This window comes from Miscanthus floridulus, unplaced genomic scaffold (assembly GCF_019320115.1).
Source record: "Miscanthus floridulus cultivar M001 unplaced genomic scaffold, ASM1932011v1 fs_738_2, whole genome shotgun sequence".
NCBI classification, from domain to species: Eukaryota; Viridiplantae; Streptophyta; class Magnoliopsida; order Poales; family Poaceae; genus Miscanthus; species Miscanthus floridulus.
The window spans coordinates 47,516-119,604 of NW_027097198.1; the positions used below are offsets into that span (position 1 = coordinate 47,516).

At 47.0% G+C, this 72,089-nt stretch overlaps 2 protein-coding genes, 1 non-coding gene and 1 pseudogene across 3 annotated transcripts; 3 read left to right on the top strand and 1 right to left on the bottom strand.

Annotated features, from left to right (window-relative positions):
- Positions 1–9,904: 9,904 nt before the first annotated feature.
- On the bottom strand, positions 9,905–10,789 carry LOC136532918 (uncharacterized; annotated as a pseudogene).
- A 5,538-nt stretch (positions 10,790–16,327) lies between these two features.
- On the top strand, positions 16,328–18,631 carry LOC136532921 (WEB family protein At2g38370-like). The gene is made up of 2 exons (XM_066525497.1): positions 16,328–16,602; positions 16,778–18,631. The coding sequence occupies exons 1-2, from the start codon at positions 16,402–16,404 to the stop codon at positions 18,353–18,355; spliced, it is 1,779 nt and encodes a 592-aa protein (XP_066381594.1). The 5' UTR covers positions 16,328–16,401; the 3' UTR covers positions 18,356–18,631.
- Positions 18,632–19,202: 571 nt separating this feature from the next.
- TRNAS-UGA (transfer RNA serine (anticodon UGA)) lies at positions 19,203–19,284 on the top strand. Its single transcript has one exon. It is a non-coding gene; the product is annotated as a tRNA-Ser (tRNA).
- A 5,517-nt stretch (positions 19,285–24,801) lies between these two features.
- On the top strand, positions 24,802–26,774 carry LOC136532920 (CBL-interacting protein kinase 29-like). Its single transcript, XM_066525496.1, has one exon. It carries the CDS (start codon positions 24,947–24,949, stop codon positions 26,282–26,284), a length of 1,338 nt encoding a protein of 445 aa, XP_066381593.1. The 5' UTR covers positions 24,802–24,946; the 3' UTR covers positions 26,285–26,774.
- The last annotated feature ends 45,315 nt before the right edge of the window (positions 26,775–72,089 follow it).

The following is a 72,089-nucleotide window of genomic DNA, read 5'->3' on the forward strand; positions in this document are numbered from 1 at the left end:
TTTTAAGACTTATTTTATTTTCGCTCTGTCTTTTTTAATGAAATAAATACGTGCAAAATGCACGGCCGTGCGCGAAAAAAAACGTACATTAGAGTAAAGAGAATTCCTTATTTGACATTGGCCCTCAAAAAATTTTCGTTCCCTATTTGACACCGAGTTCAACTTTCGTTCCTTATACGACACTCCGTCGGGTTTGCCATCCGTGTACCGTTAACTGACATGTGGGCCCCACCACCCTTCTCCCCTTAACTGACATGTGGACACCAGACAAAACGACGGCGGCGCTTGGACGGGGCGCATCCGCGCGTGGAGGTGGCGGCGCAGGCGCGCTCACGTGGCCAGGGGCGCGTCCTATCCCCGTGGCGATGGCGCTCGGCCGCAGCGCGTCCCCATGGCGTCGACGCGCAGTAGGGGCGAGCTCGCGCCGCGGTGGCGCATCTGCGATGGTGGCGCGTCCGCTCGGAGACGAGGACCAAGGATGCGAGCTTGACGACGCTCGGCCGGGGCGCATCCCCACGGCGGCGACGCGTCTACAACGGTGGCGCATCCCTGCCGTGACGACGACGACGACGACGCCCGCGCCGTCGCGTAAGAGTCGATCCACGTCCCCACCGTGACAACGACGATGCCCAACTCGCCTCCTGCTGCTCCAGTTCCTGGACGACCTGAGCGCGAGTAGGACGCCGTGGAGCACGTGGACTCCGCCCCCGTGACGACGACGGCGGCGTTGGCGGCTCAGGCCTGCCATTGAAGATGGCGTTGAGGAACCTGCGAGCCGCACACCGAGGGACGCCGGCCTCCTTGGCAGCCTTCTTCTCTGGCGCGGGCTCGGACTTCGCGGCGGCGGCGACGCTCGAGACGAGAGCCCGTCATAGTTGGAGCACTCAGAGAGTCGGAGAAGCTCGACGTGGTGGCACCGTGCGGCCCTGGAGCCGCCGCCGCCGCCTTGCTGCCACGATAGCTCCTTCCCGCGGGGATGGGACGCGCCCCTGGCCGCGCGAGCGCGCCTGCGCTGCCACCTCCACGCGCGGATGCGCCCCGTCCAAGCGCCGCCGTCGTTTTGTCTGGTGTCCACATGTCAGTTAAGGGGAGAAGGGTGGTGGGGGCCACATGTCAGTTAACGGTTCACGGATGGCAAACCCGACGGAGTGTCATATAAGGAACGAAAGTTGAACTCGGTGTCAAATAGGGAACGAAAATTTTTTGAGGACCAAGAATGGAATGAGTCATTTGTCTGGTGTCAAATAAAGAATTCTCTCATTAGAGTATAACATTTTTCAAGACGTTCTCTTCACATCAAAAGAAAATTTCTCCTACTTAAAATAAAAGGAAACAGATGTTACATCGAAAAGAATGTCATGAAACAATTAGAATATGCGAGTTATATGTGTAGAGTGAGATTTTGCAAATACTAAATTAAAAAAAATCCAAATATTCACAAGTATAACTATGCACATACAACTTTACATGTTTTTAAACTGATAGTTATATGTTTATAGTTTTAAAGATTTGATTGACTAAATATTACCCTTTTTATGACCAGGGGGATTTTTTATGGCATTTTTCGCTCGGCTGTCATGTACACGTGCCCTGTTCGCTTGGCTGATAAGTCATGGCTGAAAGTACTATTAGCTGATTTGTTGTTAGAGAAAAAAATATTGTTCGTTTACTGAAAAAATATGGCTTATAAGCTAAGCGAACAGGGCGACGGCTCCTTTAATTTTGCGGATGAGCTGCTACAAGGCCTGATAGATGAATAGGGCTAGATAGCGAGCTAGCTCGGCTCGGCTTGTTCTGGCTCATTAAGATAACGAGTCGTGTTATTTTAACAAGTCAGAAAGCCACCTTAGCTCGAGTTGGCTCGTTAAGCTCGCGAGCTAGGTATAAAAAATACATAAAATATAATATTTATATTTATCTAAAGCTTGAGAATAGTAATAATACAAAAGTAAGACATCCAACAACCTTAAATCGAACAAAATATTCATATGTACTAACCTATATACTACTATAATATAATATAATATAATATAATATAATATAATATAATATAATATAATATAATATAATATAATATAATATAATATAATATAATATAATATAATATAATATAATATAATATAATATAATATTACATCATACATCCATGGTACATACTCCGTACCATACAAAATGTGTCCATGATCGACTATCCATACATCCATTAAAAACAAAATGATAAAGTCATAATAATCCCTACTTTATAGAGTCTAGACCAGTCATCAACCAGTAATACAAAACTAATATAAGTTATGATAACTTTTTCCTGGAAGCGTGACTCGTTTGGCTCACGAGCTGGCTTGTTATAACTAACGAGCTAAAATCTTGATCGATAACGAGTCGAGCCGAGTCGAGCCAAGTCAGCCACGAGGCGAGCGAGCAGAGTTTTTCGTCCAGCCTTATTGATGAATGGTTGGGCGGACGACGTGTCATCCTTTGGCCCAAGCAGAGACATGCGCAGGTGTAGCCGCCGTATGGGCCAAAAAGAAAAAAAAAGATTATTCTACCTCCCTAAATTATCTAATTTTCTTGCGAGTTTAGGATAGCTTAGATGGTTGAGTTTCTTATTGTGGAACCTGTTCAACTGGGTTCAGTCTCCGACTTAACACGACTGCTCGTATTTTCCTGAATTTAATCCAGGATTCAACAATGCTATTCTTTCGGTGGTAGATGACATGCCCCTCCAACTCCGGTTCTTTGGAGGTGCTCATAGGGGTAAGGTGCATGTGCGTGTGTTCATAGAAATAAGTATGCGCTCGTGTATGTGAACGTCTGCGCCTATAACTAGGTCTCAAAAAAATTATCTGATTTTCTTCCTCGAACTAAAAAACTAGATATCTTACCCCCAGCCCCCCCCCCACCCCCCCACACACACAAAAAGCCCCTCAAAACCAGATATCTTAAACCCCCCCCCCCCCCACCCACCCAAAAAAAACCCTCAAAGCTATTCAAATTACTTCCCTGTGGTTTTGAAAAACATTTTGTTCTTTTTAGTTAAAAAGTGGGTAAATATTTGATAAAGTTTTAAAATCACAAAAAATAGTCTATGACCTTTTAAAATTTCAAAAAAAAACTACAGATAGATTTGGATATGAAAAATTCAAATAAAATATTCAGATCTGGTAAAAATATCCCTAAATACTTAAAAATAGATTTAGCTAAAATTGAAAAACTATCCAAAAATATAGAAAATTATCTAAACATTCTAATTGATATGTAAACATGTTTTGAAAACTTTTCACAATTAATATAAATCAAAATACACAACCAGTACTAATGCATAAAATGAATGCATTCAACATTAATGTATGTTGATTCAAAAAAAAACATTAATGTATGTTGCATTCATGCTGGTTGCGTGTCATATTTTTATTATGCAAAGTTTTAAAACATGTTTATACATCAATTGCTTTTTTAAAATTTTCTAGATTTTTTTTGGTAGGGATGCAATTGCTTGCGTACCATGCAATTTAGTTTCCTGTTTTTTTTTTGTATGGAAACTACAAATCCAGAATAAACATGTTGACAAACGGCTAGATGTTATTGCCCATTTAGATATACTTTCTCCTGTCTCAAAATATGTGCACCTCTCGTTTTGCAAGGAGTTAAACTATATCTATCTTTTTTTGTGAATTACACGGCACAACACAAATACTTATAATGTTTAACTATATTTATCTTTTTTTTTACGAATGACATAGTACAACACAGACACAACGCACGCACACTCGCCTTATGAACGCACGCATACAAAACTCTACCCCTTTGATCATCTTCGAAGACTGGGTCGTCAAATCCTCGAGATTGACGAAGTCACCACAGGCGTCTCGTTGTCGACGAAAACATCACCTACCACTGAAAGCACGGCGTCATTAAATCATGGAAAAATCACTCCCACGACGAGTCAAACCCTGGATCTGATGTGCTATTAAGGCTCTTGTAACCACTAAGAGCAAGGCTAATAATACAACCGACTGCTGGTTGTGTGGAAACTTACAACCAATTTATCAGCCCACTCGTATAATAATTAGCCTGCGCTTACAGCCCATTTATATGTCTCATAGAATTTTTTTGGTTCTTATATATAAGCTGGCTGTAAACTTACAGCTCATTTCTCCTTTCTCCTCCACGTCAGCATACAATCCACTTACAACCCCTTATTATACTTGCTCCTCCGTGTACGTGTGTGACTGCCTCGGAGAAACCATGCATCATCCGTCACATGGTCTGTGTGTGTGACTCTGTGCATGTGTACTGGTTAGTGGCACTGTAGCATCCCTCGGCCTATCAGAGTTAGGCGCACATAATCTTGACCGGCCCGTTCCAATCCGCATTCAGTCAGCTATAGCTAACAAAGTCCATCCCGATACTGTTGAGAGTTATTAGTGGCTAGCTAGGCTGGTAGTGCTTTCCGTTATTGCATCGATCATTCGTTCGGGACTAGCTACCAAACGATGACCTCGCTCTCGTCTAGGGGATTACGTACGTACGTACGTACGTACTCTCGGTGGATCAGCTTCTCCTTCTTCTTGCATGGTCCTATCTATAGATAGACTTTTTTTTCGAACGTGGCCGAAGCGCAAGTTTTTCGTTAAGGGCACTTTTGGAAGAAGGGGGAGCAAAACCCCGGGATAGAAACCCCCCACCAAGAACTAAAGATGACAACGGGTTGGGTCTGGACCCGAAACCCATGGGTTTTAGACCAGGCGGGAGTGGGGGCAGGTCTGAATCTCGCCCCGTGGGTTTTCGGGTTCGGGGACCCAAAACGGGGTGGGTTGGGTACGGGTTTTGACCCCCCCCCCCCCCTCTTCTTATTCCCGCAGGCGCAGGCGCAGCCGCACGCCGCAGCCGCACGGGCAAGGTGCCCCGCCCCTGGCGATTGACGAGCACGAGCTGCTGCGCCGCTGCCCCTACGGTCCTTCGCCGCCACCCCTGCGGCCCTCTCCGCCCCTGCTGGTCCGCCGTGACGCCGCCCCTAAGCTGCTGCATCAGGACTTCTCTGCAGCCCTGCGGTAGCCGCCGTCAGTCGGACCACTGCCGCCCCTGCCACCCTCGAGGACGCGGCAAGTCCCCGCCGCCGGATCCTCTGCCGTCTGCCCTCTAATTTCTTCAGCAGAGACGAGACGAGCGAGACAAATTAGCCCCCGCGGAGGCCGAGAAATTCGACCGAGCGGGTCGCGCCGTACCTGCCCTGCTTCGCCGCTGCCGCCCTTGCCTCGGGTGTCGGGTTCCCCGTCGGGTTCAGGGGCGGGGGCGCATTTCCACCCGAACTGGGGTTTGGGTTCAGGGTGGGTTTCCTTGGCGGGTTTCAGGGGTGGGTCCGTGGAGGCTCCACCCGACCCATTGCCATCTCTACCAAGAACTAGAATGATAATTAGAGTGATATCCCCATAGATTACCCACCCAGTGAAAAGTCTGGGATCCCAGAGGTTTTGGAGTTTCCAAATTATCCTGAGAGAAATCCTATATAGATAGACCTCGATAGCTCTTGGAGATTTTCTTGTCCATATATACACACAAGTTGACAAGTACTATATACTATCGGCACGTGTACGCACGCACATCGGCACGTGTACGTATACGTGGAGCGTGCGTTCTGCGGAGTTGCACTTCGATCTGCCAAGTCCACAAGCAATAATAATTGCATTGACCGTATATAAGGGCACGTCCACGCGGTGGAAATTTACGCTTCAACCTACTGTTCCGTCCGGCAAAGTACCCGTACGTAATATGACGCGAAAATATGCCCCCACTTGGCACTTGCAATGCTTGGCGACCCGGCTGGCGACGACGCCCGGTGCGCAAGCTAAGCTAGGGCCAAGGGCCAATGGCCAATGCACAAGACTGCCGGGCTAGCTGCTAGGCTATAAATATGGGTATGGTCAGTACGCTTCGACTTCAAGGCATGCACACACAGAGAAGAACACGGTTGAGAACATGGGTCCGCCGCTAGCGGCCATGGCGTCCAAGTCATTGCCTTCCCTTGTGGCCCGCCGCCGCCTACTGTTCCTCGCCGTGACACTCATGCTCGCAGCCTCTGTTCAGGCTCAGGGACGGTCACCGCCACGTGCGCCCAAACCAGCTCCAACACCACCTCCGACACCGAGCCCAACTCAAGCACCTATGCTGGCTCCAGTGCGTGCACCCACACTGGCTCCAACACCTGCACCAACACGCACACCGACACCAGCCCCAACTCGTGCACCTAAGGTGGCACCGACACCGGCCCAAACTCAAGCACCTACGTTATCTCCGACGCATGCAACAACACCGGCTCCAACACCTACACCAACCCTAACTCGTGCACCTACGGTGGCACCGATACATGCACCCACACCGGCTCCAATACCTGCACCAACACGCGCACCGACACTAGCCCCAACTCGTGCACCTACACTGGCTCCGACGCGCGCACCCACACTGGCTCCAACTCCTGCACCAACACACGCGCCGACACTAGCCCCAACTCGTGCACCTACTATGGCACCGACACCAGCCCCAACTCGAACACCTACACTGGCACCAGCCCGTGCACCCACACCGGCTCCAACACCTGCACCAACACGCGCACCGACACCAACCCCAACTCGTGCACCTACAGTGGCACCGACACCAGCCCCAACTCGAGCACCAACGCTGGCTCCAACACGTGCACCCACACCAACTCTAGCGCCTACACCAACACCAGCCCCAACTCATGCACCGACACCAGCCCCAACTCAAGCACCTATGTTGGCTCTGGTGCATGAACCCACACCGGCTCCAACACCTACGCCAACACGCACGCCGACACCAGCCCCAACTCGTGCTCCTACGTTGGCATTGACACCAGCCCCGACTCTAGCACCTACGCTGGCTCCAACACGTGCACCCACACCGACTCCAACACCTACACCAACACGCGCACCAGCGCTAGCCCCAACTCCAGCACCTACGATAGCTTCGACGCATGCACCCACAGTAGCTCCAACACCTGCACGAACACCAGCCCCAACTCTTCCACCACCTCCTCCATCACCTTCAACGTTGCCTCCACCGCCACCGCTACCTTCATTGATGCCTCCACCACCACCTTCGAAGACACCTCCACCACCTTCATCGGTACCTCCACCGCCGCCATCTCCAACGCACACACCGCCACCACCGCAAGACGTGTGTCCTATCGGCTTTACAAACTCTCTTGAGTATGACGCAGCCGTCGAAGCGTACGCAAAACATGGCACTATTCTGCAACTTAGTGGCTCACTCAAAAGCATCACAACGTGCTACTGCAATTACACAACTACGGTTTTTGGCGTTCCCGACATCAAGGGCCCCATCAAATGTCGCCATGTCTGAACCTGAGATGCATTCACGCAACATCTCGCGGGAGCAACGTGAACATGCACGTTGCTAAGCCACTTATATTATTCATATTGTGTTTTCTTGTTCTGGCTATTACTCATACTACTACTACTATATACGAATAACTTTCGTGTGCGTCAAGATATTGTCTGCATACCGAAACTGGTTAGTGTGATACACTATGGTACCTCTTGTAATGAGTGATATTGTTGTTGCACGTGCTCTCAACAAAATATATAGTACCATATATTGATATACATATATACTACACGAGAACATGTTAAATGTTTTCTTATTATTATGAAGGATTTTCACCCTACTTGTGGAAGTAGTTATGGTATGGGGGCAGATCCAGAGACGCATTGTAGTCGCTTTACAGTTTACAACAACAACTTAGGCAAAATCAAAGAAAATTTACTGAGACATAAGATGCAATGAGACACTAACCATCATACCTAGTAATTCAATGGTTTACAGTTCCGGATCGCCCTAGGCGCATAGCCATGCAAGTTATCACTACAGCAGCCACACGCTTTGCCGAGTGCCCCATGCACTCGGCAAAGGCACTCATGCACTCGGCAAATCCTTTGTCGAGTGCAACACTCGGCAAAGAGGCTCCGTCGAACCTTTTCACGGTGAAGCCTGCTTTGCCGAGTGCCAAATCTCGGACACTCGGCTGCCGAGTGTCAAGCTGGCACTCGGCAAAGGATTGACGGCCGTTGGCCGAAGGCTCACGCCATCTTAAAATTTCTTTTAATTTCTTTGCCGAGTGCAACACTGGGCAAAGAATTTTCTTTTTTTTTTCAAAATTCTTTGCCGAGTGCCATAGCGCCGAGGCACTCGGCAAAGCCTGTTTTTATTTTTTAAAAAATTTTCTTTGCCGAGTGCAATGGCCATTGCACTCGGCAAATCTGGGAAATTGTTGCTGCTATTTTCCCAGCTTTGCCGAGTGCAATGGTCATTGCACTCGGCAAAGCCACAACAAATTTTTTTTGTTTTTTGCTTTTCCATGTAAACAACAGTGCATATATATATATATATATATATTAGAAACCACAATTCAACACAATATATCAGAAACCACATATATATATCATAAACGACCAATTATGTCTGAAATCCACAATATATTACAAACCACAAGTTCAATACATAAAGGCATGCCTACATAAAACCGACTCTGGAAGCGGTTCACGGCGAATGTGAGGGTTGCGACGCCCCAACTTGCGATGCCGGCGACCCTCCGAGATGGTTCGACGCCGCCCCCGATTGATGCTGCACAAAAGAGAAGAGATTGCACGTGAGTGACAAGATAAAAATGTAAGCAGTTTAAAGAAAAGTTGAAAATTTCGGCAGCACCTCCCCTGCACGGGGAGGTTTCCAAAACCTGCAAGAAAAACGTCGGCACGAAGGCCGACAACCACATTTCCGGCACGAAGGCCGACACATCAACAAACCCGGCACGAAGGCCCACACATCAACAAATCCGGCACGAAGGCCATCACTAGGTTTGACACTAAGCATGAGCATAGAAAGTAAAGCATCCGTACTCATACTCACTGGAGTAGAATCTGGACGATGTGGTGGTGGTGGTGGTGCAAGCAGGTTGGCTGGGATCTCCCAACCTTGTTGCAGCCCAAGTTGTTGCACGAACTGGGGCAAACCTGCTTGCTGGGCCTCCAAAGCTTGTAGCCTCTGACGCTCGGCCTCCCGCTCAGCCAGCTAGGCCTCCTGCTGGGACCAAAGTTGCTGCAGCTCGGCCTGCAACATTTGACACCAATGTTTCAATAATGCATAGCTAAGGAATATAAATGACAAAGAACGACGAATAAAACAGGAATACTTACCTAGAGTGCCGCCACCGATGACAGCCGTTGCCTTATGGGCACGCTAGAGCTTGTGCTCGCTGCTCAGAGGCGGTGGAGAGGAGGAGTAGAGCCCGTGTCGAGGATGTCGTCGCCAATCCAGAAACGTCCATGCTTCTTGCCTTCCCCCACCCTCATCACGAGCTCAGGATCAAGGCGCTCCTCGATCCTCGGATCGTAGTCGGGCCCATGGACTGACCTTGCCGCCTCCGTGTAAGAAGTGAGGCGGGTGTGGACGCTGGAGTTGGTGTACGCCTCTGGGCCCGCAACCGGGTTGTACTCGATGTTGGACTTTGTCGGGCCCATGTGGGCCAGAGCATACGCCGTGAGTTGGCTAATTGGCTGGCCACCGTGCGCCGCCGACTGCGAGAAAGACAACAACATGTGGTAAGAAATAATGCAAAACTGAGCGCGGCTAGATAAGACAAATGGTGGAGACTTACATATGTCTTCACATACTTGCTGAGGCTGGTGCTGCCCTGATGGTGAGGTACACCTGGCATCATCATACGGTGCTCGCTTTTCTCTTGGTGCGCCCTCTGCCAGTCCGCATCCAACCATTTGTCCACTATAGCAGCCCAGCAATCGGGGTGGGTGGCGCACCAGTTTGGAATCACCTACAAGCCATCATAAGATCAAATTAGGCATAGTTAATCTCAGAAGAAATCAATAGGAGATGTTTTCTATTTACCTGTAGGTACTGCTCCCTGATAAGAACCTCTGTCTCCCTTCTTGTCTGTGTCTTGTTGATTCTTCTGTTACGGAAGGTGGCGTTGTAGTCTCTGTGCGCCTGGAGGCGGGCCTCGTAATACAAGTCCGAGACACGCCTTTTATAGGACGCGTAAGCCACCTGATACGCCCTATCCTCCTGTCCCGGCTGGCATCTGAAGAAGTCCTACATAAAGACACGAGGAATCCATTATTTTGTTTAAAGAATGTGCATTGAATGCAATGAATTGAGGGCCATAGTGCGAGAAAGGCTTACCCACAACTCCTGAATCACCCGATCCGCCAAGTTTCTATGCTTAGTGTCGGTGGCGATGAGGGCGTACTGGTCGAATGAGGGTACCACTGGGTCCTCATCCTCTGACGTCCACACTAGGCCAGGGAAGTGTTCCCTACATAGAAGTCCCAGGATCCCATTGACATTGCGAGCCTCGATCCCCTCCTCCACAAGCATCCAGTTCCTACACAAGTGGTTAACAATAGTTATTATTAGCTCTTATTATCATTTTTCAACATATCAAATGAAGAACATATGAAGTTACTTACTTATCCCCCTCGGGTGCAATTAGTGGGCAGCGGTGAGGAGGAATCGGTCGCTTCGGGAGCTGGCTAGGACCTCGCAAGTAGGGTTTGGAGGCTGCAGAGGAAGTCGAACCCCCTGCCCCCTCCTCGAACATGTGCGGAACCACCTCCTCGTCGTACATTTGTGGAGTCGCCTCCTCGCCCACCATGGGCAGAGGGCCATCGTCATACCTAGAAGAGTGCGAGGAGCCGCGCTCGTGGTCAGTCGACGGCTCCCGCCTGGGCCTTTCCATGGTTTGCTATCTCTTGGAGGCAACATCTGTAGCTTTGGTCTATCGCATAGTGTTGCCATGTCTACTCTAGCCTTAGGGTTGTCCTTTGTCTTGTCAAGAATGTCCATGAGTGTTGCCCAAAGTGCTTCGGCGACATTCTTCTCAGTGTGCATTACATCTATGTTATGTGAAAGGAGAAGGTCATCAAAATAGGGAAGCCTCTCCAATCCCGACTTATGAGTCCACATATGTTCCACACCATAGTCCACAAAGCGACCTTTGTTTGGATTATCTTTCTTTGGATTAACTTTCTTTCTTTTACCCTTCTTTAGATTATCTTTCTGCGTCGGGACCACAAGAGCATCTATCTGAGCATGAACCTAGCCACCAGTCATCTTCTGAGGTGCAGGGTCGGTCACCGTGACACCTTTCATGAAGTTCTTGGTGTCTTCTCTGAATGGATGGTCAAGAGGGAGAAACTGCCGATGCTTGTCGAACAATGAGAACTTGCCACCCTTCTTCAACCAAATGAACTGTAGAGCTGCCTTGCATACCAGGCATGGAAACTTCCCGTGGACACACCAGCCGGCGAATATCCCATACGCCAGGAAGTCATGCATGGAGTACAAGTACCAAACATATATTTTGAAGTTCTTCTTTGTAGCTCGGTCGTAAGTCCATACGCCTTCATTCCAAACCTTGATCAATTCATCATAAACCGGCTCCATGTACATACCCATTTTGTTTCCCGGGTGTCCAGGAATTATCAACATTAAGAATATGTTTTGCCATTGAAGTAGGGCCCCGGGGGAGGGGAGATTGAGGGGGATAGCAAACACGAGCCAACAAGTGTATGGGGCCAACATCATTCCATAAGGATTGAACCCATCCGTTGCCAGTGCAATACGTACATTACGGGCCTCTTCATCTTTGCCACAATGGTTGCCATTAAAGCTTTTCCATGCTTCACCATCTGTTGGATGTACCATCTCGTCAGGATTGTATCGAACGCCATTCTTGTGCCATGTCATCTGTTTCACGGACTCCTCGGACATGAATAGTCATTGGAGCCTCGGTATGATCAGAAGGTAATGTAGGACTTTCATGGGGATCCCCTCATTCTGCTCCTTCTTGCCATCACCTTTGTCTACCTCCACATACCTAGAGGATTTACACTTTGGACAGTACTTTGCATCCTTGTGATCTTTCCTAAATAGGACGCACCCCTTCGGACAACAATGTATCTGCTCATACGGCATCTTCAGTGCCCGAAGGAGTCTCGTTGACTCGTACAAGCTGCTCGATAGATGATGACCCTCCGGAAGCAAATCCCCAATGATTGCCATCATAGCATCGAAGCAGGCTCGAGTCATGTTGTGCTGGGACTTCAACCCCAGTAGGCGCCCAATGGCATCTAGTTGAGAAACCGTTGTCTTCTCATGTAGGAACTTATGTGCCAATTCCAACATGGCCAAGAACGCCTTAGCGCTTGGCTCTAGCTCCTCCTCCTCATCCTCCTGCTCGACCTCCGGAGGTCTTTCAGCAAACATCGCATCCTCATAGTCACCTAACCATCCTTCTACCCCGCCATAACCATCAAATGCCTCCAAGCGTCGTCTCACGACCTCCTCTCTAGGACGATAGGCTTCACCATGGTACACCCACCGGGTATAGTTTGGCATAAATCCAAACTTGCAAAGATGCTTCATCATGACTTCCCTTGTTTTTCTTTTCTTGTTTTCACAATCGCTGTAGGGACAGAATGTGTCTCTCGCTCCTTTAGCTTCCTTAAATGCATGGTCCAAGAATTTCTCGGTCTTATCCATCCATTCACGGGTGATTTGAGCCTGACTTGGGCGTCCCATGTATATCCACTCATGGTTCTCCATCCTCTAGTATATACACATAACGGAGCAATATCATATACACATAACGGAGTAATATAACCATCAGTTGCATCTGCACGACGTGCCTACTGTCTAATAAGTGAGGATAGGTCCTAATCCCACCCGCGGATGCGTAGATGAGGTTAGTTTCCATGCTCTACTCCGATCTGAGACAGAATTTTGGCAGCACCTCCCCGCTATTCTCTCGATACACATCCTGGAAGGGAGAGTGTGTATCCAAAGAACAACAGGGAGGTGGTGCCGAAACTCCGTCTCGGATCCGAGCAGAACATGGAAACTAACCCATCTACGCATCCGCGGGCTGTCCAAAAAACGTGGACAATCCGAAACAGATACGGTCATAGATATGCAAAGATCTGCATACCTCCAACCGTATCTGTTTCATATGAGAGACGCCTAACTGGGTTACGTACGACAACTGTAAGCAAGAGAGATCAATTATACCTAGGGTGGCGGTGGAGAAAGGCTAGCGGCGTAGTGGCAAGTCGATGCAGTGGCGAGACGAAGTAGTGTAGGCACGACCGCAGCGCCAACGAAGATGATCGGGATCGCCGAGGTGCTCCGGGTCCCCTCCGACAGCTCCTGCTCTGCAAAAGAAGAAACACATCACTATTACTTGAAAAATTCGGCAGAACCTCCCCTGTACGGGGAGGTTTCCAAAACCTACAAGAAAAAGGCGGCACGATGGCCGACGTCCACATTTGGGGCACATGGCCCACACATACACAAACCCGGCACGAAGGCCGTCAACACATAAATGGCACCAAGGCCGACACCCCCGGAGCCTTTACCTTTTCTCCGGCGAGGGACGGGGACATCGGCGTGGACGAATGGCGATGTGCGGGGACGACGGAGTGGACAAACGTCGTCGACGAACGGCATGAACGGTCGTCAGACCGAGGTCCGTCTCCTCCTCCCCCCTTCTCCTTCTTCTTCCTCCTTCTTCTTCCTCCTTCCTCCCTTCTCCTTCTTCTTCCTCCTCCTCCTCCCTTCTCCTTCTCCTCCCTTCTCCTTCTTCCTTCTCCCTTCTCCTTATCCCACCTCCCTTCTCCTCCTCCCCTTCTCTTTCTCCCCTCCTCCTCCTCTCTGCAGGGACGGCCGGGCAGGGGGCAGGGCACCGCGGTCGGGCTCCTCCTCCTCTCTGTAGGGACGGCCGGGCTAGGGGCAGGGCCGGCTGCCGAGGGGCGGTGTGGGGCCGGGGCGTCGCCAGGGTGGTGGCGCAGGCCGGGGCGGCGTGGGGGCGGGGGCGGGGGCGGGGGCCGGAGGGCGCGAGCGGCGGCGCGGGGGCGGGGCCGGCCGCCGAGGGGCGGCATGGGGATGTTTGGGTTTTAGGCATCTGACGTCGCAACTTGCTCGAAACCTTCTCAAATTTTTATCATAGCGTCCACATGCGATCACACAACACCTCGACAAGTTTTGTGAATTTTGGACTTCGTTTGCATTTTCTATAATTTAAATACACTCCGACCACAAGCGGGTCGTCATGTTTGGCGAACAAGGCGTTCAAAATTTTGGGTGAGTTCCTGCATATGGCCTCAAAATACACTCTACAACATGACTATCATTTTTTGAATGGCTACATTTCATTATTTCATGCACCTGCAGTTCAAATTTACTTTTTCGGAAAAAAAATGCAAGTAAACAAAATTAATTCAAGAAATATAGCAAAAAGTTATAAAAAGGTCCCAAATTTTAACATGTACTTGTAAACAATAGATAAGGTCTACAAAAAAAATTTGAAATCAAAATTAAAAAAAAACAAAAATACTTTGCCGAGTGCCATGCCTGACACTCGGCAAAGAGGGCCTTTGCCGAGTGCCAGGCCGCAGCACTCGGCAAAGGGCCTCTTTGCCGAGTGTCAGGTTAAGCGCTCGGTAAACATTTTTTTAAAGATGGTAACGGCGTGGGCGGGGTAGGCGGGCAACTGACGGGCATTTTGCCGAGTGCGCTCTTTGCCGAGTGTTGCGCTCGGCAAAGAGTGCCTTTGCCGAGTGGTGTGCTTTGCCGAGCGCCGGGCACGCTGCAGCACTTGGCAAAGCCACTCTTCGGCAAAGAGTGGCTTTGCTGAGTGCCCTATTTTCGGCACTCGACAAAGTATGCGGCACTCGACAAATTTTGCTTCTCCCGTAGTGTATGATATGCAACGTAAAGATAGGAAAATAAACATTTTATGATGCATTTCATTGCGGGAAGTGGGAACCGCTTCTGCATCATCAGCTTGCAGTTCAATCTTTGTATACTGCACATGAGTCCAACAAGTTATATTAGTTCTACTTTTGTACTAGATAATTGAAATACTTACTTCCTCCCAATTCTCTAAACCAGTGTTCTAAATAGAGATGCTATAGCGACAAACAACATTATACTAAATAGTGGGATATAACGGCGCTATAGCGACCAAGTAGACCCCTTCGCTAGATGCTACAGCCTGTTATTTAGAACACTGCTCTAAACCTATGGCTTTAAATATATTATTATGATCGATAACAAATAAAATTCGATAACATAGCATTACAAGACCGAGGCTTTTGAGACAGAGGTAGTAAATTCTAGGTTTTATTTAATGGTTTGACTCTAGTATATTATCATAGTATATCCTTTACAACGGAGGGAGTACAATTACCATGCAAGAACAACAATCACTGCCGGTTATGGTGGAGCCGGCGGTGATAAGTATATGCACTCTCGGAGACGTTAACGTTGAGGTCTCGATTTCGAATCCCAAGAAACACATATTTTCTTAAAGTTTTACTACTTATCATTGCCGGTCCCATCACTACCTATTGACAGGAGGTTCCGATCCGGCAGTGATGATGAAATCTAACGTAGTGAATTATTACCTCCGTATCAAAACTGTGGAATTCTAGATTTGGTTGAGTCAAACCATCAAATAAAACCAAGAATTGCATCTTGTCAAATTTAGTAAACATATTCAGTATCTTTTAGCAGCATGTTCGGTTGGCTTGTGCTTGTCGTAAACGATCGTAAATTTTCAGTCAGAACAATATTTTTCTCTCACACCAAACCAGCCAGCAGTACTTCTTCACGAACCAGCAACGAACAAGCCCAGCCAAACGATCAGGCTGTAGGGGCGTACAATTACTACCTCCGTCTCAAAAGATGCAATTCTGAGTTTGGATTGAGCTAAATCCCCGTAAATTTTACTAAGATTGTGCAAAATATTGTTAATATTTATGACTTTTTCAGGTGTACTATGATAATAATATATTAAATGATAATATAATGATACTTGTTTATTTTAAATGGACTTAGTCAACCTTAATCTGTTTAACTACTTGAAAAGGCGAGATTTTGCATTTTTTTTTACTGAGGCAGTATTTGCCAAATCTCGTGGTGCTTGCACAATGCAAAGTCCAATTTCAAACGTCACCTTTGCTGTCTGTAGCAAAAAGGCCAAAAGGCTAGGAAAAGCCTGCAAGTGCACAGACACAGGAGAGGAGAGGAGAGGAGAGGCAGCAACGCGCCAACGGCTCCCAAACGGCTACTACAATTTTACTGTACCAGCGGCCCGGCCAACAGTCACCCATGGCGATAAATAAATAAAACAAAATCCATCCAAACCCCGCCGTGCTCGCTTCCACTGGCTTCGATTCCTTTGGCTCTCTCTGTCGTCGGTCGTCCTCTCCTCTCGCCCCCGCCCCCACCAAAACCCCACGGACGGAACCCAAGAAAGAAGAGAGAGGCATCATCTGCGCACGAGTCCCCATGAACGGCGAGGCCGAGCCGCAAGAACTCGCCCCGCCCGGCGCCTCCGCCGGCGGCGCCGGCGCCGGCCTGCAGGGCAGGGCTGAGGTCGACACCTCGGCGCCCTTCAAGTCGGTACGCGAGGCCGTCGACCACTTCGGCGGCAGCGCCGCCTGGAGCTCCCACCTCATCAAGCGTATGTTCGCGCCCCCAAACCCAAAGGTAGCCAATCTGTGTTCCTCGCACGGCGCCGCCGCCGCAAATGTCTCTTGCGTATGGCGTGTATCGTGCTTTTTTGTTGGTTGGTTCACCACTCGCGACTGTGTCGTCTGTGGTTCCTAGATTTATTGGGAGGGAAATGCGGCAGGTAGATAAAATTTCGCACCTTCTGCTGCAGAAGCAGGAGGGGGCCGAAGAACTGGCCGATCTGGAGGAGCAGACCGCGCAGCTAGAGAAGGAGCTCGGAGTCAAAGAAAGGGAGACGCTTGATGTGCTGAAAGAGTTGGAGTCCACCAAGAAGGTGGTTGCAGATTTAAAGCTAAAGATACAGAACGAGGATGCCGGTGCATTCTGCATCCCTGAAGAGTGGGTTCAGGGTCAAGCCGAGGCGCCCACTGGCACTGAAGAGCCTGCAGAAATGCAGCCTGAGAATGCTGAAACTGATGTTGTTATGGGCGCGCTACATGTGCAGCAGCTTCAGCAATCCCCTGGTTCTTCAGTGCTGCCCATTGGCACCGGAGAACCTGCAGAAGTGCAGCCTGAGAATGCTGAAACTGGTGCGATTATGGGCGCGCTACATGTGCAGCTGCAGCAGTCTCCTGGATCTTCAGTGCTGAAGGGCCTTGAGCAGGCAAAAGCCAACCTAAACAGGACCACGAGTGATCTTGCGGCTATCAGAGCCTCCGTCGAGTCGCTGCGGAACGACATTGCCAAAGAGAGAGTCTTGGTGGAGAGAAGCCGAGAGAAGGTTTGCGCCAATATGACGTTGATTGCCTCTCTGGAGGACGAGCTGGACCCGACCGCACAGAAGCTGCAGACTCTGCGGGGTCTGCAGAGGAGGCGTGACGATCCGTCAGACATCTTTGTCGAGATCAAGAAGATGACATCTGAGCTAGAGCAGCTCAGGAATGCTGCGAATTCGTCAAAATCTGAAGCTGCTATGCTGTCTGCCGAAATTGAGCAGATGAGAGCTAGCATTGGCACTGCTGAGGTGAGGTGTCGTGCAGCCAAGAAAATAGAAGAGGCAGCAAGAGTAGCAGAAGCTCTTGCCCTCGCTGAAATCAAGATCCTACTAAGCAATGAAGCTTCAGCTGAGGATCTTCAGGGCACGGAAGGCGTGAGCCTTTCATTGGAAGAGTACTCTGAGCTTGCTGCCAAAGCTCAGGAGACTGATGAATGCTCAAGAAAGAAAATCGAAGCTGCAATGGTACAGGTCGATGAAGCCAACCAGACAGAATCTGACTCTCTCAGAAAGCTGGAAGAAGCTCGGTTACAAGTCGAGGAATGTAAGAAGGCACTACAGGAGGCCCAGAAGAGGGTGGATGCTGCTAACCGCGGGAAGATCGCGGTAGAAGAGGCTCTCCGCAGATGTCGATCCACGACAGGACACAGGAGGCGTTCAGTCCATGACCCTCCCAAGTTCAAACATCCAGCTCCGTGTTCCAGAGATTCTCAGAATATGGATGTAGTTGACGCTTCAAAGGGTCCCTTGAAGCCAACATTGTCGATAGGGCAGATATTGAGCATGAAGCTAATGGGACCAGATGGGTATGACAAAAGCGTTTCAGAGGACGCAAGCGAAGCTTCTAATATGTCGCTTGGACAGATCCTGAACCGCAGGCGTGCAGTTGTGTATAGCAGTGATGCAACTGCTCACAAGAAATTCTCAGGGAAGAGGAAGAAGTTTGCCTTTACAGGGCTGTCAGTTTTCTTGGCGAAACAAGCCAAGAGCAAGAAGAAAAAGGGATCACATTAGAGCTGCTGAAATCAACTTGGGCTGGAAAAAGAAAACTATTGTAGTCTACCTTGCTAGCTGTTAACTTGACCCTAGTTGTTGTTCTTGTAATTTACTAGTATGTATCGTTTATAGATGCCTAGATCATCGATTCTTCCATAGCAGGCTAGTAACCGGTATTTCTGTTTAGCAGTAGTCATCAGGTGCTGTGTGAACTTGAAATGTATCGATATTACTAGTAGTTGATATCAAGTATATGAGGTATGTATTCAGTAAAATTGAAATGTTCTTCTGTGCTATCTGATTTCACAAGTGTTCACTGACATCTCTGCTTTGTGAACTTGGTCTTTTCGACCATGCTTTGCACGTTCTCGAAAAGGAAAAAAAAAAAAGCTTTCTGATTTCATTTGTGCAGTCCCCCTTGTTTGGTGGTGTTCGGGGATGGGTGGATATGGTTCTCTTGGTTGGGATAATATAGATATGATGAAGCCATGAATCACGTGGACATGGAATGGTCCAATACGATCAATAAATATAGCATTCTTTGTTTTCTGGTCTCAAGTTGGACAATGAGTTTGGAGCTGAGTCACGCTTTAGAGAGGCGCGCAATAAAATGCAGCTGAGAAAAGAAAGTCATCAGCAAGCAGACTAGCTAGCGCTTTGCCTAAAAATTCATGCTTTAGGATACTGTACTTAGTAGAAGTCCTTTCAGATTTCTGCCAGTCATTTTCGCTAGTCTCTGTAACAGGATGAGCTTCAGGTGGGTCCATTTTGGTTTCTGGCCGGGTTGGTTGGCGGCGTTATGTGAGTTGTTTCACCTGACAGCACTCACTTACAAATAAGAACAGAAAATGAGGGTGAACAAAAGGTCGATATGTCCGAGTGGTTAAGGAGGCAGACTTGAAATCTGTTGGGCTACGCCCGCGCAGGTTCGAACCCTGCTGTCGACGCATTACTTTTTGTCTATATCTTGCTGGGCCTTTCCATCTTGGGCCTCATTCGTCGAACTATTCTCGTGCTATTTATTCTTCTATGCTGCATAGCCCATGACTCACTGGCTGCGAAGTTTTGAAGCTCCGTTGTGTTGTGTGCTGTCGCTCTCGCTCCCGCTCAGGCAGTCAGGTCAGGCCGGCGGTGAGTGCAGACAAGGTTCAGGTTCGTCTCAAATCTCAAAGTCTCAGCTGCCGCGGGAGCCGGGAAGGGAGTAGGAAGGCAGCTAGTACTGGTATAGGCCCGTGCGGCGGCGGGCGACCGGCAACAAGTCCGACTTGCACTGGGTCTCGCCCGCCGCTCGCCGTCGCGGTCAGGTACTGAGGTCACCACCAACCTGGGTCGTGCAGGTGCAATGGACGCGAAACAAACAATGCAAGGCCGCCCATGAGTTTCCAGTTTCCACTGCGTTTCCGCGGCATTACGGTGGAGTCTATCCCCCCGCAGAGAGCAGAGAGCAGAGAGTGCCGAGAAATTCCGTGGAAAATTTCGCGCGTCGTCGTCGTCGGCGCCCCGGCCGCTCTCCACTCCGCTCCGTGAATCCGAGATTCTCATTGCCCGCCCAAAGTCCAGTCCGGGTCCGGATTCTTTGCCTGTTCGCTTGTTGGTTTTAGCCAGCCCAAACCAGCCAATCAACAGTATTTTTCTATATAAAAAAAAAACCAGCGTCAGCCCAACCAACGAACAGGCCCGTGGAACGAGCCACGCGCCGTCACTGTCATTGGAAAGCAAGCAAGGAAGTCCGACCAATGAAATGCAACCGCGTCACGTCTGGTGGATCGGCCACGGGCGCAATCGCTGGAACCACGTACAGTACGTGCCTGGACACCTGGTGTCAGCACAAGTCCGATTTCTCTTTTTACACTAGTCTGCACGTAGTGATGGACGATGATGACGCTGGAGGAACGAGGAAACTTCCGGGCGGCTGCAACGCGGACTCGCAGAGTGCCGGCTCGATCAGCACCGCTTCCCCCTTCGCTGGACCCTGGTGATGTACTACTGTACTAGTACTAGTCGTGGCTTCTAAAAACAAAACACTAGTTTTGGTACACACGTCACCTCGCGTGGCCCACCAAATCCATCGAGATGCCTAATTGATTGAATTTAATTTGGATCATCATATACCCCGTAGGAATGGAATCTAAGTGGCAAATCACTAGGCGGGCCTTTTTCCCTTCTTATTATTATTTTTTAAAAAAGAATACTCCCAGCTCCAGAGTTTAAAATTTATCCCACAAAAAATGCTACTTTAACCCATCTATCACAAAAAGACAAGGCAGTGTCAGGATACTTCTATCCACACATGCGCACTAGAAAAATAAAATAGTCACAAAAGACAAATGGTATTTTTATGATTTCATATATGTCGTCGTTGTGTGTCTCCAACTCCAACTTTAGTTGCTTTCTTGAGTAATATACTCCAAACAAGTACAGAAGTAGTATCTCGATCAGGTGGTGGCCATTTATCAGCCTTTCTTGCGACGGTGGGACGTGGCCGCCGGCCAGAGAGACTGCAAGTTAACACACGTACTGTGTGCACAGATCTTGCGTAGCTAGCATCCTACCTAATGCTGGCCGGTAGCACGCATTAGCACGAGACACCCATGGGCCCATGGCTCATGCATGACCGTCACGTCCAAAGGCCTCAGCAACCTATGTATGGTGACGAAAGATATGCTTTGACATATATGCGAATCTATTTTGTATTATTATTGTTATTCGTGTACGTGTACCTATTATGAACGGAATGAACGCGATTGTGTTCTCCTTCACTATTCGATCACCTTTGCTCGTGAAATGGACGTTTGTGTCCTTGTCAGGTGTTATGGCACCAGCAGCATATTCCATCTCCATCGAATTATCGTGGTCCAGGTTAATTGGTGGAAAACTGGGTGCGTGGCTTTTAATAAATTCGGTTCATCTAGAGAGGGCAGGAGCTCAACTGACATCAGCGGAAGCAACCAGGAAAGATGGGTGAAAATGATGCAGACCCACTTCGTTCTTGCACACCAGCACTCACTTACAAGTCTGCTCGCCGCCGTAACAGCACTGCACGGTGCGACGAGAGCGCCGGCGCCGGTCGCCGGAGCGCGCGACCGAGGGGCGGCCGGAACAGTCGAAGCCTTCCGATCGAGCACGCGCCTCTCTGCAACTTGCCGCCCGGGATGACATCGATAGATGTTGCTTTGAATTTGATGATCCTGTTCAATTCTCGCGGCAACAACTGCTTTCTGTTAGCTCTTGTCGTCATGTCGCCCAATCCCAGGACTCCAGGAGACGACAAAAAGGTGTCCTACGCTTGCCATTTGCCAAGCTGCCGCCTGCCGCCTGCCGCCTGCCGTTGGGCTGCCGACGATACAATTGCAGCACGCGTCGCACGTGCTCTCAAGGAAACGACGTGAGTTAGAGCCCCGGCGCCCGGGTCGTCTTTGCACGGCCACCACAACCGTCAACGTCACGGTCGTCGCCCTGCCGCGCCTCTTCGTTAATTTCCACTGCAGATGGCGATACTCAACTTCACTTGCTTGTAAATCAAACCCTCAGTCTGGACTTCAAATTTGCGGTGTATATCTCTTATTTCCAAATAAAGCCAAAGGGAACGGAATTCGCGGACGAAAATCTGCTTGCACGGAGCGTAACACGGCAACGCAGATACGTGAGGTCTACTTTTAAATAATATAAATAGATTCCTCCTTTAGATATACTGCTCCTACATATCTTTGCAGCACTAGTATCTTGGAGAAATTTCCTCAAAAATGGAAACTTGGAGAAAAGATGTGCCACTATGCTATGTTTTCGAGCCGGAAAGTGTATCTCATCATTATAATAATAATTCGATCGATCTGGAGCTTTGTTTAGATGTTTTTATTTCGGCAGTTGTTCTGGCCATTCATGCAGTTGGAGAACAGCTGCTGCTACCTAGCACCACTTGTACTATTTGTTGCTCTTATTGTTAGTATAATAGTTTATTTTCCTTTAAGCAACTCTTTCTGAATACGCGCCTCCATGTCACACGTGTACACTCACTCCTAAGAATACATGCACATGTAAACTCTATTCATTTGAGCACCTCCAAAAAAAAGTGATCTGAGAGGTCTCTAAATGCCATTAAATTTTAGAATAAATATTAATAATATTTTTTTAGTAAACTAACGTAAACTTAAGAAAGTTTGACCCAGTCCGAACTCAAAATTGCTGGTGCACCTTGCACGTGTGATTCTAAGTTCTTTCTTATTTGTAATCAACATATGCCTAAAAAAACAGGGTTTTAGAATAAAGAAAGAAATACCGTACCGGCACAATTTGCACGCTGTGCGGAACAAAAATTCTATTTCAGAGTACATTTGGCACGTCCCACCAAGTTGGCGATACTCAGCTTATATAACTTGCTCGTAAGACAAACCTTAGGCTGCATTCGGATACAAGAAACAGTTTCATTTGTCAGCTGAATCCCATAAATGGTACCAAACGCACGGACACAAGAATCGAAGCTGAAATGTTTCTATTCTTCTACATGAGAATGCGAAATGGGTAGAGGCTGGTTTCGATCGACTCTATTTCTAGTTTCCTCTCTGTAATACTGATTTTATGTTTTAGTTATTCTTTTTAAAGTGCAACAAATTAAAATGGATTGTATTTAAGTTGTTATTGGCGCACAAGGAATTAGAAGTTTTTTAAACATAATTTTTTTTTCAAACTAGAATCTAACACAACAAGATGGTTTCGTAATGTGATTCTGAAACATTCACAGAAATCTAAAACCCTGCCAAACGACTTTAAATTTGGGGTGGGCGCATGCAAATAAAGCCAAAGGGAATCGAATTTGCGGACGAAAATCTGTTTGCACGGTGCGCATAGCGCACGCGGCGCACGCACGCGACGCGGCAAACGTCGCCGATACGCGAGGTGCGGCTCGCCGCTCGCGCCGTCGCGCGGGCGTGCTCCCGCCACGGCTTCCCGCGCGACGCGGATATCACACGCAGTCTTCTGTGCCTGTGGGGATGCCTTGCCATGCATGCTAGCTACGAGTATACGTAGCTAGCCACACCTTTGCATATCTAGCGACAGAGATATACACATGGAGGTGCCATACACCTACACGCACTGTTCGTGTTCCTTTTTTGAATACTGCTCCTAGATATCTGCAGTTACTAGTATCTTGGAGAAATTTCCTCAAAAAATGAATCTTGGAGGAAAGATCAAAAGATGTGCCACTACGCCGTGTATTCGAGCTGGAAAGTTTATTTCATCATTATAATGTATAATCGATCTGGAGCTTTGTTTAGATGTTTTATTTCGGCACTTGTTGAGGCCATTAATATATGCAGTTGGAGTACAGCTGCTGTTCCCTAGCACCACTCGTAGTATTTCTTGCTCTTATTAGTAGTAGTAGTTTATTTTCCTTTAAGAAACTCTTTCCGAAGATGGGTCTCCATACAGCTCGTAGCAAGCAAACGGTGTTCCAGCTTTTGCTGCTAGTTATTATAAACAGATTAACAACTCTCCAAAGAAGACTCCGAGTGTTGTTTTGCAGCCTACCGTTGTTTAATGGCTTCACTTATTGGTCTACGAAGGTTGCTGTATACGTACTTTAGAAATGGTCAAGTGTTGATGTTTAGAAATGAAGAAATCCAAACATATTTTCAACACTTCCCAATTCTAACTTCTAAGGAAGCTCATGCTTGGGTCGCGTTTTTCTTGCTCCGTTCCTTGTATCTTGCCGTTTTACGAGGCTTGTTCCACTCTCGTCTCAGTGGAGTATACTAATGATGACAAGTACACGAGACAAACGAGCTTAGCGAGATAGTACTACTGAACTATAGGTCTGTTTGATCATCACTAAACTAAACTTTAACAGAATTGCTATATGTCAACCGACTGTTTTGGATGCATCTGGCAACCGAATTGTGAGCCGTTCGATCTAACGCGTGGTGTTTGTTTTTGCCTCCCGATCTTGTGTCCGATCTCTCTGCGCCGATGTGGTTTGTGTTGTTTCTCTGTGTTCTAGGTTCCGATTATCAGTGCTACTGTTTGTTTCTCTGTGTTTCTGTGTCGTGGGTCTCGATTATCATTGCTTTTTTGCACTAAAGTTTGAACGCAACCAGTGCCAGTTCGACTGACATCTCAGACGTACCAGCAATAATCATGTCGTACGGCATTTGGAAATTCCGGTGGGAAAAATGCAAGAATCAATAAATATATATAGAGCTCAAATATATGCAAAAAAGGAGGAATAATTACGATCACCGGCATTTGAAAGCAGGAACTTTCGCTGTTCGTGCACCCATCCAACGGACCCCAGCTGTCATTAAGCGGAAACTGCCGGACCCACTCGTCAAGCTCCCAAGTGAGAGTCCGAGTACTCCAACCCAGCAGCGCGTCTCCCTCCCGCACTCGAAGTCGAAGCCGGCCACCGCGTGATACATAAATACGGGCACCGCCGCGGCGGTAAAGCCCCCAACTCAGACAGCCCCAACCAGCCAGCCAGCCAGCCAGCCAGCCGCAAAGCCACCCAGCACGACCGCGATCACACCGGCCAGTGAGACGGTACGGTACAAGAAAATTTTCCCCGTCGCGCCCGGCCATTACGACGGCGCCGGCCGAGCAGACGCCGCCGCCACGATGCCGCCCGCCACCGGCGCCGTCGCATACGCCGCCGCCGCCGACTCTCCCCCCGCCGCCGGGACCGTGCTCCTCGGCAGGTACGAGCTCGGCGGCCTCCTGGGCCGCGGCGCGTCCGCCAAGGTGTACCTGGCGCGGGACCTGCTCACGGGCCGGTCCGTGGCCATCAAGTCGTTCCCCAACCCGCGCGCCGCAGGCGCCAACGCCGCGGGCGCCGGTGACCGGCCCGTGGCCATCGAGCGGGAGGCGGGCATCCTCCGTCGACTGCGGCACCGCCACGTGGTGCGGCTCCACGAGATCCTTGCGACGCGCAAGAAGGTCCACTTCGTGCTGGACCTCGCCGCCGGCGGCGAGCTGTTCTCGCTGGTGGACGCGTCGGGCCGCATGACGGAGGACCTGGCGCGGCACTACTTCCGGCAGCTGGTGTCCGCCGTGCGGTACTGCCACGCGCGCGGCGTGTACCACCGCGACATCAAGCCCGAGAACCTCCTGCTGGACGAGGCCGGCGCGCTGATGGTGGCCGACTTCGGGCTCGGCGCCGTGGCCACCGCCACCGACGGTAGTAGTCTCCTCCGGCACACGATGTGCGGCACCCCGGCGTACGTGGCCCCCGAGATCCTGTCGCGGAAAGGGTACGAGCCGGCGAAGGTGGACATCTGGTCCTGCGGCGTGGTGCTGTTCGTGCTGGCGGCGGGTTACCTCCCCTTCAACGACGCGAGCCTTGTGAACATGTACCGCAAGATCTACGCGGGCAGGTTCCGGTGCCCCGGGTGGTTCTCGCCGGCGTTGCGCGACCTGCTGCGGCGCGTGCTGGACCCGGACCCGTCGGCGCGCTTTGACGCCGACGGCATCGTGGCGCACCCGTGGTTCCGCCACGGCGCCAGCGACGAGGAGCTGGGACGCCTGATGCACGGCGGTGGTGAGCAGGAGGAGGCGTGGTTTGGGCCGGCGGAGACCAAGGCGGACGAGGATGACAGGGAGCCGACCGCGTTCGACATCCTCAGCTTCTCCCCGGGTTCCGACCTGTCGGCGCTGTTCGTCGGCGCCGGTAAGGAGCGGGTGTTCGTGGGCGAGCCCGCCGCGGCCGTGCTGGCCCGCGTGGAGGCGGCCGGGCGGAAGGGTGGGTACCGCGTGCGGAAGGACGGGAAGAGGGCCGGCGGTGGACCCGTGTACGTGGAGGACGAGGAGGGCGGCGGCGGCGTGGTGGCCAAAGTGAGCGTGTTTAGGCTCGCGGACGCCGTGTCCGTGGTTGAGGTGGTGAAGGGCGACGGCGCCGACGCCGCTCTGTTCTGGACCGAGCTGCTGGAGCCGGCCGTGAAGCCCCCGGCGGTGAGCTGAGCTGTGAGTGAAGCCGTGCGTGCCCGCCGCCGCGTTCTGCGATGTGATTCTTTTGTTTGTTCTTTGGACGCGTTTGTTTGGTGCCTGCTGTGGCACTCTGCTCCGCGCCTCCGCCTCGGCGAAATCATCACCTGTAAAATACTACTCCATGCTAGTATGCATCAAAGCAAGCAAGGAAGAAGAAGATTCCTTGCGATCGGTCCCGTACGGGCGTACGGCTTGCCAAAACTCGGTGAAAGTGACCGAAAAATACAGTTCCGGTTAAATTCCTGAGAGAAAAATACTGTTTTGATTAAAAAAAAGAGGTCGAACGAGTTAAATTTAAGGGAAGCCGAACGGGGCCGTTGGCAACACAAGTTAGGACTACTGTGTGCTACTCCGTAGACGGCAAAGTCAGCGGGCAGCCATGTGAAACGAAACTATGTTTTTCCCGCGCGAATACGCAAGCGCTCTGCATATCATTGTAATTAAGAGAAATGAGTTTAGGTTACATGTGAAACGAAACTAATTTACTAGTATAGTAGTAGAATTGAAAAAGCACAAGTTGCAAGGTGGTAACAAGAAGAAACAGAGCAGCAGCAGCTACTCGTCCGTCGGTCAGTTGGTGGCATACTGGAAAAGCGCGTGGCTCCGGCACCGGATAAGAAAGATTGTTGGGAGGGAGGACAATGGACAACCGCGGATGAAACGAACGGCCACAGCCCGCGGTGCGGATGTTGGCGTATCAGCCAGCCTACCTATCATCTGCAGATCTGCTGCCTAGTGCCTCTGCTGGCGGGCTGCTACTAGTGCCCGCGCGCGCGGTGCCTTCTGCCTTGCCGGAGGTTCACTCACGCGTACAAGCACCACCAAACGCGGCACCGGAGGTTCCGGCTTCCCAACAGGTTCCTCTATCTCCTCCGTTCCGTGCCGTGCCGTGCCGTCGCGTCGCGCGTGAGAATGGAGATTCCCCGGGACCGGCCGGGAAAGACAGGCGGGAGACGAGCGGTTGGGCGCGGCCTACACGAGAAGACTAGAGCAGTAGGAGTAGAGCGTTGCCAGCCTGCCTCCTCCACCGAACATTCTTGGGTTGGTTGGTCCGTTGTTCGTTGCTAAAAGCTTGTTTTTGGGGAAAACACACCTTGTTCGTCGCTTGTCGCGTTGCCATTGCCATTTGCCTGCCAATATGCCGTCGCATATTCCGTTTCTACACAATTTGGCTCCGTTGCTTCGCTGAAAAAATAGATCGAAACACTGTTACGACTGATTTATTGTGAGAGAAAAACATAATTCTAACTTAAAAAAACTGAAAAAACGAATTATAAGATAAACGAACGGAGCCTACCACTCCTGGTGGTATGTGCAGCAGCAACAGGAAGGCGTGAATCGTGATATACAGTATTCAAGCTACAGGAGGCCAAGGACACGCGGCGGCCGCGGGACGAATAGGCTGCCAGCCGCCGTGGCTGCGGCTTGCATCGGTGCCGTGCACGCCGGGCCTGACCGCGATCGCCGGCGAGCAGCAGGCGACACGCGACCCCCCTGGATAACACCAAAGCACAGCCTTCCATTCCATCGTCAAGACATGTAGAGACAGGCAGCGACGGCAGGTTGAAAAAGCGCAGGGTTGTTGCTTTCAGTGATTTCGCAGTCGGTGGGGGCACGGCACAGACAGAGATGAGATTACGGTAGACATCTGTACGAGGCGTTTCGGCCGCTCTGACCTCACCGGCGGCCAACAGGAAAAGGATGCGCAGCGCAGCCGGCCATAGAGAGCCAAGCACGCACGTACTAGTACATCTGTAGCTTGCTCTTTTCTTCCAGCCTCGACATCAACAGGGATAACGTACAATGGATCGAGATCGACCGAGCTCAGCGCCTCAGCGTCTTTCTTGGAATGGAGAAGATGGGCAACGACGTACTACTACAATGGATGTACGTACACTTCATTATCAATAATGCAAGGTCGTCATTAGTGCCACCCAACCTCATGGACCGACGGATGGAGTGGACCAGACCAGACCGCCAAGGAAAGGGAGAAGGGGGTGGGTCACCTGCAGATCGATGTTTCGTGGCCAGGTCTCGACGTTTGGTCCAGCTGCCAGGCTGCACCATCCTTAACGACCCATCCAAAAAACAGTGTCCCAGTCACCCACACACGTACTACACAATACACCTAAAATTTCAGCTGAACATGACACAGAGAGTGACATTGAGCTATCAGGAAGAAAGCACAACGCTCGGAGCCATTCATTCATAACAGCGCATTTATCGCTACGGCAAGCAATTCTGCAGACGTTTTTCCTGATATAATGGGCCCGCTGGGCTATCAGTATTCGGTAGTACCCCAAGGTGGCGTTTGTTTCACGGGTATAAATGTCCATGCAGCCTGAGGCACGACGGCACGGCACGAAGCCCGCTTTTTTAGCTCGACATGAGCACAGCCCGGCCCGGTACAGCAGGCCATGCCTGGGCCGTACCCCAGGCCCGTGGGCTGGCATGGCACGACCCGGCTTTTTAGGGTCGGCCCGACAGCAGCCCGCCACCCCCTCTCCCCCACGGCCCAAGGTGACAACCCAGCTGCTCTTCGCCCCCCCCTCTTCCCCATGGCCCAAGGCGACGGCCCAGCTGCTCTCCGCCTCCCCCTTCATATATAAGCGGCTCCGGTTCCCTCTCCCCTCCCTCCCCAAACCCTAAATCATTCGGTCATCTCATTACCCACCTAGGCACCCACCCGCGTCGCTCCGCCCTCTCGAGTCGCTCTCGCTCTTGCCTTGCCGTCTCTGGTGACCTCCCCCGACTCCGGTGACCTCGATTCGATCCGCCTACCGTCGTCGAGCCGCTCCCTTCTCCACCTCCCTGATACCCTCCCTCTCTCCTGTCTCCCTCTCCCTCTCTCCCCTCGACCCCTCTAGATCTTGGTGATTATGTGAGTTCTTGTTACTATCTTTCCCCCACCACCGCTCGCCGTCCTTGCTAACGATGTGTCGTCTTCTCTTGGGGGCCGTCGTCTTCTCTGGCACCGTGCTTCGGTTGCGCAAGGCATTGGCATGTAGCTGAGAAGATATTAGAGTTCCTAGAAATGTTTTATGAAAGCACTATTGTTCTTTCTGTTGTTTATTATCCAACTAGTCCACTTATTCTGCACCATCTTCTTGATATTGCTTCACATTTGCATGCAAGTGAAAAAGATCTAAATCTAATGTCTATTGTATATCCTATGAAGCTTAAATTCCATAAATACTGGCAGGACATACCTCTGTTATATTCATTTGCATTCATTCTTGATCATAGAGCTAAGATGAGAGGTCTATTTAATGTTCTATAATTACTTAAAGAGTACATTGGTTGTGATTACGGTTCATATTATGCTGATATGAGAACCAAAATTTACAAGTTGTTTAACAAATATGAGAGAAAATTTGGTGCAGCTAGGTCTCAAAGGGCTACACAGCCTGCAAGCCATACAGGTAAAAGAAAAGAGGCATAGGGAAGGATCTTTGGAGGCCCTGGATCTGGTGTTGTTGGTCCTTCCCTTGCCTCTGTCCCCACTTCATCTACATCTGGTTTTGTTATGTGTGAGCTCACAATTTATGTTGACAGTGACAATGTCACTGCATATGAGGATGATTTTGATTTACTTCTCTGATGGCGTGACCACAAACTAACATATCCAATCCTATCTATCATGGCTAAAGATATTATATCAGTTCCTGTTTCTACTGTCTCTTCAGAATCATGTTTCAGCTTAGCAGGAAGGATCATTGAGGAGCGGCGATGACGTTTGTTGTCTGAAACTATGGAGATGTTGACTTGCATAAAAGATTGGGAGTTAGGAGAAAGAAGGTTACAACATGCTGTTGACAACCAAGAGTTGGAGGATTCCTTTAAGAATTTATATCTCGATGAAGATGAAGCTGGTACATCTGGGGGTGCTACTGGTACATCTAGAGGTGCTGCTGCTGGTACATCTTGAGAGTTGAGACTTGAGACTTGAGACTTGAGAGTGTGATCTGTAACTGTAATATGTATCCGTTTTCTGTGAGACTTGAGACCTTTGAACATGTTTAAGACTTAATTAAGAGCTGTGCTGCACTCTTTTTCTCTTTCTAGGGTTTCTCACAAGGGTGAATTTTACCTAGAAAAGTTTTTAATGAGGCAGCATTGCACAAACAGTTCAGATATCTTAATTGTCTCTCTTGTGTCTTTTGTTTTGTTGGATTTGGTCATTTGGAGTTGAGTTCAATTTTGATTTGTGAATGTGAAATTTGGTAAGTGATCCGATTGAGTGATTGTGAATGTGAACTTAGAAGTTGTAATATGTGAACTTAGAACTTATAATCTGTGCTTGTGATCTGATTGAGAATGTCATATTTGCTAAGTGTTGTATGAGATGAATTTTTTGAAGTGATTTAAGGGTACCGGGCTGTGGGCTGGCACTGCCTGTAGAATTGGCCGTGCTCAACGGGTCGGCACAGCCCGACTACCGGCCCATAGGGCTGTGCTTGGGCCGTAGAGTAGACACGGTGCACGATTCGACACAGCCCGCGTGCCGTGCCGGCCCAAACCCCAGCGGGCCGAGTCTGTCCTAGGCTTGGGCCGTGCCGGGCCGGCCTGGCCCGATGGCCATATATATTAACGGGATAGAAGGGGTGGGATAGGGATATCATAACCCAATAGTTGTATAACCCATGTTTGATTTATTGGATTGGGATACAGTGAGGGTTTGGATTTGGGATAGGATGGCCTCCCATCCCACCAAATCTATCTGAGCGGGGAGGGTGGGTTATGAAAGGGATAGCACTGTAGCAACAAGATTGGAGCAGCGAGGGGAGCCAAGAACCTCGATTCCGGCAGGGTGGAGATCGATCCAGCGACTTACAGTTGGATCCGGGCTCAAGTTGGCCATCTTCATCGAAATCAACGGCCGCGAGTAGGCGAGCTCCCGCCTCCTTGATTCGCCTCCGTGCTTGTGCCGTCGCCGACCCCTAGGAGCCTGTGCCTGTGCTATCGCCGCCGCCGCCAGGAGCCAATGCCCGTGCACCTGCTTGCTAGTCGCCGTCCGCAAGCAGGGTAGTGCCCGTGGTGCTCACCGCCGTGCCCGTGGTGGCTTGTCGCCTCTGTCGAGCGGATCTGCTCGTGGGGAACGAGAGGATAATGCCAACAAGCTGCTGGGCTGGGTGTTGCGACGTGCTCCATCCTTGGATGGCCGGTGACGGATGGGAGGGGCGGCGCGATGGACTAGGACGGGAGGCGTGCCAGCGATGGATGATGGCTCCTATTGTGCCGCGGCGGAGGTGCCTGCTTTGACTCGGACGGAAGATTGGGGCCACGACTCCCACGAGCGCGGAGGTGTCTGTTTTTTTTTTGTTTTCTTTTTTCACTCTCTGTTTTTTTTTTTTTTGCCTCGCAGGATTTCCCTAACCCAAACTATGGACAACCCAAACAAAGGTACAGGTACAAAACATCACATCCCTAACCCATACCCCCTGTTCGGCTGGGGCTGAAACGATCGTATACGATCGTGGATTATTACTGCTGGCTGGTTTGGTGTGAGAGAAAAATACTGTTTTGGTTGGAAATTTACGATCGTTTACGACTAAGCGAACAGACTGATATATTTCCCTGTCCCTTCACTGCAACAACCAACCTTCACGGGTGCCTTCCTCCCGACTCCCAACTCCAGTGCTGCATTATTGTGCCCTTCTATTCTATCTATAACCATTAGTCCTTATCAATATGCCACCTCACCTCTCATGATGGTAGATAGACGGCGGGGCAAAAATTATGTGGATCACATGCATATATGTACGTATATATATGTGGGCGCATGAATAGCTAGCTGATAGAAAAGATATAGTGATGAAGTGATCGATGCTGCTGACGCGGGCTCGGGATTCCTTGCCTCCTTGGTATGGTTTGGTTTTGGATGGATACTTCAGAAATTCAGTGACCTAGCTAGCTGGATGATAGAGCGCAATACATACGAGAGCTCTGTGAGTGAAGCATCAGTGCATCACCTGAGGCCATGTGGACCATGTGGCAGAGGAGATGTAGTAGTGACTCGTCAGCTAGCTAGCACACACGGCCAGTTCTCTATCTCTATAAAACCAAAAAAAACGCAAACACAATCTTGATTGGAGCTTGATGACCTGAGCTGATGGCGACGGCCAAACAAATGCCCTGCTGAGACGTGCAAAGCCGGCGTATAAACATAAACATAACGTTCTGTCCGATATACTCGCTCGCTTTCGTTTCAAAATATACAGGCCCTGTCCACTTCTCTTATAATCCGTATTTTTCAGTTTATTTTTTTTCAGCCGGAACAGTGTTTCGGTTTGTCTTTTCAGCGAAGCGAACGGGGCTTATGGACAACCGCGTACGTTAACTTGACGTTGATGTTTTTATTTTCTAGATTAGAATTTAATGATGCTATTCTTTAAGCTATAGACAACCGCGGTGTTTATTATAACTTCATCAATCTTAAATTATTAAAGCTGTCAATGTTGACAAAACAAAACGGTGTTTCATCAAGCAATTATTTGGCTTTATTTGTATGTGAATCCATTTCCAGTACTTCACAAAACGTAACCTCTGTTTGGCTTCGCCTCCTTCCAATGCAAAGTACAAAAATGGTTTGTGGTGGTAAAATAATATCCATCCAGCCTGTTCGCTTGTTGGTTTCAGCCAGCCCAAACCAGCCAGCCAACAGTATTTTCCTCTCACAATAAACCAGCACCGGCCAGCCCAAACCAGCCCAGAAACCAACCAGCGAACAGGCCGGATCATTTTCATCGGGTGTACGACGTGCCGGTGCTCTGCTCCGCCGCGCGGGCCTCTCCTCGCTGCGCCAGCGCTCTGCCCCGCCGCGCGAGGAGCTCCGCCGTGCGGGCGCGCAGGCCCCTCCTCCGCTGCGCCGGCGCTCTTCCTCGCAGCACCGGCCACTGCACTGCCCGCACCGGAGGTCGGAGCCCCGCGGCAAGGCCGTCGCCGCGCTCATCCACGTCGCGCTCGGCTGCTACGCCCGCGAGGGCCGCATACCGCTGCTCGGCAGCGACCCCACCGGCTTCGCCCTGGCCTGTGTGTGGAGGACGTGGGGAAGAAAGATTTAAGCCAATGACAAGTGGGCTCCCTACGTCATTGACTGCTGATTTGGATTTAGTCATTTGGATGGTGCTGTTGGAGTAGAAGCAAAATTTTAAGGACCTATAAATAAAGGGAAGCACCCAAATATAAAGTAGAAGTCCTGTTTTAGGGGCTACCGGGCCGCGCAGCACGGCACCATGCACCAGCCAACAGGGCGGCTGCGCAATGCGATGCAAGTGCCTGCAGGCTGTCTCAAGTATACCGATTCACCAAGAAGAGCTAGGCCTGGTTTAGATGCCATCCAAATTTCAAGTTTTTTCACTCTCTTTCCATCACATTAATTTTTAGCCGCTTGCATGGAGTATTAAATATAGGTAAAAAAATAACTAATTACACAGTTTAGTTGGAAATCACAAGATGAATCTTTTGAGCCTAGTTGGTCCACGATTGGACAATATTTGCCAAATAAGACGAAAGTGGTACTATTCATCAGTTTGAAATTTTTTCGCAATCTAAACAAGGCCCTAGCTAGCAGACATTAGCAATTAATGCATATTTTAAGCAAGTCGACAAGTTCCATGAAAGTTTATTAGAAAAGAAGTTGGGTGCAAATTCATAGGGGTTTCGAAAAGGTTCCGTACCAACACGCAGCGATCTGAATAGCTGTCCATAACTAGCCAATTTCGTGTTGGTAACAAACATGCATGTTTAAATGATAGTGATGCACGGAAGAACAAGAGGAGGAAACGAGTTCGAGTACATCACTGAATGCCTGATCGAAAGTGTACGTCACGCCTTCACGCATGAGAAACCTAATCGTGTTTATTGGAAGCTCATCGATCAGCAGCACTACGGCAAGCAAGCAAGCATGCATCAAGGAAGAAATGTACTGGAGCATTACAACTTGTAAACGAACTAAACGCAACGGTGAATTTAACCTCGACGCGGCGAGGGCCGTACTTTGGTCCAAATTTGAAACGGTAATGCTCCTTTCGGTCGTCCATCTGTCCGGACGGACCCCGTCCGAGTCGCGCCACTCTATAACGGACCCTGCCCGCGCCGCGTCCCGTATAGTCGTAGCCTCTCGCTCACTCTGGAACGGACCCTGCTGTCTTCATTCTTCACATAAAAAATCACCGCTACAAGTGCCATGGCGTCCCCTCCAGTGCGTCGTAGCCTCCCCTCCCCTCCATGGATCCAGCGGCACCCCTCCTCAATGTGCGTTTTCCCTCAAGTCTGGCGACCTCCAGGGCGTCCCCTCCCTCCACTGTATGGTGGCCGCGACCTTCCCCTGCGTCCCACTGGATCTGGCCGGCGGGCTCGAGCAAACCGTTGGCGCGCGGCCGACGGGCTCAAGCAAGCCGCTGACCCTCCACTATCTCGGCTGTTGGCACCCTCCCTAGATCCGGCAGCGTCTCCTCTCCCTTGGCCAATGGCGGTGAAGGATCTAGTTTGGTTTTGGTGAATTAATGAAACCCTATGTGCTAACCTAGTCTATCTAAGTGATTATGAGATATGTGGCACATTCCAAGTGGTGAAACAAATGAAGATCATGATGTAAAGATGGTGTGGACATGATGATCAAATGCTTGGACTTGGAAAAGAAGAAAGAGAAAAATAAAAGGTTCAAGGCAAAGGTATAAATGGTAAGAGCCGTTTTGTTTTGGTGATCAAGACACTTAATGATTGTGATCACATTTAGGATTGATAGTCGTACTATTAAGAGGAGTAAAACTCGTATCGAAATGCGGTTATCAAAGTGCCACAATATGCTCTAACTCATTGCATATGCATTTAGATTCTAGTGAGTGCTAACACTCTTGAAAATGTTTGTGAAAATATACTAACACACGTGTACAAGGTGATACACTTGGTGGTTGGCACATTTGAGCATGGGTGGAGAAGTTGGTGAAGTGAAGGAGGTGATTGTCATTGAAATTCAGTGACCGGACGCAACCTTCGGGATGACCGGACGCTGAGGCGGTGAGTCTGGTCAATTATAAAATCACTAGGCACGCTCGGCCTATTTTCGGCCTCTAACCGGACGCAGGTTCATCTTGTGACCTGACGCAACGCTGGTGCGTCTAGTCAGATTGACGTCGGGTGATGTGGCGACGCGCAGCGATGAGAAGGGCAAGAGGACGTTGGGGCGTGTCCGGTCGTGGTGGACCTGACGCGTCCGATCGTGTTTGGGTGGCTCTGGATCTGACCTGACGCTGGAGAGTTGTGGTGATCGGTGCGTTCGGTCGCTCGATGACGGCACGTGGTTTTGTGTTGACCTGACGCAATGAGGGTAAGGCAGGTCGACTAGGGGCACGTCCGATTGTCACTAATACATGAGCGCGGGAGCCAGTTGACCGTTGGAGATCTGTGGCTCACGTTTGAAAGCAGGGCCATGTGGCGCTCATTGGGCGACCGGACGCTGAAGGCGTGCGTCTGATCACCTCTGACCGGCGCGTCCGGTCGTCCCGTAGTTAGTGGCCCGTGGTACCCAACGGCTCTATTTCATGTGGGCTTTCTATTTAAGCTCCATGGTCAGCTCAAGCTCACCCTTTTGGCCATTTGCATTGACAAAGCAACATTGTGAGCTTAGCCAAAGCCCTCCCACTCATCTCCATCATTGATTCATCATCTTTTTGAGATTGGGAGAGAATCTAAGTGCATTGCTTGAGTGATTGCATCTAGAAGCACTTGGTGTTCGTGTTTTGCTACGGGGTTCTCTTGTTACTCTTGGTGGTTGCCGCCTCCTAGATGGCTTGGAGCAGTGTTACACCCTCGGTGTTACCCTGTGTAATCTTTTGCTAAAACATTGCATAGAATCATATTTTTGTGTAAATGCATGTGATATAGGGTGTAAATCAATGTACATAACGTAAAACGACCAACAGAAATGCTTAACGACAGGTCGTTCGTGACCTATAGAATTTTCAAGTACGAATGTTCATGAATTTTTATTGAACGAAAATGCTATAGAATGTATATACGGAATTTTTGTAAAGTTAGAAGTACACACCGTGTAGGTGATGATGAAGTACCTGCAGTCGAGAAATGAATTCACTAACTAGCATACCTAGTAGCTTGGAAATCGCATGTGACGCGAATCCGATCGAGACTTAGTCGAATTTCTAAGACTAAAAATTGGTTTGACAATGTCGAGTTTGGTAATTTTTGTAAGGAATTTGGGTTAAGCAGTGGTACGATGTTTTGTCTTGGTTTAGTAGCCCCATGTGTCCTCTTGATCATCGTGAAGTGGGTTTAGATCGAGAGACAACCTGGTGGTAGGATTAGGGGCTTTAAAATTCGCACTCAGCATGTTCTCGGTGGGTTCGCAGGCAGTGCACGGTCATCACGCGCGGTCCTGATGTCACCATGCCAGCCTTGCCCACGCTGGCTGGCCGAGGCTACCCTGGCTTGGCTATGGCCTGGCTGGGCTGGCCACTGTGCATTCCTCTGGCTGCTGCCCCCTCCTCGGCCATCGTCGTGCTGCTATCTCTTTCTCCCTCTTATGCCATGGCCCCACCCAGTCACTGTCGTCATCCCGGCGGGGTGCTGCTCGCCCGAGGCTGAGTCACCTCCCCCATGTGCACCTATCCACCATCGGCCGCGTCCCGCTGAGGCGGCATGGTGCCCCTTTGCCCGGGGTCTCTGCCGCTTGCATCGCATCATCGCTGCCGCTGCTGCGCGCCCCCGCTGCACCGTCACGTGGCCTGGTTGCCGTCATCTTGCGAGTCAAAGCACTATGATCACATGAGTCATGCCGACCTCGTACACGCACGTGGAGCCATCATCCATCATACCGTTGTCCTCTTCTATTTAGTGGCAGTGCCACGCCACGCTCCTCAATCACAGTCGCCTTGAATGGCGTCGCACCGTTCGGTCGAGCCGTGCCAAGGCCAGCCCACAGAGCCTGTCCCAATCCATGTAATTACACACGCCATAAGCTAGAATGGGAGCCTAGCTATGCACCAAGCCCGCCCACTACAGCAGCCGTACGGAGTCGAGCTTCAATTTGATGTTTCCCCACTGTCGACCACCTTAAGACCGAACAGCGACGCCCAGCTAATTGGCCTCGCACCATCCACCTCCGTCCAATTAACCGTGAACCTAACTAGCTCTTGTGGTTAGCTCATGATTGGAGTCGACCCGGCGAGCTTTCATCCTCTAGTGAGGTACTGTGGAGCATTTCCCTCACGGCGGTCTACCATGACCGTCGGGGTGGGTGCTCGGCTAGGGCGTCGTTCCTTGCTCCTTTGTCTCAATTGAGCGGTGCTTTTGTGTCTCCTTAACTTGGTTGCCTCTCCTGTGAAACAGTTTCACCAAGGGTGTTGCGAGTCACTGAGAACACCATCGCCGCGCTTGTTGTGAACCAGAGCAACCCCGCGCACATGGCCAACCACCTTACCGAGCCTCACGACTTTGTCTAGGCCATCCTACATGTCTCTATTGTGGTCCTCCTACTCCAAGGGTAGATGATTGAATCGGTTAAGGCCTAGGCTCGCTGGAGCGCATGGCCGCCACCGGCGAACGTGGTGTAGATGTTGTGTTCATGGCTGGCTCGTTTGGGAGTAGAACTGGTATATCTATGACCTCTAGAATGTTATCAGTACTCTAGGCAAGGAGGCTAGGTAGTAATGGTAGCACTGGGCTAGACGTTTTCGTCAATGTCAGTGTCACTATGGCCAAACCCCACCATGGTGCATGGCCACGCCTCTGTGCGGCACCAATCATGGTGTTTTATACCTCTATTGACTACGCTTTTGATGAAGAGTGTCACGGTGGTGATGATTGCTGCCGAGGAGGTCCGTGCTCGTTGGTGTTTGGCCGGAGATGTCGTGGCCTCTAATAAGATCCGACCAGGAACTTTGAAACGAGAATTCAAAGTAAGTCAGGGGGGTTAAGTGAGAGCGTCAGAGAGAGTGAAATAGTAGAAAGGACTGCGGGTCCATTTAGTTGAAAGCCGAGGGCTCTTTTGCATAAGCGTCGGTGCGCACGCGGGTCTTCCCACCGTGGGCCGCTGTCGCGCATGGGCCGAGCCGCGATGGGTCGCGCTGGGCTGATTTGCCCTTTTTCTTTTCTAATAAATTAGTAATGCTTTTCTGTTTTAATTTTAGAGCCAAACTTGTATAATTAATATCAATTCGCATAGATGTCCAAAAATTATGAAATAAATTGTGTTCAGTTCCTAAAAATGTGATCTATCCATTAGAGTAGTTAGGTTATAGTTATCTATGAGAATATTAGATTCATTAATTCATTTAGGAAAGCTTAGCATTATTTAGATTAATAATTGTAGGAATTTTTGTGGCAAATTGGTAATAGCTTTGACCCTAAAAATTTTACAGTAGGTTCATTGTATTATTATATGCTCACTATAATTTTTGTAGCCTTCGAATAGGTTGATAAATAGGGTAGCTAATACTCCTTGTTTTATCATATATATAGTAAATCGGTATTAAGAGTAAGAATGCCTTTAGTTGCTAAGATAATACATGCCATGTTTCATACCTGTTAGTGGTAACAATAGGTAACTTAGCACCTTAGTTGGTAGAGCTAGCTTAGTAGCTTGATAGGTGTATTCGTATTTTAAGAGTTGTTGTTGTCGTATTACTAAGTATTGCATCATCATTTCATGCATGTAGATAACAAGTTGGTAGAGTTTGTGTCCGTGAGTGAACAAGAATACAAGGAGATCATCGAGGAGTACGAGGAGGAGATTCTCGTACAGGAGGGAGTCCCGGAGCTATCTGTTGCTGACTTTGTTGACACACCGCCTGCCCAAGGTAAGTCCCGGTGTATAACCCTTATTTTGAATGATCACTAAATACATATATGATGTGCATTTATGTTACAGGCATTTTATGGAAACTACATGTATAGATATATCTACCTATGAGTCCTACTAGTATAGGGCGAGTAGCTGCTATACTCAGGATTTCGGTAGCGTGAGTAACCTGCCGTTACTCACAATAGGTGATTACTAAGATCACTCATGATAAAATGCTGGAAAGGAAAAATGGAGACCGGGCAGGGATATGGTTTGGGTATTGGTGGGTGTAAGAGGTTGTGTCCTATGGCCAATGGGACATAGCTTGGTTACACTTTTTCCCTATCTATGTCGGTTAAGGACTGGCCGTTGCAATGGACTCTAGGCAAGTCACAGATTTATTATCTCGAGCACATACTTGAGTATGGATGCAGGGAAGACTTGTTGCTCTCTTATTGTGGGTTCCGGCTCTTTCTAGATCGACTGATTGGAGGCAGGGATGGTGGAGGTCTAAGAACTACACTGAGTCCGGGACTTAGGAGCGGGGGCTTAGAGTCTAAGTTTGGACGGGGACCTGGACCCCTTGACAGGAGAGTGGTGGGTTAGTCCTACTTGTGCCTAGGGTACAAGTGGGGCGTGTGTTTTGGGGTACCCAGCTAGGCACATTGATTCATGAATCACCGCCATGTCAATATGACTTGTCTACACTCTAGCACCGTAGTAAGAACTGAAAGAGGAAAGGTGATGAAATGGAACTATTTGCTCAACCCTTGCTTGAAAATAGATCAGGTGCTTACATAGAATGACTAGGTAATGAATTAATCATGACTGCTAATAATAACATAAATAAAGATTCACTATTAGTATTGCTTTCTGCAAAAAGGAAACCAGCAAACCATAAAGCTTATCATAACCTCTTAGAGTCGGGAAATTAATCCCACTAGTCAGATAAGTCTTGTGAGTACATAGTGTACTCAGGGTTTATTTACCCCTATTATAGGTATTGCTTGAGGAGTAGCTGTTGTGTGAAGGATTCTTCTGGTGGGCACATATGGATCCTTGCTTATTATCGATAGATGTTTATTTTCATTTCGATGTTTAATTTTCAGCACTCTGAATTTGGTAATGTAATAGTACAATTTTTAAGAACTCTGGATGTATGAAATGAACTAAGTTTGTAACTCGTTCTCATTATTGGATCCTTGGAGAAAAATGTGGATCATTCGGGCTTTCCCTCATGGTGCGCTCGATGGAACCCGCCTGAGGTAGCTCGCTATCGGGGCGCTTAGTGTCAGTGGAAGACAAGCGCCTACGTAAGTGCGTTATTTTGGGCGGTTCTACCACAGTTGGTACCAGAGCCAATAATGAGTCTACGAGTTTCATCACCCTTTTACAAAACCTAAAATTTGACCAACAAAAGTTTGCGAAAAGTAGGATGCGATAAAATTATGTAAATAAGTATAAGCCCTAGCAATATGGTCTATCTAGGATAGCAGCACTGGTTTTATCTAATCAGTATTCTGTAGGTACACTAACTTATGCTGTATAAGAATCGTCTATCATACGGAAAGTGAGTGTGCGATGTGCCAAAAAATTCTTGCGAATACCGCTATATTCTGGCGTGAGTGAACGTATAGGCCGATGCATGCATCATGATAAGAGAATCTTGCTAAAACTAAATTCCCCCTACACATATAAATTGAATTAGTGAATTGATAGGATAAACTAAAAGAATGCTTCAATAAATGTCTTGTCATTTCTCTAATCTCTTATTCCTGATCTGGAGGGTTGTCCTAAATAGTTGGTTTCTATCTATTTTCAGATGAACTTAAGGTCTGATCATGGGAGCACCAGTGCCGAAGTGGGCCATGGTCTTAGCGAAGGCCAAGGTGAAAGTGGTCGGGGCAATGGAAACGGCAACGGGGAGAGCTATGAGGCTCCATGTCTGGCTCCTCCTCCTCCGCCACTGCCACCTCCGATGACTCATGCGGAGATGATGGCGGAGATGTTGGCTGCTCATCGCGAGTCACCCCGTGCCATGGAGCTGCTAGCATAGGCTATCGGTGGCTTCACCCATGGAGGCCATGGAGGCAATGGTGGGAACAGGGGTGGTGCCTGTGGTCCTGAGGGACCCTGCTCTTATCAGTATTTCTTGAAGATGCACCCACCCACGTTCACTCCCATGGCTTCTGGAGCAAAAGTTTCTACTGCTCACTGTAACTGATGAGCAGAAGGTGTGCTTTATGGTGCAATAGCTATTTGGATCTGCTAGTGCATGGTGGGACACATTTAATATGCAGCCGATGGATCACCCTGTGACCTAGGAGGAGTTCACTGCGGCCTTCAGAGAGTATTATATTACTACTGGTGTTCTAAACAAGAAGTTGATAGAGTTTCTGGACCTTCGGCAAGGAAGCATGTCCGTGATGGACTATGTCAACAAGTTCAACCACTTGTCATAGTATGTTGGGACTCATGTTCATATAGATGAGAAGAAGAGAGGCCATTTTTATCACGGCCTCTCTTGCATCTTGCAGAAGGAGTTATATACAGGAAACTATCAGACCTTTGGGGTGATGATGAATGCTGCTATTGCCATGGAGGGATTGTAGCGTGACTCTCAAGCAGAATGGAAGTGCAAGCGGGTGGCTACTGAGTCTTCTAGTCATCCCCAGGTGCAAAAGGTACAGGTTGTTAGGCGGGTGCCCTACCAGTCCTCGGGTGGGCATTTGTTTCGATAGTCCCAGCAGATCTTTTAGGCTCCTTCCACTCAGTATCGTGCACCTACCTAGCAGGTGCAACACTAGTTGCCCTAGACCTCGTCTGGGATAGGGGAACAAGCCTGGGGCTTGTTTAAAATGTGGCAAGGAAGAACACTATGCCTAGGAGTGTCCGCAAAACCAGCCTGCCCAGTCAGTTTAGCCCTCAGCTCACTCTAGGCTAATCAAGCAGACAATTATCAAGAAGAAAGTGCCAGTTAGTCGCTCTGGACATGTGAATTTCATGGAGGCTGAGGAAATATTGCAAAATGAACCGGTGATGGCTTGTATGTTCACCATTGATTTCCATCCAGCTTATATGTTGTTTGATTCTGGTGCATTACATTCATTCATGAGCATGGGATTCGCACACCGGCACAATATACCTCTTATGGCTATACCTTTTGCCTATAGAATCAGTACTCTGGGTACACAGTTGTGCATTAATACTTGGACGGACATAGCAGGCTTAGTATTAGCCACTCACACTTACCGTTTCCAGTTCATGGTACTGCCTGGGCAAGGCATTGATGCAATTCTAGGAATGAACTGGTTGCATGTATATGGGATAGTTTTGAATCTAAAATAGAGAGTTGTTGAGTTACGACTTCCTTCTTCTGAGGATAGGATGTCTCTTCTTATACCCTTAGATCCAGTCTTAGCTATTGCTGCTCATGCTGAAGCTTCTTCTGATCTTGCCTCTATTCCTGTGGTATGTGAGTTCTGAGATGTTTTTCCTAGAGATCTACCTGAGTTGCCACCGGACAGAGATGTGGAGTTCTCCATTGAGTTAGAGCCTAGTACTGCTCCTATCTCTTGACACCTGTATTGCATGGCCCCGAAGGAATTGGCTAAAATAAAGAAGCAGTTGGAAGAGTTGTTGAAAAGGGGATTCATCCATCCTAGCTCTTCACCATGGGGTTGTCCAACCATTTTTATGAAGAAAGATGGCACTCTTCGGATGTGTGTGGATTACTGCCCTCTTAATGAGGTAACCATTAATAACAAGTATCCTTTACCCTGTATTGATACTTTGTTCGATCAACTAGCTGGTGCCAAGGTGTTCTCCAAGATTGATTTCCGTTCAGGCTATCATTAAATCAAGATTAGACCACAAGATATACCAAAGACAACTTTTTCTACTATGTATGGGCTGTATGAATACCTAGTCATGTCTTTTGGCCTCACCAATGCTCTTGCATTTTTCATGTATCTCATGAACTCAGTCTTTGCGCCAGAGTTGGACAAATCTGTGGTGGTATTCGTTGATGATATCTTGATATATTCCAAGAACAAGGAAGAGCATGCCCAACACCTTTGGATAGTACTAACTCAATTGAGGGAACACAAGCTATATGCCAAATTCAGCAAGTGTGAATTTTGGTTAGATCGAGTGCAGTTTTTGGGACATGTTCTGACACCTAATGGTATCTCTGTAGATCCTAGTAAGGTGCAAGATGTGCTAAATTGGAAGTCTCCCAAGTCAGTGTACCAAATTTGGCAGTTCCTTGGTCTTGCCAGATATTATCGGTGTTTTATTCTAGACTTCTCCAAGATAGCTCAGCCGATGACCAAGCTGCTCCAGAAAGAGGCCAAGTTTGTTTGGAGTCCAGCCTGTGAAGAAGCCTTCCAAGCTTTGAAGAACTTTCTTACCACTGCTCCTGTCTTGGCCCAACCAGATATTGACAGACCTTTTGATGTATATTGTGATGCCTCGAAGGCAGGGTTGGGATGTGTGCTTATGCAGGATGGCCGTGTGATAGCTTATGCTTCGCGCCAACTGCAAAAGCATGAAGTGAATTACCCCACCCATGATTTAGAGCTGGCTACTGTGGTCCACACTCTAAAATTTTGGAGGCGTTATTTGTTGGGCAACAAAGTACACATTTTTATAGATCATAAGAGCCTCAAATATATTTTTAGTCAATCTGAGTTAAATATGAGGCAAAGGAGATGGTTGGAATTGATCAAGGATTATAACTTGGAGGTACATTACCACCTAGGAAAGGCCAATGTGGCAGCTGATGCTTTGAGCCAGAAGTCATATCAGGTTGAAGAAACACCTTTGTCTCTCAACCATGTAGAGGTGCTGACTCACATTGCCTTAGTCTCAGAATTACTTGAGCAGATTATTATGGAGCAAAGGCAAGACACTTTAGAAATTCCTTACATCAAGAAATTGATTGCTAAAGGGTGTGGTCCTTAGTTTAGTATTGATAAGCAAGGGGTAGTAAGGTACAAGGATAGATTGGTGGTTCCATCAAATGAGGAGATTAGAAGGAAGATTTTGAATGAAGCTCACTATTCCAAATTATCTTTCCATCCTGGCAGCAATAAGATGTACCATGATTTACACCACTTGTATTAGTGGTCCAACGTGAAGCAGGACATCACCAGGTACGTCATGGAGTGTGACACTTGTGGGAGAGTTAAGGCCGACCACATGCGTTCCCTAGGATATTTGCAGCCCTTGCCCGTTCCTGTGTGGAAATGGGAAGATATTTCCATGGATTTTATTGTGGGTTTACCCCGCACATCCAAGGGCTATAACTCTATCTGGGTTATTGTGGATCGCCTTTCTAAGTCAGCTCATTTTCTCCTAGTGAATTCCAAATATTCTGCCAGAAATTATGCCGAGTTGTATTTGGACTGGATTGTGACCCTACATGGAGTCCCCCTTACTATTGTTTTTGATAGAGGGTTAGTTTTTATCTCTTGCTTCTGGGAGCAACTCTAGGAGTGCCTTGGTACTAGTCTCCTCCGTAGTTCAACCTATCACCCATAGTTTGATGGCCAAACAGAAAGGGTAAACCAGGTACTAGAAGATATATTGAGAGCTTATGCCATTTCTTTTCCGGAGAAGTGGGACGGATGCTTGAACTTAGCTGAGTTTTCTTACAACAATAGCTATCAAGAAAGCATTCGTATGGCACCCTTTGAAGCTCTATATGGGAAGAAATGTAGGACACAACTCAATTGGGTTGAAGTAGGAGACCATGGATATTTTGGGCTTGACTTCATCAAAGAAGCTCGAGAGCAAGTCAGCATTATTCAGAGTCATTTGAAGGCAGCTCAGAGCCGATAGAAAGCTTATGTGGACAAGCACAGATGGCCCTTGTGGTTTGTAGTTGGGGATTATGTGTACCTCAAGGTGTCTCCTATGAGTGGGGTGCATCGGTTTGGTGTTCAGGGCAAGCTAGCCCCTCGATATGTGGGTTTTTACAAGGTTGTGAGACAATGTGGCCTAGTTGCTTATCGTCTTCAACTGCCAGATATTTTATCGGTGGTACACGATGTGTTCCACATATCTCAGTTGAAGAAATGTTTGCAGGTACCTAATGAAGCTGTGGAAATTGAAGGGCTTCCCCTCTAGCCTGACTTGATGTATATTGAACATCCTATCAAGATCCTAGATGAGAAAGGAAGAGTGACTCGGAACCATGTGATAAAGTTCTACAAGGTTAAGTGGCAAAACCACTCAGAGGATGAAGCAACGTGGGAGCAAGAAAGTTACATTCTAGAGCATTATCCCCACCTTCTTTTTGGTCACTGAGGTAGTTGCTTGTGTTGAAATGTATCCCTATCTCCTTTCCCACACTAGGCACATGAAATCTCGGGATGAGATTTTGTTTTAGGGGGGTAGATTTGTAACACCCTCAGTGTTACCCTGTTCAATCTTTTGCTAAAACACTGCATAGCATCATATCTATGTGTAAATGCATGTGATATAGGGTGTAAATCAAGGTATGTAACATAAAACGACTAACGGAAATGCTTAATGATAGGTTGTTCGTGACCTATACAATTTTCAAGTACGGATGTTCGTGAATTTTTATTGAACGAAAATGCTATAGAACGTATATACGGAATTTTAGTAAAGTTAGAAGTACACACCGTGGAGGTGATGATGAAATACCTGCGGTCGAGAAATGAATTCACTAACTAGCATACCTAGTAGCTTGGAAATCGCATGTGACACGAATCCGATCGAGACTTAGTCGAATTTCCAAGACTGAAAATTGGTTTGACAAAGCTAAGTTTGGCAATTTTTGTAAGGAATTTGGGTTAAGTAGTGGTATGATGTTTTAGCTTGGTTTAGTAGCCCCATGTCTCCTCTTGATCATCATGAAGTGGGTTTAGGTCGAGAGACAACCTGGTGGTTGGTTTAGAGGCTTTAAAATTCATGCTCAGCATGTTCTCGGTGGGTTCACAGGTAGTGCGCGGTCACCACGTGCGGTCCCGACATCGCCGTGCTAGCCTTGCCCACATTGGCTGGCCGCTGTGCATGCCTCTAGCTGCTGCCGCCGCGCTACTGTCTCTTTCTCCCTCTTATGCCATGGCCCCACCTAGTCACTGTCGTTGTCCCAGCACGGTGCTGCTTGACCAAGGCCGAGTCACCTCCCCCATGTGCACCTATCCGCTGGTGGCCGCATCCTACTGAGGTGGCACGACACCCCTCTGCCCGGGGTCTCTACCGGCTCAATGCGATGCCGCCTCTACCGCGCGCATGTGGTCGGGATCACCATCGCCTTGTCATTAATGGCACTACGGCACGCGGGCCATGCCGGTCATGACCACGCATGCCTATCTGCTAGAGCCTATGCGTGGGCCTCAATGATCACGCTGATCGCATCCCGCCAAGGCGTGGACGAGCCATGCCATCAAATTACCTCACAAGCGATCACCTCCATTCGATTTAGCGCATCCAAGGCTTCACCATCATGTCCTCCCACTGCCCGACCCCACCTAGCCATGAAGGAGGCACTACTAAGCTCCAATTTTGGAGTTTCCCCACTGCCATGCCGATAAGGCCACGTCCGACGATGGATGTGGGCAGCCCTCCTACCGTCCCTCTCGAACCAATTCACCTGCACCACTAGCTTCGCCTTGCCTCCCTCTCCACCTTGTGCATGTCAACAGAACCCCTACTACCTCCCCATCATTGCTGACACGACCGTGCCACCACGGTGCACCACCGCACGGCTCAGCCACACGTGGCCAGCCCTCCTCCGTCATCCTCCACACCAACCATCACCTCGGCTAGGTCCATGGTAGTCTACTGATGCTCCCTTGCTAGTTAGTTAGGTTCTTAGGTGCTCTAGATCATCGGGGTAGCTACGCCGCCACTGTGGATGATCATGTGTCACTGCAGCTGGCTCCAGCGCGTCCCACCACCCCTCGCCGCCGCTTAGCGTAGCCACCAAGATTGGAGGTGGTGATCAACCCGTTAGGTGGGCCCGCATAGGTCCTAGGTGGCCGATGTAGGCGCTCAATGCCGTCGCTCACCGCGCCACCATGCACTGAGTTCCCGAGGGTGCGGGCGGGGGGATTCTAGGAAAGCCAGGGGTTAAGTGAGAAGTTCTGAGAGAGGAGAAAATAGTGTTAGTACTTAATTATAAATTGGGAGGAGTTTGAGGTCTCTTTTGCAAAGTTATCGACACACATGTGATTCCCCGGTGCGGGCCGACCTCATGTGGGCCACGCCTGCAGGAGGAGATTCTCGTGCAGGAGGAGATCCCGGAGCCGCCACTGACTGACTCAGCTAACACCGTGCCTGCCCTAGTCAAGCCCCGGTGAAAAACCCTTATTTTTGGATAATCATTGTTTATATATGTTATGTGCATTTACGTTACAAGAATTTTATGGAAACTACATGCATAGATATAACGGTCCTATGTGTCCTACTAGTACAGGTTCGAGTAGCTGCTATGCTTAGGTTTTTGGTAGCATGAGTAACCTGATGTTACTTACAATAGGTTATTATTATAATTACTCTCATGATAAAATGATGAAAGAAAAAATGGAGACACGACAGGGATATGGTATGGATATTGGTGGGTGTAATAGGTTGTGTCCCACGGCCAACGAGGCTTAGCTTGGTTACACTATTTTCCCTATTTGTGTTGATTAAGGACCGTCTGTTACTGTGGATGGTAGTCAGGTCATAGACTTATTATCCTGAGCACATACTTGCTTATAGGAGCGGGAAGGCTCGTTACGCTCTTGTCGTGGGTTCCAGCTCTTTCCATACCGACTAATTGAAGGCGGGGAAAGGTGGAGGTCTAAGCACCATACTGAGATCGGGTCTCAAGTGTGGGGGCTTGGAGTCCAAGTTTAGATGGTGACCTAGACCCTATGACAGGAGTGAAATGGGTTGGTCTTGTTTGTGCCTAGGGTACAAATAGGGCGTGTGTTTTGGGGTACCTAGCTAGGATACATTGGTCCACGAATCACCATTTCTGTGAGATAATACAACTTAGCTATGGTCTAGCATCGTACTAAGAACTAGAAGATGAAAGATGGTGAAATAGTTCTGATTGCTTAACCCTGCTTGAAAGTAGAATATGTGCTTACCTAGAATGGTTAGCTAATGAAGTAATCGTGGCTGCTAATAAAACTTTATTGTAAGGATGAACTATTAGTAATGCTTTTCACAAACAAAAAGAAAACAACAAACCCATATTGCCTATCATATCCTTGAGAGTCAGAAAACTATTTCCACTAGTCGGGTAAGTCTTGCGAGTATATCATGTACTTAGGGTTTATTTACCCCTGTTGTAGGAGCAACTTGAGGAGTAGCTCTTGTGTGAAGGATTCTTCCAATGGGCATAGACGGATCCTTGTATCATTTCCACTAGATGTTTATTTTCATTCCGCTGTTTAATTATCGCACTCTGAACTCTGGTATTGTAATAAATAATTTCTAAGAACTCTTGTTGTATGAAATGGACTAAGTATTATAAGCTCATACTCATTATTGGATTATGGATGTAAAACGTGGATAGTTTTGAGTTCTCCCTTGGGGTGTGCTTGATGGAACTATTTGATGTAGCTCACTTTTGAGGTGCTTAGTGTCTAGTGGAAGATGAGTGCATCCGAAAGCATGTTATTTTGGGCAGTAAAGCCACATATCAGAGCCGTGGTCACCGTGATTTGAGGCTTAACAACCTTTGGTGTCAAAATGGCTCAAATCAACAACACCAAGAAGCCACCCCAATTTGATGACTCCAACTATCCCTATTGGAAGGCTAAGATGACAACATATATCAAGTCAATCAATAGAAATGTGTGAAAGGTGGTGGAGACCAAGATTGAGATTGCCAATGAGGAGGCTCCCACCGCCGCCGAAGAAGTGCTACTCCAAAACAATGATATTGCTCTTAGTGCAATTCAAGATGCTTTGGATGAGAGAACATTTGAGCAAATCAAGAACATTGAGAGGGCTCATGAGGCATGGAAGGAGTTGGAGGAGTCATTTGAGGGCACTCAACCTATGAAGGGAGCAGATGCATAATTCTCAAGGAGAAGTTTGCAAGTTTCAAGGTAAAGGAGGATCATAGTGTGCCAGAGATATTCCATAGGCTTCAAGTGCTTGCTAATGATCTCAAAACACTTGGAGAAGGGGTGAAGGATAAGGACTTCTCCCACAAGTTCTTGAGATGCTTACCATCAAGATTTGGCACATTGGTCACTATTCTAGTGAGGAGTGGTTTGGACACCATGACACCAAACCAAGTGTTGGGAGATGTGATGACCGATGACACATATAGAGATGATGATGAGAAGGAAGAAAAGAAGGAGAAGAAAGATGAGAAGAAGGATGAGAAGAAGAAGACTATGACATTCAAGGCCACATCATCCAAGGACAAGGCAAAGCAATAATCATCAAGTGAAGATAAAGACTTGAGCTTTGATGAGATGGATGATGAGAAGATAGTTCTCTTTGTCAAGAAATTTGGCAAGTTCATGATGAATAAGGGCTACCGTGCTAGAAGAAATAAGTCTTCATCCAAGAATAAGGAAGAGTCAATAAGGTGCTTCAATTGTGGAAGCAAGGATCATCTTTTTGCTTAGTGCTCATACAATAGCGATAATGATGATGACAAGAAGAACAGGAAGAAGGACAAGAAGAAAAAGAAAGAGAAGAAGGACAAGATGACCTTCAAGAAGAAGAAGAAGGGTGGTTCATATGTAGTCACTTGGGATAGTGATGCTTCCTCAAGTAATGATGATGATAGTGATGATGACAAGACCACCAAGAAGAAGGCTCTTGCAAGCATTGCTATCAATGAGAAGCCTTCTCTCTTTGACACTCCATCATGCTTCATGGCTAAGGCCACCAAGGTATAAACTTGTGATGGTGGATGTGATGAGGAACATGATAATGATAGTGAAAGTGACAATGATGATGAACCCACTAAAGATGAACTAATTGACATGTTAGAAGATGCTAAAGAATATTTTGACATTAAGAGAAGGGAATGCAAAGACTTGTGCAAGAAACTAAAAGCCCTTAAGCAAGCCTTTGATGAGCTCAATATATCTCATAAGAGACTAGAGGAAGCCTATGAGAAGCTTGACAAGGCTCACAAGAACCTTGAAAAAGCTCATTCCTCTTTGCTTAATGAGCAAAATGAGAAGGAGCATGTTGTAATATGTGACAAAGGCTTAACTTGTGATATAATTGATGAATCATTCTATAAGCCTATCATTGTTGCTCCCACTAACCCTTCTTGTAGCATATCAACTTCTACCTCATCTAGTAGTGATGGTTTCACTTGTGATACCTCACTACTGGTTGAGAATAAGACCCTCAAGAAGGAGGTCAATGAGCTCACTCGCGCCTTAGGCAAAGCCTATAGTGGTAAGGACCGCTTGCTTATGTGCTTAGGTAGCCAAAGAGCTTCTCTCTATAAAGAGGGATTGGGCTATACCTCCAAAAAAGGCAAGGCGGCCTTTGCTTCTCACAAGACTAGTTTTGTGAAGAACAATGGTCAGTTTTGCACTAGTTGTAAGAAAGTTGGTTATAAAGAGCATGAGTGTAAGAACAAGAACAAGAATATTATTGTATCCTCAATTAAGCTTGATTCTTTCTATGTGCTTACTAAGGGTATAAATGGTGTGAAGGTGAAGTTCATTGGTGCACCATAGATGGGCTCAAAGAAGAAAGATATTTGGGTATCAAAGAGCTTAGTAACTAACCTTTAAGGACCCAAGCAAGTTTGGATACCTAAAAAGAATTAATCTTCTTTTGCAGGTCAATTACAAAGCCAGAGGAAGACATTGGGTTCTTGATAGTGGGTGCACTCAACACATGACGGGTGATGCAAGAATGTTTAACTCAATCAATACCAATGGCAATGATGGTTATGATAGTATCACTTTTGGTGACAATGGCAAAAGCAAGGTCAAAGGGCTTGGTAAGATTGCAATATCCAATGACATGAGCATATCCAATGTATTGCTAGTAAAGAGCTTGAACTTCAATTTGCTATCCGTGGCTCAATTATGTGATCTTGGATTCAAATACAAATTTGGGGTAGATGATGTAGAGATCATAAGTGTAGATGGCTCTAATTTGATCTTCAAAGGCTTTCGATATGAGAATCTATACTTGGTTGATTTCAATGCTAGTGAAGCTCAATTATCAATATGCTTGTTCACTAAGTCTAGTATAGGTTGGTTATGGCATAGAAGGCTTGGTCATGTTAGAATGAAACAATTAAATAGATTGGTTGAGCATGACTTGGTTAGAGGCCTGAAAGATGTTGTGTTTGAAAATGATAAGCTTTGTAGCTCTTGTCAAGCCAGCAAACAAGTTGAAAACACCCATCCTAAGAAAAGCATGATGAGCACTAGTAAAGCATTTGAGTTGTTGCACATAGATTTGTTTGGGCCAACACAATATGCTAGCATCGGTGGTAACAAATATGACTTTGTGATAGTGGATGATTATACAAGATACACTTGGGTATTCTTTCTAGCAGACAAGAGTGATGTGTTTGCAACATTCAAATCATTTGTCAAAGGCATTCACAATGAGTTTAAAACAATCATCAAGAGAGTTAGAAGTGACAATAGTAGTGAGTTTGAGAACACTAGAATTGATAAGTTGTGTGATGAATTTAGAATTAGACATCAATTCTCGGCTAAGTACACCCCACAATCAAATAGCCTTGTTGAGAGGAAGAATAGAACACTTATTGACACGGCAAGGTCTATGCTTAGTGAGTACAATGTGAGTCAATCTTTTTTGGGCCGAAGCTATCAACACGACTTGCTATTGTAGCAACCGATTGTATTGTCACCTATTGAAAGAAAAGACACCATATGAGCTCTTGAATGGTAGAAAGGCCAACATTGCATATTTTTTGGTCTTTGGTTGCAAATGCTACTTCTTGAAGAAAGAGACACTAGATTGGGGAAGTTTGAGAAGAAGTGTGATGAAGGATTCTTACTTAGATGCTCCACTACAAGCAAAGCATATAGAGTTTAGAATTTGGCAAGCGGTACTCTTGAAGAAGTTCATGATGTTGAATTTGATAAAACCAAGGGTTCCCAAGATGAGAATGAGAACTTGGAAGATGTGAGAGGCATTCAACTTTCAAATGCCATGAAGAACATGGATGTTGGTGAATTGAGGCCTACGCAAGTGATTGATGGTAAAGATGATCAAGTGCAAGTGCTCACTAACTCAAATATGCAAGATGATACAAATCAAGCAAGTTCAAGTGGCTCTCATGACAATATGCAAGATCAAGTGGCTAGTACATTATCTCAACCCAATGATCAAGCAAGTGCAAGCAATCAAGTTCAAATACTCCAACCAACTTATATTGCAAGAGATCATCTATTGGACACTATAATTGGAGATATTTCAAGAGGTGTGCAAACTAGATCAAGATTAGCTTTATTTTGTGAGCATTTCTCATTTGTGTCATCCATTGAACCAAAGAAGATAGAAGAAGCATTGAAGGATGTTGATTGGGTGAATGCTATGCATGAAGAATTGAACAACTTCACAACAAATCAAGTATGAGAGTTAGTGAAAAGACCAAAAGGACACAATGTGATTGGAACCAAATGGGTCTATAGAAATAAGCAAGATCAAGATGGGATAGTAGTAAGGAACAAAGCAAGATTGGTAGCACAAAGCTATACACAAGTTAAAGGTCTTGACTTTGGAGAAACATATGCTCCGGTTGCTAGATTAGAAGCAATTAGAATCTCGTTAGCCTATGCTTGTGCACACAATATCAAGCTCTATCAAATAGATGTTAAAAGTGTATTTCTCAATGGCTACATCAATAAAGAAGTATATGTTGAGCAACCTCTTGGTTTTGAAGATGATAAGAAGCCCGACCATGTGTATAAGTTGAAGAAGGCATTGTATGGCTTGAAGCAAGCACCTAGAGCAGGGTATGAGAGATTGAGGGACTTTCTACTCTCTAAAGGGTTCATGATGGGCAAGGTTGACACCACTCTTTTCACCAAGAAGATTGAAAATGACTTATTTGTGTCGTAAATCTATGTTGATGATATTATATTTAGATCAATCAATCAAGATTTTTGTGAAGAGTTTGGAAAGATGATGGCTAATGAGTTTGAGATGTCCATGATTGGAGAGTTGAGTTACTTCCTTGGTCTTCAAATTAAGCAATTGAAGAATGGTATATTTGTGAGTCCAGGCAAGTACATCAAAGACATGCTCAAGAAGTTTGGCATGAATGAAGCAAAGCCAATTAGTACACCAATGGGAACAAATGGCAATTTGGATAGTGATGCAAGTGGCAACATGGTGGATCAAAAGTTGTATCGGTCTATGATTGGAAGCCTACTCTATGTGACCGTATCAAGGCTAGATGTCATGTTTAGTGTGTGCATGTGTGCAAGATTTCAAGCCTCACCAAGAGAAAGTCATTTGAAGGCTACAAAGAGAATATTGAGGTACTTGAAGCATACACAAAATGTTGGTTTGTGGTATCCCAAAGGAGCAAAGTTTGAGCTAGTTGATTACTCTGACTCAGATTATGCGGGATGTAAGGTTGAAAGGAAGAGTACTTTGGGCACATGTCAATTGTTGGGAAGATCACTTGTTTCATGGTCATCAAAGAAGCAAAAGTGTTACATTATCAACCACCGAAGTCGGATACATATCCGTCGGTAGTTGTTGTGCATAAATTCTTTGGATGAAGGCCACCTTGAATGACTTTGGAATCAAGATGAAGAAAGTGCCATTGCTATGTGACAATGAGAGTGCAATCAAGCTAACCAACAATCCAGTTCAACATGCAAGAACAAAGCACATCGATGTCCATCACCATTTCATAAGAGATCATCAACAAAAAGGGGACATTTGCATTGAGAGTGTGGACACCGAAGATCAACTTGCCGACATATTCACCAAGCCACTTGATGAGAAGAGGTTTTACAAGTTAAGGAATGAGTTTAACATATTGGATTTCTCAAATATGTGTTGATGCACCCCCCACTTATATGACATGCCTCTCCTTCGAGTTATCGAGGTAAAAGTTGATTGGCATGGCATACATCCTTTGCTAAGGACTTGTTTAGTGCATCTAGTCATTCCTCACATGTTTTAGGCTCATTCATGAAAAACAAATGAATTTAATGCTTGGATAGTACCACTATTGCTTATATGCTTGACTTGATCTAATGGTAGCACATGACATGTTTGTGGGCTTGTGAACCTAGTGTTTGATCTAGAAAATGAGCTATAAGTGTTTAACTCAATATGGTACAAGATAACTCTTATTTGAAGGTGTGAAGAAGCTTGTCCTTGGATCAAACCGAGTTAAATACCTTTGGTAAGTATTCTAGATTGAACCAAATTTGGGAAAATGATCCTCACCCCATTGATTGATATTGATAATCTTAACCTATCTAAAATTTGAACCTTTATGGTCATTAATGACAAAGGGGGAGAGAGACAAAAATATAAGTGATAGGGGGAGAAGTAATCACTAAGAGGAAGAACTTTGATATAGGGGGAGAGATATGATAAAGTAAGAGGATCAATTAAAATTTAAGCACACAAGTAGGGGGAGCAAGCTCATAGACTTGATTGATGTATTTGGATGTGCATTTCATATGTACGCTTGCATGGTATAAGTTTTAAATTAAAATTCCATGCTTATGTGGTGTATGCTAGTTATAGGTTTGAATGATGAAATGAAAAACTAGCATGCATAGGTTGAGTAACTAGACTTGAGTCTATCTTAACTAGACCCTTGCTTCTAATGTTGATCTCATGGGGTATTCTAGTTTTTGTGTATGTCTAGTTACTAATGGTGCTAAAGATGGTATAATGGTGCACTTCCACTAGTATCACGCTTCAAAGGTCCATCTCTTATACCTTAGCATCATTTGGTAGACATTGCCCTGCCACATTTCTAATTCATGCATATGTGCAAGCTCCAATCCATACTCTTAGCACATATGTAGGGGAGCTAATGCTACCATTTGGGGTTCATGAAACTTGTCCATATCCTTTTATACATGGTAAATATGCTTGGGCAAGCAACATAAATTTAATTGAATTTCAATTCATATCTTTGTGAAAGGGTTGTCATCAATTACCAAAAAGGGACACATTGAAGGCTCTAGTTTGGTTTTGGTGAATTGATGAAACCCTATGTGCTAACCTAGTCTATCTAAGTGATTATGAGATAGGTGGCACATTCCAAGTGGTGAAGTAAATGAAGATCATGATGTGAAAATGGTGTGGACATGATGATCAAGTGCTTGGACTTGGAAAAGAAAAAAAAAGAAAAAAACAAAAGGCTCAAGGCAAAGGTATAAGTGGTAGGAGCCATTTTGTTTTGGTGATCAAGACACTTAGTGAGTGTGATCACATTTAGGATCAATAGCCGTACTATTAATAGGGGTGAAACTCATATCAAAATACGGTTATCAAAGTGCCACTAGATGCTCTAACTCATTGCATATGTATTTAGATTCTAGTGGGTGCTAATGTAAGCTAAGCTCTTTAGTGTAATTAGTTTTGAGAGCTAGCTTACGTCGAGACTAGTGGTTAGTGAGGCTCTTTAGTTAGTCTTTGAGAGCTCACTAACTTAGTATAGTGACACAACTATTGTGTGGATAGAGACTATAGCAACTAGAATTGTGGTAGGTGGTTTATATTTTTAGTAGGCTAGCGCAACACTCGCTTTGCCGTCTATTTGACTAACCACTTTGCTTATGTGTTGTTGTAGAATTTTTTATAGGCTATTCACCTCCCCTCTAGCCATTAGGACCTTTCAGGTAGGCATGGCGGGGGCATGCAGGCGCGCACCATCCAGCGAGCCTGCACCACCATAGTTGCCCACCAGGTATGTCATGGCCATGTGGCGATGCTGTGTTTCAAGTGTTTCTGGATGCTCTTTCAGACAAGTTGCAAGCCCATGTTTCAAGTGTTTCAGTTGTTTTAGATGTATATTTCAATTATTTCATGTAGGTGTTGTAAAAGTAGATCGGGATGTTGCAATGGTTGCACACGTATGTTGTAAGCGTCTATCCCCAATGTTTCATCTGTTTTTTGTACACGTATGTTGCAAGTGTTGTATCTGGATGTTTCAAAAGTAGATCGGGATATTGCAATTGTGTTTCAACTGTATGTTCCAAATGTTTTATCTGTTTTAGATGTATGCTGCAAATGTTTCATCTGGATGTTGCAAACATAGATCGAGGTGTTACATGGCGCGACCGGTGGCTGTCGCTGCTGCTGGGGCGCAACCATGGGTCAACCCACATGGGTTTCCTGTGTAGGGCGTGGAGTAGGCACGGGTCCCTGCGACAGATGCAAGTGTAGGTGCTGGGGCAGGACTCAGGGCGTGGGGCGCTATGCGGACACAGGAGCGGCGCAGGTGTCGGGTTTGTGACATCCCGTCCGGAGTCCAGGCGCTAGGCGTTCTAAATTTGAAACGCACAACCAAAGATCCGCGGATAGCTAGTTTTGATGTCGTATCGTGCACTTAAGTTATCATCTAGCACTCCACCACTCCTACTAAAAGTGGCCATTTTGTAGATCGACCTTCGGTGGGCATTTTGTTGTGCTAGATGGTCAAACGGATTCAAATAAACGTCTGACTCTATTAATCTTTTTAGTGACAGACATTTTAAGGTGACCACATTTTTATATATACACACTAGTCAAATATTAATAGAGGCCGGCATCTAAGGTTGTCATCCCTATTATAGAGATGGACTTCTTAAATCCTCACCTTTGAAAATGACTATTAATAGAAGCGGGCAGTCTAAGGGCAGAGGTGTGCATTGCCCATCACTTGTGTAAATAGCTATTAAAAGTGACACTTTAATAGAAGGGGTCGGTTTGCCCGCCTCTAAAAATGCTTATTGCAGTAGTGCTCCCTCAGCCCAAATCTTTAATAAGTGTGTGTGGGGGGGTATGGCCCCCAAGACATGGGCCGCACCATCAGAGGTGGCCCAGCCCACAAGATCAAGGCGTGCACGGCGCTGCTCGGCATGCACCGCAAGACATTGTATAGTACCAAATAGGATACATTACTTGTAACCCTGTCCCTCCAGACTATATAAGGAGAGGCAGGGGTCCCCTAGCGGACACGATCCATGACGATCCATCAAGATCTATCTACTATAGATCAATACAATACACCAAAGACACAGGACGTAGGGTATTACGTCGATCAGACGACCCAAACCTGTCTAAATCGCTGTCTCTGTGCCTTGTGTCACCATCCGGTTCCTGATTACGCGCACCCCCACCGACAAATCTACCATCGCGGGATACCCCTCGGTGGACTGCCGAGCATATTCTGTCGACAGTGTGTGTCACGATGCGCATTGATGCACGAACGCGTGTCAACTCTCTATGGATGGGGTAGACTTGACACGTACATGCCTCGTCTTCCTCAGCTTCGACGCGACATGTGCCTCGTCTCCTCCGCTCTGATTCTAGTTAGGCCAAGCATGTGCCTCTTCCTCTAATCCAGGTTAGGGAAGGGACCATCTGCGATCTTAGAAGATGGGGGGCCTAACGGCGGCCGATACAATGGTGGTGGCAGTTTGATGGGCGGTAGGAGACATTCAATGGGCGGAGTCAGCGATCATTAAGGACCGCATTGAACTAGTACCACCATGCAAGACTAGCCGCAAAGCTGTTGAGGCCCACCAAAACCTGCAGCCACACCGATGACCATCACTAGTCTCGTCGAACGTAGAGCAACCTCCCGACTCCACTACAACTACCACCACAACATGACTCGTTGATTGTAGCCATGGAGTAGGGCCGGGACCAGCACACCCACGAAGAAGTTGAAATGGCCAAGTGCCCATACCTAGGCACGCTAGCTAGGGCACAACTACCTCACCACCGCCGAGAGAGAGGTGCATCCAAGCTTCTACAACACCACCGCCATCAGGTTGGACTGCAGCGCCACCAAAGCTACAAGACCAACAAATCTGACAAACGGGTGGGGGGGATAATCTGGACCCCAAGGCCGAAGATCCAGCTGCAAAAACACCAAAACCGCTATGTTGTAACCGACACTTGAAACATCATTAGACTTTGAAAAGAAACACCCACTTAGACAGGGAGGAGGCCCCACCCCTGTTATCTTTGCGGACGTGCAGACCATCGATCGCCCACTCTCGAGGTGGTAAGGCAGGCAAGAGTGGCTGAAGCGCCCGGCAACAATGGTGTTGTGTGCCGCCCATTCCGCTATGAGGGATGACGAGGCGGCATGGGTGCAGATGAATATAGAAATGTGTTTATCTCTCTATTGTGACAACTGAAATTTGTTGAAGAATGATTAATTAATGACTCAAAGTTATGATCTTATAAACCGATGAATAACTGTTCAATGACAGATTAATTTAAGTAAACTATAATTCAAATCCTATCTTGGATGATTGTTACTAAATACTCCTTCCGTAAAAAAAAATACAATTCTCGCTTTTCGAGAAGTCAAACAGTTTAAACTTCGATTAAATTTATATAAAGAAGTGTAAATATTTATGATACAAAGTAAGTACTATTAGATTGGTTATAGAATATATTTTTATAATAAATTTATTTGAAGACATAAATGCTAATAATATTTGTTATAAACTTGGTCAAACTTGAGTTTTTTTTGACCGGCACGTATTCCATAATTGCATTCTTTTGCTGATGGAGGTGGTATATAGTATTAGTAGTGCCCACGGATCCCTAGATGCGCCACTAATGAACTCCGATACACAACCCAACAACGCTGACAGATTTGTACAATAACTTTTTTCTCTACTATCATTGACTTATAAAGGATTTTTTATGTTGGACTGGTGGCATATATATGTTATATCTCCTTGGCTTTCCATGCTCTTGCGACGATTTTAGTGTGGATCGTTGCTATATTCCGAGGTAGACTGAAAACTTAATATGAATTGGGCTTCTAGCTTGGTCGCCCATGCTGATCTCCTTCGTCTCCGTGATTCTATCCAAGAATTACGATGTTAAGACAACAGCTATCTTCGGACGGACGATGCAGCTGCGGCCTGCTGGATGACCTGGCCTGTGCGTTTGATTGAGCACCACCTTGTGCCCCAGCCCATCGTTGACGAGGACGGGAACCCGGGTGCGACGGGCCAAAAAGCAGCAGCGGAGGCAGCGCGGCCGTCGCTAGTTTGCGTCGTCTCTAACTCTAACCTGGAAGATGCGATGCGCGTGCGCATTTATGTTGGTTCGGTCTGCGAGGTGGCCGCCGGGACAATAGACGGCGGCGCCGCCGGCTGCATGCGGCTTGGTGCATTGTACTGCCGCCGGGCATGACCGCGACGGCCGAGCAATGACAAGTTCAAACGAGACAGCTCTATTGCACTGCACCACCCGCGCAGTCTGGATAACACAGCTAGCCTTCATGGTCCATGGAGACAGGCAGGTAGCGATGGCAGGTTGAAAAAGTGCAGCGCTTTTTCCCATTGTTTCTATCAATACCATACCACCGCTGACGATTTCGCGGTCAAGATCGACAGAGGTGTTGTGCTCTGACTTGACGGAGGACAAACAAGATAGATAGAGAAAAGGATGTGCAGCCAGCCACAGCCATGCATAACAACGGATGGATCGAGAGAAACTAATTAAACTGTGGACCCTTGGACGGATAACTATGGATCGATTACACGTTAACCTCAGCCATCGAGCTCGACATTATTTTGGAACCGATCGACGACAACTTACACTTCACGAATAATGCATGCTAGTACTAGCTAGGTCATTGCATTGATGGTTCATGGACCAAATTAAACGTACGTTCACCAGATGTTTCGTGGCCAGGTTTGATCCAACTGCCCAACCATGCATCCGATCCTTAAAGTGATCCAAAAACTAGATAGCTAGTGTCCCAGTCAGCCACACACGTACTACACCTAAAATTCAATTCAGCTGAACATGAACATGACATTGAGAGTGACATCTGTGGCGAGAACGAGAAGGAAGCTCGGACCTGCAGCAGAGCCATTCATCAGTGGACACGAAAGGATCATTACTCGCTAGAACTGGACACGAAGCAATGGGCCGGTTGGCCGTCAGCAGTATACTGAACACTGCTTTACATGGTGCACTGCAACAACCTTCACGGGTACCTGCTGCCTCCCCCACAACACCCATGCTTGATGCCTGCATCAGCTGCATTATTGTGCTCTTGTATATAGTCCTTATCAATCTGCCACCTCACCTCTCATCAGAATTGACGGGCCAAAACTATGAGGACCAGTTGAAGATGCCCGTCGTGTGTGTTGTGCTCGTGTTCCTTGTTCAATTATTAGTTGTGTGATATATACAGAATATAAGATGGCGTCACAAGGCAATGTAGCCAGGTATATATGTAGGTTAGAAAAGATGTTGTGATGAAGCGTGATGCTGCTGCTGACGCAGCGGGGATTCCTTTTGGTCTGTTTTCCTTTTTCTTTTGGTCTGTTTTTTGGATGCATATATGCGACCGGCTTCAGAAATGAAGCAAAAAAAAGGAACATCCTTAGCACTGATAGGACAATGTTTAATCTTATTAAAATAAACTAATGATGATCAAATTAAATGGGGTTAAAAACAAACTACTAGCTGGGCCCTTCTTTAATTTTCCAAGCAAACTACTGGTTATTAGTGGTAAACAAACTATTGAATTGTCATGTGTGTGTGTGTGTGTTGGAGCTAGCGTGTGGATTTGAGGCCGTATCGTATCGTGGATTATTTACTGCTGGCTGGTTTGGTGTGAGAGAAAAACACTGTTCCCGGCTGGAAATTTACGATCGTTTACGAGCAAGCGAACAGGCTGTTGATTATACTTTCAAGTTTCAACTGATATGATGGTGATGGGCAAACCAATGGTCAGCTGAGACGTGCAAAGCAGTCGTGTATAACGTTTCGTCCAAATGTACTCTACTCGCTTGCTCGCTTCAATTTTCAGAATAGAGTATATATACCACGCCTCATTCACTTTATTAAGGTGAAGTAGTACAAGAACAAGTCCAAAGCTAGCTGAAAATTTCGTATACAAAAGTTGTCAATGTTGACGAAACAAACGGTGTCCAAGCAATTAGCAGACCACCACGGAGTGTTTTGCTGGATTCCAGAAGTAAAAGTTAGTCCTCTATATTCTGATGTCAAATACGAGAGCTAAACTAAATATGGACTGACAAGTGCTATTGGTGATTAGAGTCCATTAGTTCTTTTTAATTCATGATTATATTTAGAGTCTACAGACTCACTAGTAGTGTGGTGGCAAGCCTCCCTGTGGTTGAGCCCGCTGTTCAGAGTTCGAACCCTAGTCCTTGCACCTTATTCAGATGGGATTTCATTCCCTCTGGTGACATTAAAAAAAATTATATTTAGGGTCTGTTTGTTTGAGCTTTAGCTTTGCTGAAAGTTGCTCTAGGCTTTGGCTTTCTGAAAACTAGCGTGTGGCAAAAGCTGAGGCTGTTTGGCAACCTAGATTTTTGGATGAGGTATGTGCTACATAGATAGGAAACAAGCTGATGGCGGATGGCATCCGTTGGGAACTTGAAGGGGCCGGCGCCGACAGACGTTAGCGAGGCGGTTGCCTAGGCGGAGCTTGCAAGGGGCAGGTGCCAGGTGGAGTTTGAAGGGACGAGCACGGGGCGGAGCTTGACGAGGTGGGCGTCAGGAGGAGCTTCACGAGGTGGCCATCCAGTAGAGCTTCGCGAGGCTGGCAGCCAGATCTCCGAGCAGGGCACTGCCTTAACAGGGAAGACAGAGCCGCCGGTAGGCCTTCGAAGGCGGTAGCACTAGGGTTCACACACGAACGATTGCACACGTATTGCGAGAGTCGGGTTCAAGCAGAACACAATTAGATGGGAAAAATGGTCTGTGGACGAAATTTGGCGGTGGGAGGCAAGTAAATATCGGGCAAAAGCCAGTGGAAGCTGGCCAATATGAGCTTTGTAGCTTCGCGTATAACATTGGTTTTTATGGGCTTCCTGCTTCTAAAAAGATGACTCAACAAGCTAGTTGTTTGTCTAGGCTTTGGCTTATGATGTTCAAAAGTTGGTAGAAAGTTCAAACAAACAAAGCCTATTATTTCGAAATGGACTAATTTGTAGTCTAGGATTCAGTCATCCCTAGCATGTTTACATGATACAGTAGGGGAGAGGAGAGTACGACTGTACGAGTTTTATATATGGGTCTAATACATTACCGATCAAATTAAATGTCTGAGTTAATTGTACTCCCTTAGTCCCCTAAAGATGTCATTTTAGGCTGGGTCAAAATCAAAGTATCTTAACTTTAACTAAATGTGTACTCCCTCCATTCCAAATTATGGATCCTTATAGCCTTTCTAGATTACTATGTATCTATAAATATAAATATAAATATAAATATAAGACCCTATTTGAATGTAGATATTACAGCTTAAAATTGGGAATTGAAATCAGGTATCCCAAATTTTGTTGTTTGGATGTCCATGGATTTGAGTTTTTGAATTACAACCCCAATACCTTGATATTTGACTTTCAACTAGAGGGGGTCTCTGCCAATACAGAACATCACCCCTTTGTATTGGGTGACGAGCACCTCTGCGTTGCCCCCCTCGCCACATGTGCCCCCTATTGCCTCGTCCTTGGTACATGGTAGCATTTCCCGACGCCTCCCTCATTGATGGCATCCCTCAATGGCCCATGATCCGTGTGCATCCTTCACTCGTCACCCTCCTAAACATTGCAAACCCAGCACCGATGACTTCCTCTCTACTCACGCCAACCCCCGACGACTACCTCTCTCCTCACACCTTCAACCGCTGATGCCTCCCTCTTCATGTGAGCCCCCAATGCCACTGTTGCCTGGCGGCCCCGACCCTCTTCGTGCGTGAGGCTGACCACCTCCATGCCCCCGACCCTGTCTTCATTAGGTCCGAGGCAGGAGAGCTCCTTCTTCCCTAGCTCTGCTAGGAGAGCTCTACCCGAACTCTAGTTGGAGTTTCTTCCCCAGCTCCTTTAGTATCCGCTCCTTCCAAAATTCTCTCCTTCCCATCTCTGCGTTCTTCCTAGCTCTGAAGGTGCGACTGCTGCCAATGACAAGTTTCGATAGGATCGTCTCCTTCTTCCAGAATCCTCTCCTTATTCCTAGCTCCGGAGGTGCGGCTAGTGCCATTGACAGGAAGATTGGATCATAGGTGCATGGAGAGGCAGAGAAGATGTGTCAATTCTAGGTACATCCAAACAATAGTTGGTATTGCAAGACCTTTCCGTTTGAAGGATGCTTTGGTATTGATATATCCCATTCAATTCTAGCACCTTCACTATTTAGTATTTACATCCAAACCGAGCCTAATGTATATCTAAATACATAGCAAAAGCTATATACCAAAAAAACAACAACCGTTCAACAGAGGGATTAGAATATAATATTAATTTTTATGGCTTTGGATATGTATACCACTACTGGAAACCTGAATTTCCCTAAAGGTTTCGAATTTTTTTGATGGTTATTGCGTATACCGATAGGATAATTTCAATTATCTTGATGGTTTTTTGGAAAACACACAGGAAAACTCTATATATGTTTATGTGAAAAATGTATTAAATGTTACAGCTTTTGGAAAACACATAGGATAATTACAATTATTGCTATATGTGAGTTAAGCTTGTATATGAATCATAAAAAATAATCTGAGTACTATTATATGTTATTGTGGAAAATGTATTAAATCTATTGTTTTTTCTGTATTAAAGCTCTACTGCAATGCAATGTAATATCATGTCGGTATAACACAGTCAATAATTTTCTTGTTGGTGTCCACTGATAGAAAAAAGAAACTGTTTTTTGATGGTTACAGCACCGTCATGAAAATTGCCCATTTTTTCTGTCGGTATAACACAGTCAAGAAAATACTTTCTCTCTCGATGAGGTCCAATTTTACTATCATTTGAAACCAACAGAGTTAGATTTCTAGACCTTACGGTTTCAAATTTTTCCGTCGGTCATTGGCCGACATGAAAATTATTTTAAAATTTCACCGTCAGACTTTTTCTAATTTCCTTGTCGCTCTATCCCTGGCGATTACTGGCTGACGGTGCATCGACAGGGAAATTGGTTTTGAATTTTCCTATCAGTATTTTCTATTTTCCTGTCTGTAATTGCACCCTCAGAAAAATTCCAGTAGTGTACAGTGAAAATATATTTCATAATGAGTCTAATGCATGTTACATCTTTAGTGTTTCAAATATTAGTATCTTTTATATATAAGTTTGGTTAAATTTTAAAAGGTTTGACTGAATATTACTGTAGAATTGTATCTTTTTCTAAGGCGGACATAGTACATTTGTGTTTATTGGAAGCTCGATCTGGATCAGCACACACGAGGAAGGATCTAGGAAAGAGACCGTTGAAGAGGAACATTACAAGTTGCCAACGGAACAACGGTGGACTTAACATGACGTGACGGGTGCCGTACTTGTATCGGGTCCAAACGTGAAACGTACGGCCGGAGATCCGCTGATAGTTTTGCTGCCGTGTATATCTCGTGCACTTTCGTTGTTATCACGACATGTAACTATAAGCTGTCACCAACTAACTAGTAACCGGTTGAATAATAATGTGGGCAGACTACGTATTACTCCTACACTACCTGCCAACAAAGTTTTCTCATGCACTGCTAGGTTAGCCCATTTCATCACAAGTCTGTGTAGCTGGCCAGCGAGCTAACAGCTGGCTGTGGTCGACGGAAGCTTATACCAAATTAATGATTCTCTGTGGTTGGGCTGCAGCCCCGGAGGCGATCCGCTGACCACACGGACATGCATGGTTGTAAAACGTTTGTATCTAGCCGACATCGGCCACGTATTTGAACCGTGGTCTCTGATCGTATATTCCGGTAGCCAAACCGTGGCTCTGTGGCAGCGATAGACGGGGAATCGGCGGTATAGTTTATTTCTCGATTCTTCCCCTCACGAGCAGCCTCGGAACAAGTGGAAACAAACGGGGCCATCATCTTGACTCACTGCTCTCCTCGTTCTAAAATAAATTAACTTCTACAAAGTTATTCTAAGTCAAATTATTTTAGGTTTGAAGAAATTTATAGAAAAGAACAATAACATTTATGACATTAAAAATATCATCATTGAACGTGTGATACGTCTAATAAAGGGTCCAGAAGGAGGGCTACAGGCCCGAGAAGGGCCCAGGCAGCCACACCCTGGCCAACCGCGCCACCAGGATGGGCGCACCCAAGGGTGGGGTGGCCTTCCGCCACGCCACCAACACCCATGTCTCGGAGGATCTAGAATAAAGGGAAAAAATAGGAAAGAATAGAAATAGAATCAATCTAGGAAATAAGATTAGATGGGATTTTATAGTAATTTACTTGAGATACAAGTCTATCCAGGACTATAAATATAGGAGCATTGTAATCATCTAAAGTTAAGAAAGAATAACCTCAGGCTTTCCCTATCCCTACCTCTCTCCTGCACCTCCCTCGTCCTCTCCCTGCCACCGCCCCTCCTCCCTAGCCCGACGCCTACAGCCCCCCTCAGCCCTAGCCGCCGCCACCAGGCCGCCCCTCCCAGGAGGATTCTTACAGAACGACATAGGATATCGTCACAGATCACACATGCTCCTCGCCCTACTCATCTGTGACGCTCTGTTTTGGAACTATAACGAACACCACTGTCATTGAACCAAATATTCAATGACGCTTGGTTTGAGAACTGTAACGAATGTCGCTTCGTCTTAAGTCTTAGGGTGGGCATTTGTCTATCGGACCGACATACGTGGTAGTCACATGTACATGTGACATATACCTGTAGGATCCAACAACTTGCGCGGCAGCCATGCCCACACATGTACATGCGCTGGGTACCTGTGGGACTCGACAGCTTGCGTGGCAACCACTTTTAACTATTTTTGCGTGACAAGAAGATAGAGCACTCTGAATCATTCATAATGCTCTCGTGACTACGGTAATTATGCAATGTAACATCGAACACACACTAAAAAAGACGACATCTCTTTCATCTTTCATGTAACATCGAACATGCAAAAACTGCTAGCGATCTCTAGAATAGGACATGAAGTAATAGACCGGCTAGCTATCAGTATTCAGTATTACTGAACATCGCTTTAGATGGCTGCCCTACGGTCTGCAACCAACTGCACAGGGGTCCCTCTCCCTCCCAACTCCGATGCTTGCAGCTGCATTATTGTGCTGTCCTATAGCCATTAGTCCTTATCAATCTGCCACCTCACCTCTCGTGACGATAGATGGGGCAAAAATTGTTAGGCCAATTGGGCCCTTGGATCCGCGCCGTGATCGGGGACGTCCAACCGTTCCATGGTTGGTGGGCCCCCGTCGCACAGCACCAAAAAAAGGGAGGTGGGGGCCGGGCACAAGGCATGAGGTTCACCTGAGCCGCTAGATGCTCCACCTATAGTCCCTAAACCATAACCGATCTAAGAGGGGGTGCTGCCAGCGACAGGAAGACTGCCACCGGCCACCGCCGCCTCTGCATCATCACCCCCGCGCCACCGTCAGCAACCCCATGGCCAGCTCGTCTTCTACGAAGGCGGACGATGGTTTGCACCTCCTCAACCCCCCCCCCCCCCGCTCTCTCACTCTATCTATAAATCCCGTAGTAGTTCATGTTTTAGGGCTTGTTGTTTATCCCAAATATAAGTAAACATGCTAGATCTATGGCTAGTTGATCCTATCAAGTCTATCAATGGTATCAGTTGCCTAACTAGATGTAGATCTAGCTTATCGAGGTAGAAAACCCAATAGCAGCAATTAGAAGGAGGTGAGAGATCCGATTCGGATCTAAGCAGAGAGTTCATCGAACCCTAAACCCAAATCGGGTGAAGAAAAGGAGGAAGAAAGGGTCTCGGTTTTGAAAAGGAACTCAAACCCTAACCCTAACCTGCGTAGACAACTCGAGGAAGAAGAATAGTACCTGAAACCCTAACCCTAACCCTAGAGTAAGGACGAAGGAGGGGAGAACATACCCAGACTCTCCGCCGCGCGTCACCACCGCCGTCGCGTGGGTAGAATCCCATCATCGCTAGGGAAGGAACTCCGTTGCTGCCTCGTCAGCGTGCGGGGAGAAGCCGAGCCACGCTCATTGCCATCCGCGTAAGCCTCGGCCGAGGGTACCATCATAGGACCGCTCGACGGCGCCATGCTCACCCACTGGGGAGCGCGCGCTTCGGAGAGGGGACCTGCAGTGGCGCTAGTAAGATCTAGGGTTAAGGGCAAGCCCACCGCAACGCGTATGGGGGATGAGGGCACCGTCGCCCAGATCGCTCGATGGCAACACGCTCAGCCTAGGGTGAGCACGCACGCTAGTGAGAGGACCGGCGGCGGCGCCGCTGCGTTGCTCTCACTCTTTCTCTTTCGACTGCGCTGAGGAGAGGAGACGTAGGGAGGCGAGAATGAGTTAGGGTTTGGGCGCCCACGCCACGGCGGCGGTTTTATTCTCGCGCAAACGTCGCCCGTCCGTCCGATCGTGATCAACGGCTACGATTCACTGGACCTAGATTTGGCCCAGGTGGGCGCACGCGGCTGGTGGCTTTGCCGGCCTAGGCCCAGGTTATGGCCTAGGAAGGCGCAGCGCGTGCAAGAACAGTGTAGGCCAGGCCGGATTTCACTGTTTCAATGGGGATGTGCTATATGAACAATAAACACCGAGTTATTGTTTTATTCATTTTTAGAAGCAAATTTTGATGCTTTTTTGTCCAGTTTTAATCTCTGTCAAAATTTAAACCAAAGGGATAATTTTTTTCAGAGAGTTGATGTCGGTGCAGAAAGTGGCCAACACGTAAATATTTGTTGTTTTGTCATACGTTGTGATCGGATGTGGCCTAGCACTCAATGGCATAGGGTTTATACTGGTTTAGGCAACATGACCTACGTCCAGTTTAAGTCGGTCGATGACTTTATTCCTAAGCCTAGATGCTCGAAGTTTGTTGTGGGGTTACAAACGAGAGGGAGTAAGATGGGGGTGTAAGAGTTCTAGTCGGACTCTGGACCAAAGGGCCGAGAGAGACGGGAGTTTCTACGTGTGCTAAGTATTTGAGCGTGTGCTCTTGTTGGAGTTGTTCGTTGCGTGTTCGAATCGATCGAATCGTCCTAGTGGTCAAATTGTCTGAGTCCCTTTCTTTTGGAGAGAGCGCGTCCCCTTTTATAGATGAAGGGGACGGCCTTACAAGCGAGAGAGAGTGTGTGTACGTATGCTATTAAGTCTTGTTGCCCACGTCGTCGGGTACAAGATGATTGTAGGCGTCCACAATACTATTAATGTCAAACGCATGTGGGAGGTTTTTATCGTGTTCACCATGTATGGCAAATGACGGTGCCCATAATATTGTTGATGCCTAGAGGCATGTGGGGGTTTTACCGTATTCGCCTGGTATGGGAGTTGAGGGCGCCCACAACACTGTAGGGCAAACGTTGGAGCCCACAACACTGCTTGGGCCCTAACACGCCTAGAAGGTGGTAGGTCACCCTTCTAACATGCCCTGTCAGTACTATGCTACAGGTGTACAGGGTACGGTCCTTGGTATTGCAGTTGACATGAGCGCCCTGCCTTACTTGCTCCGCTCATTTCCTAGGTCCTCACCGAGTGGGCGTCCCCGGTCAGTTGGTCCTAGTTGGCTCTGACTACGCCAGTCGGAGAAGAGCTGTAAGCAGAGGTTCGGTGCATCCCTAGTCAGAGAGGCGGGCCGGAGTCGAAAGCGGCATTGGCCAAGCCTTCCGGTTAGAGAGGTGGGCCGGAGTCGGAAGCGAGCGTTGTTCCTTGTTGGCCAGGCCTTCCAGTCGGAGAGGTGGGCCAAAGTTAGAAGCGAGCGTCATTCCTCCTTGGCCAGGCCTTCCGATCGAAGAGGCGGGCTGCAGTCAGAAGCGAGCGTTGTCCTTTCCTTGGTCAGGCCTTCTAATTGGAGATTGGATCGCCCTTCTAGCCTGTCGTTAGGTTTTTGGGCCGACCCAGTAGTTGCACGTTGTTCGCAACGTCATCTGCTGCGCTGAGCCTTTGCTAGGAAGCAGGTCCATGAGGGACCCCGGGTTTATGAACCCGACAGTAGATTAGCACAATTAAATGCTTCTGAAAAGTAGATACATAATTTTTTCATGTTTCCGCTGCAAGTTAAAGTTTATCATCTTCTAATTAAATTCGAACCAACAGGGGAATTTAATTTGAAGAGTAGTCATTTTTAGTCAGTAAATTATAATATTATTATTTTTCTAACCAACGTTGATAATAGAAATATTATAATGTTTATTCATAAGTTTTTCATGCATTAATTCTATTTCTACCCAACGTTAATGTAGAATTAGTGTATAAGAATGTTGTATGTTTTAATTTTGACCAATGTTAAATTAAAGCATGCAATTATGATGTCATATTTTTCTCACTATCTCTGACAGTGTTTTTCAAAACTCAGCCCAATGGCTTTTATCTCACGCATACCGCCTCTTGAAGGGGGCAACTATAGGGTATGGCGAGAGAAGTATGAACTAGCACTTGCGCTGTCTGAAAATGACCTAGCGCTTACCTCCCCATGTCTGATTGAGCCAGTGGACCTAGTGAGGGAAGATAATGAGACTGATGCTGATTTCACTGCTCGACAGCGAGATCATGCAGAAGTGCGGATGAAGTATGATCTCGAACGCAAGAAATGGGACATTTCAAACCGCAAGTGCTTGATGATGGCTAAGTCCACAATTTTCAGATGTAATAAGAGGATCTATCCCAGATTGTGATACTGCCACAGAGTATCTTAAGAAGGTGAAGAGTCAGTTCACTGGCTCTTCAAAGGCTTATGCCAGTACTTTGATCAAGAAATTGTTCAATGAGAAGTATATTGGTGGCGGTATCAGAGAGCACATACTGAAGATGAGCAACATAGCTTCAAAGCTGAAGCCAATGGATTTGGGGCTCAAGGATGAGTTCCTGATTTATTTGGTTTTTGCTTCCTTACCAAAAGAATATGAAACTTTTGTTGTTAATTACAATATGCAGCCCAACAAGTGGGATATAAAGAAGCTCATTGTAATGTGTGTTTAAGAAGAGGAGAGGCTAAAATCCTTACAGGGTGACTCTACTAACCTTGTGAAGGACAACAAGAAGAACTTCAACAAAAATGTCAAACCTCAAGGGAAAGCCCCTCAGAATGACCACCATCAGAAGAACAACAATGCTCAAGTTGAAAAGGATAAGTGTAAATAGTGTAAGAAGCATGGACATTACCAGAGAGACTGTCTAGACTTCCTAAAGAGCCTTCTGAAGAGAGGTGAGGATTTCATTACATTCATAGATGAATCCATGTATTTAAGTTATGCAAAATCTACTTGGTGGATTGATTCAGGTGTAACTGTTCATGTTGCAAATTCATTACAGAGATTTCATACGAGGAGAACCCTGCAAAGAGGAGAAAGAAGGATTAAAGTAGCAAATGGAGTTGAAGCTGAAGTTGAAGCCATTAGAGATCTCTCTCTACAATTAGATGATGGATTTAGACTTCAGCTTTCAAATATTCTTTATGTACCCTCTTTGCGTAGAAACTTAATAAGTGTCTCACGACTTAACGATGATGGTTATGATTGCCATTTTGTTAATGGCAAATGTTGGATTGTGTATTATAATAAGTGTGTTGGTCCTGCCTTCTGACAAGACAAGATGTATTATAATAAGTGTGTTGGTCCTACCATTTTGGAATGTGAATGCTATAAGCACTGAGAATTGGAATGTTTCCTCGTCTATGAATGCAATAAATAAGCGGAAGAGAGTGCATGATGTACCTTCGAAATTATGGCACTGTCGTTTAGGTCATATTTCGAGGGGGAGAATAGAGCAATTGATTAAGAAATCAATTCTTCCACCTTTAGAATTTTTAGATTTAGAACAATGCATAGATTGCATAAAAGGAAAGTATGTTAAGAAAATAAAGGAAGATGCTAAACGAAATGCAGGAATTTCAGAAATAGTTCACACAGACATATGTGGTCCTTTTTCCTGTGAAGAGTGTGAATGGTTATGATTCATTTATAACACTCACAGATGATTATTCATGTTTTGGTTATATTTATCCAATTAAGGAAACATCGAAAACATTGGATAAATTTAAGATATTTAAGGCTAAAGTGGAAAATTAGCACAACTTAAAGATTAAGGTAGTAAGATCTGACCGTGGGGGAGAGTACTATGGTTGACACACCCCATATGGCCAAGTTCTTGGACCCTTTGCAAGGTTCTTATAGGAAAATGGTATAGTAGCCCAGTATTCTACATCGGGCGAGCCTCAGCAGAATGGAGTAGCTAAAAGACGCAACCGTACCTTAATGGATATGGTGAGAAGCATGATAAGTTACTCTACCCTACTGATAAGTTTATGGATGAAGGCATTAAAACCGCCATTCATATTCTTAATCGAGTGCCAAGCAAGTCGGTGCTCAAAACACCGTATGAATTGTGGATAGGAAAGGAACCCTCACTAAACTATTTACGTATGTGGGGTTGTCTAGCTGAGGCAAAAGTATTTAACCCAAACATAGGAAAACTGGACTCCAAGACAGTTAGTTGCTATTTCATTGGCTATCCAGAAAAGTCAAAAGGTTATCGCTTCTATTATCTTGACAGACAAACGAAGTTTGTAGAAACAAGACATATTGTCTTCTTAGAGGATGATATGATCAGGGGGAGCATGGTAGTATAAGAAATTAGTTTTGAAGAGAAGCGGGTACACGTGCCCACTCCTATGGTTCAGGAGTCATTCTTCACGCTACTTGTTGTTGCTATACCAACAGTGCAATACACTATAGTAACAACACCTATTGTTAGTTCTCATGTGGCAACAATGAATGAGCATGAGGAACCTATCCTTTAGGATCCCCTAGAACCCATTGTCACACATGACTACATGAGGGAGAGCAACAACAGCCTCATATAGAACAAG

Bases quoted from the DNA above. Each gene is read 5' to 3' on its own strand.
- LOC136532921 (XM_066525497.1), top strand. From the start codon at position 16,402: ATGAACGGCGAGGCCGAGCCGCAAGAACTCGCCCCGCCCGGCGCCTCC. The intron at 16,603-16,777 runs GTAGCCAATCTG...CTTCTGCTGCAG, and splicing joins TCGCGCCCCCAAACCCAAAG to AAGCAGGAGGGGGCCGAAGA.
- LOC136532920 (XM_066525496.1), top strand. From the start codon at position 24,947: ATGCCGCCCGCCACCGGCGCCGTCGCATACGCCGCCGCCGCCGACTCT.